The sequence below is a fragment of the Dendrobates tinctorius genome, unplaced genomic scaffold, assembly GCF_039654945.1.
Source record: "Dendrobates tinctorius isolate UK_male_01 unplaced genomic scaffold, ASM3965494v1 ptg000083l, whole genome shotgun sequence".
Taxonomy (NCBI): domain Eukaryota; kingdom Metazoa; phylum Chordata; class Amphibia; order Anura; family Dendrobatidae; genus Dendrobates; species Dendrobates tinctorius.
Genome location: NW_027361751.1, coordinates 38,933,246 through 38,995,000, shown reverse-complemented (window position 1 = coordinate 38,995,000; position 61,755 = coordinate 38,933,246). Strand labels below are relative to the sequence as shown.

At 47.3% G+C, this 61,755-nt stretch overlaps 2 protein-coding genes across 3 annotated transcripts; both read left to right on the top strand.

The window, feature by feature from the left end:
* Positions 1–4,021: 4,021 nt before the first annotated feature.
* PAIP1 (poly(A) binding protein interacting protein 1) lies at positions 4,022–14,020 on the top strand (the record flags this gene model as incomplete). The annotated part of the gene is given in 7 exon segments (XM_073584331.1): positions 4,022–4,073; positions 4,076–4,146; positions 8,615–8,721; positions 10,119–10,236; positions 11,022–11,076; positions 11,152–11,239; positions 13,335–14,020. Coding segments are annotated over 7 exon segments (588 nt in total), but the record flags the coding sequence as incomplete, so codon positions are not given.
* A 13,491-nt stretch (positions 14,021–27,511) lies between these two features.
* Positions 27,512–55,549, top strand: CUNH5orf34 (chromosome unknown C5orf34 homolog). Of its 2 annotated transcripts, none has more exons than XM_073584328.1 (13): positions 27,512–27,827; positions 33,271–33,360; positions 34,271–34,830; positions 36,166–36,252; positions 38,050–38,173; positions 39,579–39,670; positions 42,213–42,282; positions 44,825–44,995; positions 47,698–47,828; positions 49,895–49,999; positions 50,888–50,928; positions 52,132–52,379; positions 54,895–55,549. In XM_073584328.1, the coding sequence occupies exons 1-12, from the start codon at positions 27,642–27,644 to the stop codon at positions 52,350–52,352; spliced, it is 1,878 nt and encodes a 625-aa protein (XP_073440429.1). In that variant the 5' UTR covers positions 27,512–27,641; the 3' UTR covers positions 52,353–52,379; positions 54,895–55,549. The 2 variants fall into 2 exon arrangements, with proteins under 2 accessions (XP_073440429.1, XP_073440430.1); XM_073584329.1 differs by having other exon boundaries at positions 27,514–27,827; positions 52,132–52,308.
* The last annotated feature ends 6,206 nt before the right edge of the window (positions 55,550–61,755 follow it).

The window sequence follows — 61,755 nt, the reverse complement described above, 5'->3', positions numbered from 1 at the left end:
TTATTATGTCCCTCAGTTTTTTAGTATCTCCCACAATGGGTCGAAAGATCCTTAAAATGGAAGAGAAATCCCGTGCCTTGGCTCTGCTTAAGAAGGGGGATTCGGTGATTGCTGTAGCTAGAGATCTGGGAGTGTCAAGAGAAGCAATTTGTCAACTGAAGTGTTCGGCGCATCATTGCCTCCTGGGATAGTACCGCAGTGGAAGTCAGGCTCTAGCGCACCTAAGGAGACTTCACCAAGAACTGATAAGCTTCTGAGGCGTGAAGTGATGTCACATCCTTCTATAACTGCTGTTGAACTAAAAAACAAGTACCCTATGCTCCTCCAGAACATCGCAACTAGGACAATTCGTCACCGCCTGCAGAAGGATCTCAGTCTACCAAGTTGCCGTGCCGCAAAGAAGCCCCGTATCACAGCAGCAATGAAGAAGAAAAGGCTTGCCTTGTGTAAGAAATATCAAGATTGGACATCTGAAGAGTGGAAGAAAGTGATGTTTAGTGATGAGAGCACGTTCAGGCTGGTCAGGGGAGGCTCAAAGGTTGTGCGTCGTCCGAGTACCGTGTCACGGTATGACCCAAAATATACAGTTAAGACTGTTAAACACCCTGACAGTGTGATGGTGTGGGGTGCATTCAGGGGAAGCATGGGCAGGGCAGGTTTGTACTTCCTTCCCAAGAATGTAACTATGAAAGCAAGCAATTATATTACGGTTTTGGAAGAACACATGCTTACTTGTTGGGTCATACATCAGTGTGATTACTTTATGCATGATGGAGCTCCTGTCCACAAAGCCAAGGCCGTGAGAAAGTTTCTCAGTGACCATAACATTAACATTTTAGAGTGGCCAGGTAATTCCCCTGACCTTAACCCCATAGAAAATGCCTGGAATTTAATGAAAAACAAGGTTCAAGAGACACGGCCCAGCAACATCAACGACCTAAAGGAGGCGCTGAAGTCACTGTGGGTAAACATGGACTCCACATACTTAGCCAGCCTTGCTGAATCCATGCCTAAACGACTGCAGATGGTGATAAAATGTAAGGGTGACATGACAAAATACTAATTGTAATAAAATATCCACAATAAAACACTTGAATCCACTTGAATATTAAGATTTTGTGGTTTCATTGAACTTGTAAAGATTTTTTTTGCCGGCACTGTATTGTCAGTAGTTTACAGAATAAAAGAGCACTTTACATTTTACTCAAAAATATACCTATAAAGAGAAAAATCAGACAAACTGAAAATTTTGCAGAGGGCTCTTGAAATTTTTGCCAGAGCTGTATATATGTATATACACAAACATGGTTAAAATTGTTGGTATCTCTCGTTTAATGACAGAAAAACCCACAATAGTCACAGAAATAACTTGAATCTGACAAAATAATAACTAGGATAAAATCTGATAATGAACAAATGAAAGTCAGACATTGCTCTTCAACCATGCTTCCACAGAATTTAAAAAAAATAAAACTCATGAAATAGGCCTGGACAGAAATGATGGTATCCCTGAAAATAATGTGACAAAAGTGACGTGTTAAATCAAGGTGTGTCCACTAATTAGCATCACAGATGTCTACAATCTTGGAATCAGTGAGTGGCCTGTATAGAGGGCTACAGATACTCACTGTGCTGTTTGGTGACATGGTGAGTATCACACTCAACACGGACCAGAGGAAGTGAAGGAAAGAGTTGTCTCCGGAGATTAGAAAGAAAATTATAGACAAACATGTTAAAGGTAAAAGTTATAAGACCATTTCCAAGCAGCTTGATGTTCCTGTGACTACAGTTGCACATATTATTCAGAAATGTAAGCTACATGGGACTGTAGCCAACCTCCCTGGACTTGGCCGCAGGAGGAAAATTGGTGACAAATCAAAGAGACGGATAATACGAATGGTAACAAAAGAGCCCAGAAAAACTTCTAAACAGATTAAAGGTGAACTGTTCAAGCTCAAGGAACATCAGTGTCAGATCACACCATCCGTCGTACGAACCATAGCGTACTTCATGGGAGACCACCAAGGAGGACACCACTGTTGGAAAAAAAAAATCCCAAAAAAGCCAGACTAGAATTTGCTAAACTAGATGTTGACAAGCCACAAAGCTTCTGGGAGCATGTCCACTGAACAGATGAGACAAAACTGGAACTTTTTGGCAAGGCACATCAGCTTTATGTTCACAGATGGAAAAATGAAGCATATCAAGAAATTAACACTGTCCCTACTGTGAGGAGGCTCTGTTATGTTTTGGGGCTGCTTTGCAGCATCTGGCACATGGGGTCTAGAATCTGTGCATGGTACAATGAAATCTCCCAGACTATCAAGGGGTTCTAGAGAGAAATGTGCTGCCCAGTGTCAGAAAGCTTGGTCTCAGTCGCAGGTCATGGGTCTTGCAACAGGATAATGACCCAAAACACAACTAAAAATACCCAAGAATGGCTAAAAGGAAAACATTGGACTGTTCTGAAGTGGCTTTGTATGAGCCCTGACCTAAATCCTATTGAGTATCTTTGGAAAGAGCTGAAACATGGAAAAGGCAACCTTCAAACATGAAACAGCTGGGCCAAAATATTTGTTGAGAGGTGCCGAAGTCTCATTGACAGTTACAGGAATCGTTTGATTGCAGTAATTGCCTCAAAAGGTTGTGCAACAAAATATTACATTAAGGGTACCATCATTTCTGTCCAGGCCTATTTCATGAGTTTTATTTTTAAAAAAATTCTGTGGAAGCATGGTTGAAAAGCAATGTCTGACTTTCATTTGTTCATTATCATAGATTTATTTTTTTTTTATTACTTTTGTCAAATTCAAGATTTTTCTGTCACCATTATGGGTTTTTCTATCATTAAATGAGGGGTACCAACAATTTTGACCAAGTCTGGTCTGTATATATTATACATATACCAAAAATAAGAGGTTAGGTGTGTATTCACACTAACAGAACCTGAGGAAATACCCTGTAGTAAGTGAATAAATAGTAACAGTACATGAAAATAACAAAGGGGACTTCGTTAACATTGTTTTAATAAAAAAAAAGCAAAAGCGATCCCACCACGACAAGGTGTACCCCATTCAGGGCATTACCTGCCTCTTGTAGTACCTTGTGTTATTTACTTGTACGATTTACTATTTATTTATTTACTTACTTACACGGTATATGTTCATTTTGTTTATATTTTCGGTTTTGTTCGTTAGGGTGTGTGCAGACGCTGCGGAATCCGCTGCGGATTAATCCGCACAGATTTTGCAAAAAACCGCAGATAAACCGCAGGTCAAAAGACCTGCGGATTATCTGCGGTTTTGCCTGCGGTTTGGTCTTGCGGATTCACCATCTCCACAATGGTGGAGATAGGAACACGCTGCGGATTCCGCAGAAAGAATTGACATGTCACTTCTTTCTGCGGTTTCAAAACCGCAGCAAAATCCGCACGAATTTTTCCGCAACGTCTACACAGCGTTTTTTTGTTACCATTCATTTGAATGGTACTGTACACCGCAGCTAAAACTGCTGCGGGTCCGCAGCGGCCAAAACCGCTGCGGAAACCGCAGCGTGTGCACATACCCTTAAATGGCCGCAGTGTGAATACACACGTATGCATTGTACTTAAACCAGCATATGGTTCGGCTATATTTGTTTTCGTTTAGTACTTTGTACAAGCAGGAGCATCGCTCCTATTTTTCAGTACTTCATGTTGTTACGTAGCTTTCCCCGGGCAGATGTCTGATAAGTCCAGACCCGGGTCTTTATCTATTATCCTGTCTCCTGACACAGTGAGGTGAACTAGATAGTACCATACCGATTGGGTACACCTTGTTGTGGTGGGTTGGCTCTTGCGGTTTATGTTCTCCAAGTCCCCTATGTTATTCCATGCACTAGTACTATTTATTCTACATCATATTTACTCATTTTATTTTACTTAGGTTTTTAATACTAAATCTCCTGACTGATAGTGCTTGAGCTTGTATTTTAGGATTTTTCATGTTGTGAGTGTAATGCTTTCTTCTTATTCTTCTGATAGATAAAAGGTAGCAAGGGCCAGGTGACCAGAGCGGAGATCCTTCAGACTGGCCTGAGGAGTTGCTGGATGCTTTATTTTCCAATCCTGTAGATGATAATCTCATCTGTGCTGTAAAACTACTGAAGGTAACGCTGAACCAGAAGCTGCACGGCCATAATGTATATGTACAGTAGGTGGGTCCCGAGTGCCACACGAACGGGCCCTGCCGGCTGTCGCAGAGCTGATCTTGGAGTATGGGGCGGGGTCTGCACAGTGAACCTTTTTCTGCAAGGGCACCAAAGATTTAGATTTATTAGTTTATTCTTTCAGATAAAACACAAGCAGCGATCCATGAGACTTATCTATGGCAGAGATTGTCAATGATTAAAATTGCAAAGTTCTTGTAAAAAGAAGACACTTTGCAATGTCCTTTTTTTTAATTAACCCTGCTGTTATGTTCGGTCCAAAAATGACCGATTTTTGAACTTTAATATTTTTTAAAATATTCAAGATGCGGTTCTGAAACTTGTGGTTGATTGACTTTTCCTCATTTGAGGGGTTCTTACTATGGGTACTTTTTTTTTTTGTTTACTTTTTGCTCCACAATTTTTTATACACTTGTACTGTTCGGTCAAAAATGACCGATAGCCTTTTATAGTGATCTCCAGCATGTTATGAGTAAAATAAAGGCGCTATAATCTCACTTTGGACTATATATTACATCTACTACTATTTATCAAGTTATTTAGGTCCTTTTGGTCCCATGCAGATTTACACATACATACATGTTCTCATTACAATACTGCTGATGGATTACCTTCCAGTATAGCTATGTGCCAAATATTTTACCTTGCTGTTCATGTAAAATAGTTCAATTCAGTTCTCAACATTTCATATTGTAAATGAACATATTCTCTTTTTTTACTTGTGTTCCCTGATCTAATTTCTGTAAAATGCTGACCTGAAAGAGTACTAATAAATTCTGTCCGAAAAGTGTTTGCTTTACTCTGAGCTCTTTATCCTAAAGGGTGGGGGTGTTTTATTTTAACTTATCAGTAGACAATTGCCATAGGCCTGTTTCACACTTCCGTTTTTGACCATCAGTCAAAATCCGCCGGTTTTTGAAAAAAACGGATCCGCCATTTTTTTTTGGCGGATCCGTTTTTTTCCCCATTGAGTTGCATTACTGGCGGATCTTGACGGATGGCCATCCGTTAGATCCGTTTTTTTGCGGATCCGCCAAATTTTTTGCGTCCGCCGACATGCCTGGACGGACCCTGCAACGTTTTTTTTGCTGCAGGATCCGCATTTTACAGTGCGCATGCCCGGAGAAAGGAAGCCAGCCGGGAATTTAACCCTGAAACCCTTTCTGGCGACGAAAAAAAATTCCCTCTCCCCCTCCCTCTCTCCCTCTCCCTCTCCCGCTCCCTCTCCCCCTCCCACCTCCCCTCCCCTCCCCTCCCTCTCCCCTCCCCTCCCCTCCCCCTCCCTCTCCCCCTTCCTCTCCCCCTCCCCCTCCCCTCCCCTCCCTCTCCCCCTCCTCTCCCTCCCTCTCCTCTCCCCCTCCCTCTCCCCCTCCCCCTCCCTCTCCCCCTCCCCCTCCCTCTCCCTCTCCCCCTCCCCCTCCCTCTCCCCCTCCTCTCCCTCCCCCTCTCTCTCCCTCTCCCTCTCCCTCCCTCTCCCTCTCCCTCAATCTCCCTCCCTCTCCCTCCCTCTCCCTCCCTCTCTCTCCCTCCCTCTCTCTCCCCCTCTCTCCCTCCCCCTCTCTCCCTCCCCCTCTCTCCCTCCCCCTCTCTCCCTCCCCCTCTCTCCCTCCCCCTCTCTCCCTCCCCCTCTCTCCCCCTCTCTCCCTCTCTCTCCCTCTCTCTCTCTCCCTCCCTCTCTCTCTCTCCCTCCCTCTCTCTCCCTCCCTCTCTCTCCCTCCCTCCCTCTCCCTCTCTCTCCCTCTCCTTCTCTCTCCCTCTCCTTCTCTCTCCCTCTCCCTCTCTCTCCCTCTCTCTCCCTCTCTCTCCCTCTCTCTCCCTCTCTCTCCCTCTCTCTCCCTCCCTCTCTCTCCCTCTCTCTCCCTCTCTCTCCCTCTCTCTCCCTCTCTCTCCCTCTCTCTCCCTCTCTCTCCCTCTCTCTCCCTCTCTCTCCCTCTCTCTCCCTCTCTCTCCCTCTCTCTCCCTCTCTCTCTCCCTCTCTCTCCCTCTCTCTCCCTCTCTCTCCCTCTCCCTCTCTCTCTCCCTCTCTCTCTCTCTCTCCCTCTCTCTCTCTCCCTCTCTCTCTCTCTCTCTCTCTCTCTCCCTCCCTCCCTCTCTCTCTCTCTCTCTCTCTCTCTCCCTCTCTCTCTCTCTCTCTCTCTCTCTCCCTCCCTCCTCCCTCTCTCTCTCTCTCTCTCTCCATTTTTCATTTGTTTATAAACAACCAGGTTCACATACAATATAACACTGCAAAAATTATTCAATTAAACACTTAAATTAGCTAAAAATCAAGACTTTATTAGGTCCAGTCAAAAATGACCAGAACATAACAAGTGTATAGTGTTAACGAATAGAATAGCAGGGTTAAAAATCCTCTCTGACTTGAAGAAGAAGAAAGATTTTTAATGTTGTAGCTAACAGCTCATTGCCTCGGTTATTGTCCACTTTTGCTTTGACCGGATTCTTGGGCAAGAAGTCTGTGTTCAGATGCTGCAGAGGCAAAGCGGCTTCTTGCAGCATTGGAGAGGGGGCAGATCGGGCCAGCAGCTCAGCCATGACGCCGGCCTAAACGCTCAATTCTTCAGTAGTGCAACACATCCCTGCAAGCAGCCGGGAGGCGAGGAGCAATGCACCCCTGAAAGGAGAAACACTTCAAGAAGCACTCCCTGCCATCAAATTGTTATCTTAACCGCTTCCTTACCGATGACGGAATAGTACATAATCGGTAAGGATCCCCTGCTTTGAGGTGGGCTTCGGCAGTGAGCCCACCTCAAAGCCGCGACATGTCAGCTGAACCGCTGACATGTGCCCGCAATAGGCGCGAGCAGAATCGCCATCCACCCGTGCCTATTAAAAAGTTAAATCCCGCTGTCAAAGCTGACAGCAGGCATTTAAATAGCACTTTCGGCTGCTGGGCCTTAAGTGAGCTCATCACCGCCCCTGTCACGTGATTGGGGGTCGGTGACGCGTTGCCCTGACAACCAGAGGTCTCTATGAGACCTCTATGGTTGTTGCAGGCAGATCTCTTTGAGCGCTGCCCGTTGGTCGGCGCTCAAAGCACAGCAGTAAATCTGCTACATATGGGAGATCTGCTCATCGCCTATATGTAGCAGAGCCGATCGAGGGCCCTCATTCCTCTTGGTATCTGTTATGATCTATGTGATTATTGTTATGCTGTAATGTCTATCGTCTGTACAAGTCCCCTCTGAAATGTAAAGTGCTGCGGAATATGTCGGCGCTGTAGAAATAAAATGTATTATTATATTATTATTATGAACTCGTAATGACCTGGAGAATCATAATGCAGGTTAGATTTAGCATCTAGTGAAACTAGCAAAAAAGCCAAACAAAAAACAAGTGTTGGGATTGTACTTTTCTTTGCAATTTCACTGCACTTGGTATTTTTTTCCCTTTTTCGAGAACACAACATGGTAAAACCAATGGTGTCGTTTAAAAGAAACATGGCCATATTGATGGAAAAATAAAAAAGTTATGGCTCTGGAAAGAAGGGGAGCGAAAAACAAAAATGAAAAATTCGGAAAAAGCTCCTGAAGTGAAGGAGTTAATATATTGCAGTCATCATATTATACACCACTGTGCACTTACAATTGCTCATTTTGCCTTTCAATCCAGCTAATTCTTCTTTTCTCAGCTCTATATAGAAACAAAGTCTCTAGTCCCTGCATAAGTCATTCCCCTCTTCTCCTCCTGACCCAGCTGCTCGCTCCTCCCCTTGCCTGACACTCTTGAAGTGACTGATGACTCATGCAGGGAAAATTGACCTCCTTTTTCTACCTAGAGCTTAGAAGGATTCAGCTCCTCAGTTTATAATCACATGATGTCAAAGACCTAATGGAAAAAGAGAAGAATTAACTGGGTAGAAAGGCAAAATGAGGAACTGTAAGTACACAGTGCTGTATGATATGATGACTGCAATGTATTAAGAGGATACAAAGTTTGATGATAGTGCTTCTTTAAGGTTTACTCAAATGTAGTGCTATTACTAGGAATTGGTGGTGCTAATCTAGTGCATTTATAGGGGAAGTTTACGTCACACTGGATCTTAAGTTTTAAAATATATATATATATATATATATATATATATATATATATATTTTATTTTTAAGAAGCGTGATGGAGACCCTGATAGGAGTTGGCAGTCAGTGTTCTACCCCGTTTACATGCTATTTATTGATTAGTTGTGCCCACACCTACACAGTGCGCATCCACACATCCTACTACGACATGGCACCCTCATTAGTGTTGCATCCTCACTTCTGTAGAGCTGAAGCCGCCATTTATAATCAGGAAATAAATCAAGGGGCTCTAATACAGGCAGTGGCATGCAAGAGCCCCTGTAGTCTTGTGGGTGCTCGCTCTTTGTTCTGACCTTTTCAGGGAATCTTCAATGTGTGGGGTTTTTCTCTTGCAGTTGACTGGATCTGTTCTAGAAGATGCCTGGAAAGAGAAGGGGCAATTTTACATGGATGACGTGATCCAGAGAATGAAGAATGTGGTTCTGGATTCAGACCGTAGCAGGTTAGAAATTACTGTTACCGTATTGGCTGGTTTAAAGCTTAAAGGGGTTTTCCATTATCAGAAAAGTCTTCTTCGTCCGGCTGCTGTTTGTTTAAAAAAAACAAAACAAAGAAAAAAAACTTTTCTCGCGCTCCCTAGGTCAAGCACTGCTTCTCCACCGCTACTCCCTTTACGTTAGTGTTTGCTGTACTGATACCACGTCAACAGCGCTGCAGCCGATCAGTGCACTCAGAGGTTCTGAGCGGCTTTTGTCATCAATTTGGGCAGAGCCGCTGAGCTCGGGTATTAGCTGCAGACCTGTCAATGTGATATCAGCACTGCAGACAGCTCTGGAACCAGGGAAGGTTAAAGAAAACCCTGTTTTTTCTTAAAACAAACTACAGCCCGGGAACAGGGTTTTTCTGAAGCCATAAAACACGTTTAAACAGGGTATGTTTAATGTAGGAAATGTATATGTGCAAAATATACAGCATACTATACACGTACGGAAAATCCAGGGGTCTCCTCACCCAAACTTCACAGCTTCATACATGCCATTGAAGCTGCTGAGTTTGGACCTCAAGACCCGTGCTCAGCCCCTACATTGTGTTCTGTACTCGGGCCATGCGTGAAACCAGCATTGGACGGATTCCTGTAATTGGCCACTCTTTGGGCCGTTCGCCCTTTTGCACTCCTTTTTCACAGCCGGAGCTCAGCTTGGCTGTAGGTATAACCTTTCTCCTTCCCCAGTTCATGTGAGGCCTGACTAGGCACATAGGGAGATAATCCAAAGATTTAGGGTCCATGTATGAGTTCACATTGTCGCTGGTGGATGGCTTATACATTTTATGATAAAAGAAAAAAATGTTAACCAAATACCTCATTTTTTGTGTTGTGTAGTAAAAATGGAATTAATGGAATTCGTGAATTACTAACTAGTTGGATAATTCCTATAATTTCCATTGCCTACTGACTTTCCTTATAATTCTTTTTTTTTTTTTTTTTTTTAACCCAGACTATTCTCCCAACCTTGTATTTGCTTGCTGGTTCTGTATTTGACCTGGCTAAATTAATATTCCTGCAAACTTGCTCCACTGGCCAGTAGCTACTCCGTGGACACAACCCAGGAGCCTTTCCAGCAAAGGCCATTCTCTACAGGGTTTAAAGGGTGAACACCACTGCATTCTCTGGAACATGCAAATTTGAGTGGCTTGTGTAAAGACTGTAGAAGGTCTAGGAGAAGTTGCAAAATTTCCATGGTCAACTGGACACTGATTAAACTTCATGCCAATATAGGCTCTGAGCCTAGGCCCATACATGCCAACATCACATGGCTCCCATAGACCTTGGTAGAACATGTTCTTTCCCAGACCAATTATGTGTTTGTGATTTCCTAAATTGAATGTGTCTTATTTCAGGGACGTAAGACAGATGCTGCTGAAGTTAGTAGAACTTCGATCTAGTAATTGGGGCCGGGTTCATTCAACTTGGACTTTCAAGGAAGCGACTCCTGAAAATGACCCCAATTACTTCATGGTAAGTTTTGCATCCTCAAGTGAAGACCTTTTTCTGCGATCTGTCTCTACTGACCGATGATAAACCTGATCCTTAGAGGTCTGGACGGCAGACGGGGCAGTTGTGCATTGATGACTTCTTGCTTATTTTATGAGAGTGTACGACTAGCACCGTATAAATGGATGTGTTGTGCACATGAGATTTGGAATGACGACCTTGTTATTGTATACAATTGAAATTCCGTGCTTTTGCTGAGAACATAAGTTAATTTACTTGTAATTTTTTTAATTTTTCTGGTGGCTGGGTCTTAGCCTGTGGCTTGACATTAGTGGGGGGAGGCTCCTGCTGCAGCCAGTTGTCATACGAGACTAACAATGAAGTCCAGTAAAATAAGAGATCCACTTTTATGCAAGTCCCTCTCAGGCGTAACTCTAGCTGATAGGAGTTGGCAAATTTTGGAGACCCCCCCCCCCCCCCCTTCCCCCTTGATACTTTCCATACAAAGTGACATCCTTACTGTGATGATAGCACCGTGTCCACTGGGTGGTCACGTGACCTTATATCATATGACCGCTGCAGCCAATCAGCAGCTTCTAATTTGCTGCCGTTTGTACTGTTCCGGACTTCCGGAGGATAACTCCGAGAACAGAACCGCTACAGGAGGGAAGTATCAGCTGTTTTTATTTTCTGATGGGAACTGTAGTGATAAGGAAGGGTGTTGTCCAGCAGGGGAAACCCTTTTTAAGAATCATTGATAATTGTTTTAGTGTTTTTTACATTAACTTTTGTTTCCTGTCCCTTTACAGAATGAGCCCACCTTTTACACGTCTGAGGGGATTCCCTTCACTGCAGCAGATCCAGGTAATTTAGGAGGAGTAATCTGTGTCCTTCCCGTATGTGCGGAGCCTTACGTGAAGAGTTTACTCTTGTCTTTAGAGTATCAAGAAAAGTACCAGGAGATGCTGGACAGAGAAGACTTTTTCTGTGAAGAACCTGTGACCGATTTGTCTGCTTCTGGAGATGCGTACGTTCTGTTGTCTTCTTATCGTCCCTCTTCTCCCATGTTTTGTAATGAGGTTTTAGTCTTAGTACTGGATTTTCCCTTTTATTCACTGACCATTATATTTATTACTACCTGTGAATGATAAATAAGGGTCAAGTGCTCAGCCGACCAGCTATCCTGTGATGCTATATAGCAGAATTATGTCTTTTGAAGATTATTCAATAACCGTTCCTTTCCTCCCAGGTATGTGTTGGGAGCATTCCCTGACATACACCGTCACTTTACAACGACCGGTCACCAAATTGTTCACGTTGAACCACACATACAATTTAATAATGGCTGCAGAGTTTAATAAAACTTCAGTTCAATTACTTGACCTTTGGGAATTACCAGCCTTTCTTTTCTAAGGTCAAGGAAGGAGGGTCACAATCTAAGGAACCAGAACTGCCTCCGAATGATGCAATTGTGTACCTCTGAGTTTCTCATCAGGGGGAACAGAAACTTCTATCACAATTGCTGATGATGGTTATACAGCTCCTTTCACACAGTTTTCTATTGCAGAAGATGACCGTTCAGTCTCCTTGCTGCAAGTCTACTAGTTTATTTAGGAGACTATTCAGATTTGTCACGGTGTTACCTCAACAGGCAGATATCATACAGCTGGCAGCTGCCCTTTTGATGCTGTGTGAAAAGTGAAGTGAAGAAAGAGGCTTACTGGCATGGAATGAATGGGGATACCCAATTACAAGATCCTATCCCAGTACGTAGTAGGTGTAATAATAATATTAGCAAATGCTTCCAATTAGAAATGTAGTATAGTTCTTCTGATTCACTGTGTAGCTTACCCCATGTGCAGGGATTTGCATTAGCTTAGTTATTCATAGTTACCACCACTGACATATTGACAGTTGTTAGTGAGATCGGATATCTAAGCTACTGCGATGCCCTGAATATGAGATAAGCAACATAGTTTATCTGAAGAACTATACTACATTTCTAATTGATAACTTGATCCCAAGTACAGAATACATATTCTTTATGGCAATAGATCCTGCTATAATTCCAGGATATAAATGGGGAATAGTTCCATATGGAGCTCCCAAACGACTAAAACACATAAGAGAAAATGGAGCAAAAAATCCATAGATATGACATAGATATGACAAGAACTAAGAATGAATCTTGCTTTATTGATACAAAAAAGTTTTAAAAGGACATCTTCACACAATAGTACAAACTAAGACAGAGACATAAGACACAGGTCAGAATGCACCAAAATTGGAATAAAACATGCTGCCCATGTCCAGGTATCCAGCACAGGAATAAGACCAAAATTCCCCTAAGGGTCCCACATGTAATCCAAAAAGTGTCTCCAAGATGGCAATCACTAGATATCCCCAACATATGGGAGGAGTCTCGTGGGATCCAAATACTCTCTTAATCATTGTCCCCATACCCGTGCTCGTGTCCATGGCAAGCGCGTACCCCTACGCACGTTTCGCGATAGCTCCTCCCCAATTTTGGTGCATTCTGACCTGTGTCTTATGTCTCTGTCTTAGTTTGTACTATTGTGTGAAGATGTCCTTTTAAAACTTTCAATAAACTATCAATAAAGCAAGATTCATACATTTCTAATTGGAGGTATTTACTAATATTATTATTATTACACCTACTACATATTAGGATATGATCTTTGATATGGGAATACCCCTTTAAGTATACCCCATATTTAAGAGACGTGCCAAACAGGGCAAGGGGAAGGGTGCAAGATGGCAAAAATAATTTCAACGGACTGGTTTTTTTTTTTTTTTTAGAATTTAAAAGATAAAAACAATTCTATCTGCACACAGGCACTATGGATATGCTTGCAGGAGGTTCCAAGCTTTCCCAGTGCGTACCCCATACCTGTTTGCAAATTATGAGCACCGAATCGTTAGATTTTGCTTTGTTCCACTATTTTGTTGATGGACAGAGTTTGGGCTTCCAATATCGCTCCTGTATTGAACTCTATTGCGTAGCCTCAACCTGCAGCAAGCTTGTTTGTCCTGGAGGTGGCGGCAGAGTCCACCACAATGCTTTGCTTTATTACTACACCTCTTGTCTTTTCCCCGTTCAGGTTCCTCGATGATTTAGGCGATGACGAAATGGACCCAGAAATGCAAGAAGCGTACGAGAAGTTCTGCTTGGAGTCAGAACACAAGAGAGCGCAGTGAAAACATGGACATAGTAATCCCACTATGGCAAGTTCAGGACGCCGCTCAGCACACGGGCAGACGTACCTTTCTTGCACCAAAATTATTACGTTCAAGATTCTCTCAGACCTAGAAATTTATGCAAACTTTTTGTTTAAGTGAATGCCAAAAAGTGTAACACGCTGATACCCTGTAAGTTATATCGACATTTGTGTAAATATACTATAGTTTCATTTCTGTTCCGTTAAAAGAACAGTGTGGTTCTTATTATTTTTTTGTTTGTTTTTTTGACTGCATTTAAAAAAAAGAGAGAGAAAAAGCTTAAATCCAATGGCACATTGTGATGAGAAACCTTCTCTTAAATCGATCAGCCCATTCTACAGTTGCATTTCTTTCATTACCGCTAACCTGGAGAACTAGGCAGCTCATCCGACCAGGTAATATGCATGGCTTATTGTGGGTAATGACCTACGAAAAAGACCAGTCAGTATTCCTCCACCAATGCCCAACCGTGGGCCTCGTTCAGCCATTTCCGGAAGGTTTTCAGCTATGTTTTCCTGTACTTGACCTAGAAACTTAACAAATAAAAGGCAATTTATTTTTACCATAATTTCCCCTCCCCCGTATGTTCAGGATGTTCATAAGCTCGTGCTCTGTGTTGTGAAAGAGATGGTAGAAGGGGACGGGGTTATGTGTGGGGCTAGGGGATCTATTAAAGGGAAATTGTGTCTAAATTATTTCACACGTCCTGTAGCGCCGCATCATTACTGAAAATACAGTTTCAGGCAGAAATGTACTTGGTGTTGGAGGTCTTACCTTAGCTCGAGTGATTACTATTGGAATTAGGGAGCGAAGGTCTCTTCCCCTCTCCCCCATACTTTCTTATGAGAGCGCCATTTCCAGGGTTTTAACATTTTTTAGCAAGCACCTCTGGACTTAGTTCGATTTGTTGCATGCGCTTTTATAAATAAAACATTCGCAGCTGGTTTGGATGAAAAATTTTGTGCTACGTGTCTGCCACTTACTGCCTGTATCATAATACAGCGCAAGCTGCTTGATGCTTTTCGGCTCAGTCTACAGCTGGTCCTTTCCCTTTCCCAAACTTCAATCTAAGCTCAAATCTTAATTCATTGAAACTTTTATTTATTAAATTTGCTTTCGGATGCAAGGAATGAGCAGAGAACAGCCATAAGCAGCTTGCGATGTATTGTAATATGTGCAAGCTGCAGGAGCCAAGTGATAGAAAATGTTTAATGCAAACCAGTTGTAACTGGTATATATAGTACATGCAAAAAAGAATATAGAATATGTGCAGAGGTGTCCATAGTCTCTCCTGATTTTGTTCAGAGATGTTAATAGTCTCTCCTGATTTTGTTCAGAGGTGTTCATAGTCTCTCCTGATTTGTAAAATGTTTTATAAAGGGAGGACCTGTTGCCTCTCCTTACATGGCTGTTTTAGTGTGTGTATATATATATATGTATTAGTGTGTCGCTGCGCTGTCAACAATTGGACGGTGTCAATGTCGGGGGATGACAAGTTCTTTTGAAATTACTGAAACAAAATAGACTCAGAGAATAAGTCCAAATCTTTGCACTGACGGCGAGATGACTTTTGAGGCTAAAGCTATAATTGCGAGTATAGAGCCGACCTCTCCAGTAGGCACTCCTGGGTCCCTGACGGACACCTGTCCAGATCACAATATGGCCGTGCGGTGGTCCAGTACGGGCACTTTCACCCCATCCGTTTATTAAGGTATCGTCTATCCTGTGGATGGGCAATAACTTGTTTTCACCAGACAACCCTTTTAAAGGGGCTTTACATATCAGCAGGTAAAGCTTATTCATTGATGGAAATTCGGTCCTGGCCGTGTGATGGGCACACAGGTGCCATTATAGTAGTTATCAGAGCTATGTCTTGTGCTGAGCTTTACACCAGTCTGTCCATCACTTCACCAGGATGGATCCATTGAATGTAAACAGTAATGGTTCCTTCTGAATGACAGCTGAGAAATGCATAAAGTGAAACACAAAACTAAAAAGCTTCAATATTCAAAGGATTTTTTTCCCAAACCTGTGATACCCCATGGTCATAGAATTAGCCTTAGGGCTCATACTCACTTGCGAGAGACTCGCACAATTCTCGTGTGAGTCTCTCTCATGAAAACCTGGTGCTGCTGCCGGCACTCGGACTGGAGCGTGCGGTTGCATAGAAATACATGTAGCTGCATGCTCTGAGTACCGGCGGCAGTGTCAGGTTTTCATGCGAGAGACTCCCACGAGAATCGTTTGAGTCTCGCAAGTGAGTATGAGCCCTTATACAGAGAAGTCCGTCCTGCAGCGGCACATGTAGTAATGTTTCCAGTTTTGATCTTGTATAGCTGTTTTAGCAAGGCTAATAGGCACCTGTTGTGGGCACATCGCAGGCTCCGACTAGCTGATGGCTGTAGCCGTACGTCTTGGCGCAGCTACAAAAAGCCCTTAGAGATTAATTGATTCGGATGTGCATCCACTACAGCTTTAAGGGGCAGATAGACAGCCGTATGACTCCTGCGAGGATCGCAGCGCAATACTCGGACTGGCAATCAGGAGAGCAGGCAGCCAGTCCGTGCATTGCGATGCGATCCTCGTCCATGTTATACGGCTGTCTGCGCCCTTAGACTAATAGTTGCCAGATGTGGCATATCCAGGCTACAGGTGATTTGCAGACGCCATGTAGAGCATTGCCTTTCACATGATGTCTAAGATTTCCCAGGAGCAGGACCCCTCATGGCTATGACTAGCAGGGGCGTAAGTGTAGTGGGTGCAGGGGTTGCAGTCACATCTAAGCCCTGGAGCGTAGTCGAGGCCCAGCGATCCCTTTGGCCTATAAAAGAACACCAATACTATTAAAGACCTCCTGATAGCTGGGGGCCCCAATGCAGATTTCTGCACCGTGGCTCACAAGCGTCTAGTTATGCCACTGGTGTCTAGTACTGCAGCTCAGATCTGTTCTAGTGACACACGCTGTCCTGCTGTTCCAACCCATCCTGAGACATGAGCGCTGCTGTTCTGGCTGAGAAAAGAAAACCTGCAGACCTTATTGGGTAGGGGACTAGTGATGAGTGAGTGTGCTCGGATAAGGTGTTATCTGAGTATGCTCGGGTGCTAACCGATATGTTCTAGTCCCCGCGGCTGCATGTCTCAGAGCTGTTCAACATCTGCCACACATGTATGTATTGTCTGTCTGTTAGACAGTCCCTGCATGTGGCTATTGAACAACCGTGAGACATGCAGCCGCGGGGACTCGAACATATTATTCAAGGACGCAGAAGTCACTCAGTTAGCACCTGAGCATGCTGAGATAACACCTTACCATCACTTTTAGGGACATAACAACAGTATATTTGGTGGAGTGGTGCCAGCATCACAGGTCCTTTCATCCACAGATCCCTCACTTGAATGTCTCTGCATTTTGGCCATCTTCACACACAGTTTTTTCAGCATTAAGTGCTTTTTCATTGTTTTGTTTTTTTGTTTGTTTTTTCACCTTGTAACATTTTGTGCTTTTCTACTTTTTTTTTTTTCTCAAGTGTTTCATGTCCTATAAAAAAAATGTAAAAAAAATCCTCAATGCCCAGAGCAGCCTTTGATTTGCGAATAAATAAATGGCAAAAAAAAAAACTTATCCGTCTGTCGCCTCTGACTGCAGCATTTCTGGAAATAGAATCAGTAATGCCATAAAAAAAACAACTCTGCAAAATACTGTGTGTGAACGCAGCCTAAGGGTATGTGCACACAGCGTCCTGTAGGAGAGCACGGACCCGTCACCCTCCAGAGACGGCTTCACCATCGTTCTCGCAAAGACTCACTGTATGCTGAAGGTGAGCACGGCGTGTGATCACCGCCTCAGGGTTACGTGTGCACAGCAATGTCGCTTTTACATCGCTGGGCACGAAGTTCATTTTATGGGGCACGCTTATCCTGCAAAAGACGCTCTGTGCACATACCCTGCAGCTCTGTGTACACGGAGTCCTTTTGTTGAGTTTTCTGAGCAGAGCCTTCACGTTTTTAAGGAAGATTTGACATTTGGAGGCATTCATCTCCGTCTCTGCTCCAAAAACTCCTCGGAAAAAGCTCTGTGCGCACAAATCCTGCGCGGGTACTTCGAATCGGCTTTAAGAACGCCATCAAATTCCTTCAGATACACAAGTCTCCAGAGTGGTGGCGGGGGCTCGTCTCCTACCATAGAAACTGGCGCTCCTCCTAGATGTTACTGTTGGACTTGGACGTTGACGGCTCATGTTTTCGTTATGGGGGGGGGTTCCTAATCTCGTTTTGCACCATGAACCTTACTAGAGGCAGAGACTGTCTACCCCCGGTATACTCCGTGCTCTGGTACATGTGCCGCCTGGGTTCTGTAGAAACACATAACTTGTTTTGTACATTCATTGTTATGTCTTATTTATCTTATTTTTTTTTTTCTGGGTTCGATCTTGTATAAATATAGTAAATAAAAGATTTTACATAATTACCTTGTCTCGCTGTGATGTTGGAGTTGAGTTGAATTAATCTTGTATAAGAGGGATAAAAAATGGAAGTTGCGTTATCTGTGAGACGCAGTCACATGGCGGTGGCGTGGCTGCAGTAAGCACAGCCTCTCTACGGGTGTCCCATACATTGCACAGGGAGCGAGGGCAGCGTACGCCGAACGGAGCCACACTGCAGCGTCCCCACGTATCGCGTTCGGAACTGATGCGTGCTCACCCCGCTCCTACATCTGTCCCTACAAGAGAAGCCTGGAAAGACTCATGTTTACTTTTGTATACAAGAAAATATGATCTGATGCCAACCACAGGTGACGACAGAAATTAAAATAAAAGAAATGAGGCCCGAGATGGCCTCCTCTTTTTAACCCTTTCATCACCAAGCGATCTTCCATTTTGTTTCGGTTTCTTTTTTCCTTCCCCCTTCTTCTAAGAGCCATAACTTTTTTTTTCTTCTTTCCCGTTCCCATAGCCGTAAAAGGACTTCGTTTTGTGTTTGTTTTTTTTAGCGGGAAGAGTTTTACTTTTGAATTACACCATTGATTTTATCCATAATGCTTGGAGGAAAAAAATTCCAAGCGTGTTGAAATTGCAAAATAAGTGCAATTCCCAAATTGTGTTGTGTTTTTTTATTTACCATATTCACTGTAGTATAAAATCGACCTGACAATGATTCCTCAGGTCAGTACCAGGATGCTGACACCAAACATGTATAGGTTTTTTATTCACTTAAGTGATTAAATAGAATTACGAAACTTGCAAGAAAAGAAACGTTTTTGCTTTTGTCGCCATTTTCAGAGACTTGTAGCGTTTTCATTTTTTGGGATATGGGGGCTTATTTTTTGTGTGCTGACATTTTATTTCTACCATTTTGGGGTGGATACAATGTTTTGATTGCTTTTTCTTACAATGTTGTGGCGGCCCAAAAAAAATTCTGGCATTCTTTTTTTTTTTCTCTCGTTACGACAGTTACCAATCAGATTAATTTATATTTTAATAGACTGGACTTTTACGAACACAGTGATACTAAATGTGTAGTGTTTTTTTTTTAATTTTATTTTCGATGGGGCAAAAGGGGGGTGATTGTAAATTTTTTTTTTTTTCATATTTTTAAAAACTTTTTTTTACTTAACAGTCCCCCCATATCACTGCTATGTATAGCAGAAATCATTATCTTCTGTGAATGGCTGGCCACGAGCTGGCGTTCACAGGAGCATCGTAGTGACAGGCGCTGGAGTCTTCAGCAGACCCCCAGCTGTCATGTAAACCCATTGGTGCCCCGCAATCATGTGACAGGGGCACCGATGGGCTGGATGAATAACGTGCTTTCGTCCGGCAGAGCACCGATCCATCCACGGCTATTAAAGACACCTGATGGGTGATTAAATCAGTCATCATGTGCGGGGAAAGATGTGGACTTGGCGTGTGAGCCTACATCAAAGGCAGGGACACAACCTTTTGACGTGAATGTACGTCATATGTTATTATGGAGTTAAGGTAAATGTGCCAGAAACTGTCTTTCATGAATTGCACAATATTTTTTACAAGATGGAGGCCCGATGCTATCGCATCAGGAGGGCGGTAATGTCACGATGGGGGCAGGCTTTGCAGCATTGAGAATCACCCCCCCATGTGCTCACACACCCATCCACTCTCTCTTTCCCCATGTGCTGACTTCTCCCGTCTGTGCTCTCTTCTTTGACCTGTCTACCCCATGTGCTATCCCCCGTGTCTGCTGTCTCTCTCCTTCCTGTGCTGTGTTCTCCCCTCATGTGCTGTCCCGTTTGAGCTGTCTTCCCCCTGTGCTCTGTCTCTCTTCCCCATCTGCTGTCTTCTCTGATGTCATCTCTTCTTTGACCTGTATACCCCATGTGCTCTCCCCCTTGTCTGCTCTGTCTCTCCACCACTGTGCTGTCTTCTTTCCTCAAGGGTTCTCTCGTTTGAGCTGTCTCCCCCTGTGTGTCCACTTTCCTATGTGCACTCTCTCCCCCTGTGTTAAAAACGTTCATTTTAACAATTGTCTGTGTCTGACCGTGTACAGAACATACAACTCCTGGGCAGGGGAGGAAGCAAAAGACAGTACTGACATTACAGCAGGAGATCACAGAGGATACATTTTGTGAGGTAAAATATTGTTTAAAAACAGTCAGTGAAATATTCTACCTCAGAAAATGAATCCTCTGTGATCCCCTGCTGTAATGTCAGTATTGTCTTTTGCTTTCTCCCCTGCCCAGGAGATGTGGTATGCTCCGTACGCGGTCAGACACAGACAATTTTTAAAATGAACTTTCGTTCGTGGGAAAACCCCTTTAATGTGACCGGCTTCCTCTGCCTGTCGACACGTTGCGCATCTGGCACAGGGATCACCCGAATGATTCACTGTGCCTGCGCGATATTCGCACAGGTGCAGTAAATTAGACCGCCGCCATCTCTGTGCAGACAGGGTCAGTCACATTAAAACTGTGCATGCGCTTCTCCTGTACAAAGAAGGCGGCGGTCAGTGAATCATGCGACGGTGTTCCGCTGGTGGTACCAAACAAGAGGCTGCCTACGGCGTATACAGTGCGTGTTTGTCTGTGGTGCAAACGGCATATACAGTGTGTTTGTGTGGTACGTACGGCGTATACAGTGTGTGTGGTGCGATAGTGTTCTGCTGGTGGTACCGCGCAAGAGTCTGGTACCACCAGCAGTTTCCATATTGAGACACCCATCACTTGGGTGTCCCAATATGGCGGTAGGTGAACTTCCGCCGCTTGGAATTCTGGGATCCGGAGACATCTGGACAGAACAGGATGTGAAGACATTACAAGGTAATTATATTAATACATCAGTTTTAGGCAGTTTCTGCTACTTTTCTGACTGGAGTGTACTACAAAAAATGCACCAGAATTTCTACTCACATTTCTGGCACAAAGTAAGCCAATCAATAGGTGAAGTAACTGGCACTAGACAGTACAAAGATGCGCCAGATTTATTTTAGTGCTATATTTAGAAAAAAAATTGCACGTGTACCAGGGGCATGGAGTGATGGCTGTGTCTTCTCTTCTAATAAACAGCAGTACATCTGAATTCATGACACCATCCATGACATGTATCCCTCTGACACCAGCAGCCCCACATAAGGACACTGCCACCACCATGTTTCACTGTAGGTGCCATGAATTTTTCTACATTCATTTTTCTAAATGCCTACAATGAAGCATGGTGGTGGCAGTGTCCTTAACTGGGGCTGCATGAGGGCTGCTGGTATTGGGGGGGCTACTTGTTATTGATGGTAATCATGAACTCACAGTTCTGCTCTATTGAAGAAGATGCTGCCATCACTCTGTGCCCTTGGTAGATGGGCGCCTATGAATTATTGCAAAGGAAACAACAGATAAACAAGGGCCCCAGGCCCCAAATATGAATCAGTCGTATGAGTAACATAACAGATTAAAAGTTAAAAATAGGTATAATATCCTATACTTACAATATACACCTAGTATTCCCATGTAACAGTGCATTGACTATGTACCGCATACAAGCAGTCCCTTGCCAGCTTCAAGTCCACGCTCACTGCCGCAAAACAAACTTCTCGTCTCTCATATCCTTCCTGTCTCACAACCCTAAACAGCTTTTCAAAACTTTCAATTCTCTACTCTGTCCCCCAGCACGTCCTCCCTCTCCTTTCTGCTGAAGACTGCCTCTTTAAGCTGAAGATCGACAAGATCAGAGAAAGCTTTGGCCCGCAGCCCCCAATGCCTCTCCTCTTGACTGCTCAGCCCTGTTCTTCCAAGACCAGCTTCTCCACCATGACAGATCAGCTCTCCAACCTTCTGTCAAAATCACATCTCACCACTTGCATGCTTGACCTGCTCCCGTCCCACCTCATCCCTAACCTCGCCACAGTCTTCATTCCAATCCTAACACACCTCTTCAACCTCTCACAAATGGTGTCTTCCCCTCATCCTTCAAACATGCCTCAATCACACCCATTCTCAAAAAGCCCTCCCTCAATCATCCTCTGTGGCTAGCTATCACCCGATATCACTTCTCCCTTATGCATCAAAACTACTAGAACAGCATGTATATCTTGAACTGTCCTCCCACCTCTCCTGCTCCTTCTTTGACCGGTTACAATCTGGTTTCCGACCGCATCACTCAACCGAAACTGCCCTATCTAAAGTCACCAATGACCTACTAACTGCCAAGACCAAGCGACACTACTCTGTCCTCCTCCTGAACCGGTCTTCTGCCTTAGACACTGTGGACCATTCCCTCCTGCTACAGACTCTCTCATCTCTTGGCATCATAGACTTGGCCCTATCCTAGATCTCGTCATATCTAACAGACCGGACATTCAGTGTCTCCCTCTCCCACACCACCTCCTCACCTCACCCCGTCTGTCGGTGTTCTCCAAGGCTCCGTCTTAGGACCCCTACTCTTCTCCATCTACACCTTTGGCCTGGGCCAGCTCATAGAATCCTACGGTTTGCAGTATTGTCTCTGTGCCGATGACACGCAGATCTACCTGTCTGGACCCGACCTCACCACCTTACTGACCAAAATCCCACGATGTCTGTCTGCTATCTCAGCCTTCTTTTCTGCTCTCTTTCTAAAACAACATTGACAAAACAGAATTCATCATCTTTCCCCCACCTTTCTCTACCCCTTCACCAGACCATCAATGTCAATGGGTGCTCTCTTTCCCGAATTCCGCATGCTTGGGGTGATCTTCAACTCTGCCTTCTCTTTCAAGCCACATATCCAAACCCTTGCTTCCTACTGCCAACTCCAAAATATTTCCCTGATCCGTGCATTCCTTGACCAAGAAACTGCAAAAACGCTAGTGCACGCCCTCATCTCCCGCCTCGACTATTGCAAGCTCCCACTCTCTGGCCTGTCTAGCACCACTCCAATCCATCCTACTCTCTGCTGCCCGACTAATCCACCTCTCTCTCCTTATTCCCCAGCCTCTCCTCTCTGTCAAGCCCTTCATTGGGCTCCCCATTGTCCAGAGGCTCCAGTTCAAAACCCTAACTATAACATACATGCCATCCACAACCTGTCTCCTCCATACATCTGTGACATGGTCTCCCGCTACTTTCACGCAACCTTCAATCCTCTCAGGATCTCCTTCTCTACTCCCCTCTTATCTCTTCTTCCCACCACCGCATACAAGACTTCTCCCGTGCTTCCTCCATACTCTGGAACGCTCTACCCTAACACATCAGGCTTTCGCCGACCACACCCAGTGGCAGAAGAGCGCCTGTAACCCGCACCTACGTATAGCGATAAAGTCCCAACCCAAGGAGGATCAAAGACAAAGCAGCTTTATTAATAACGTGCCAGAATAAGAGCCGAAAATGTGATAAAAACGCCTGAAAACCCTACAAAGCGCTGCAAACCTGACAGAACTTACACCAATGGGAACAGAGTGGATTTTTTTTATATCTAGCGTTTCAGTGGTCTGTCAGAGCTGTGTGTATGCGGCTGTATGACTAGAATCAGACAATGCTCGGCCATGCATTACAGGACACGCTTAGGCCTCTTTCACACATCAGGTTTTCGCCGTCAGGCGCGATCCGGCGCTTTTGACAGAAACCGGATCCGGCGAAATGCAATGCCGGATCCGGTTTCCCCCCCATTGACTTGCATTTGCGCCGGATCGGGCCGGATGGCCATGCGTTTCATCCGGTTTTCGCCGGATCCGGCAATGTGTCTCAATCCGGCGTCTGGAAAAAACGGCTACTGTAACGTTTTTTTGTCTCCGGCGAAAAAGCCGGACACGCTGGATCCGGCACGTCCGGCTTTTTCACACAATGAAAGCCTATGAGCGTCGCAATGCGCCTGATCCGGCGAAAGCCGGATCCGGTGGCCGGATCCGGTTTTTTGGTCTGAGCATGCTCAGTAGCTCTGCCCACAAGACATATATAAAAGCAAGACAGTGGGACCCACAGCCACACCCAACATGCCACCCAAGAAAGCAACCAAGTGCAGCAGGAGAAGGCAGGAGACCACTGCAGCACCATCAGCACCACCACCACCCCAAATGGAGCAGCAAATGGAACATGCTGAGGAGGGGAGGCCAGCAGCAGATGAGAGACGGTAATTATCAAATCCCCCATTCCTCCAAACTAGGGCTATTTAATATCAAGATATTCATTGGCCCTTTGTTTCTCTTTATTCAACAGCCGCCCAATAGATGAGGCAGCAGCAGCAGCAGCAATGGCAGCAGCAGAAACACCACCCACAGCCATGGAGTGTGGCCACCAGGAAGACAGCACATCTTCTTCTGGGAGCCCTCCCTCGCATCATCAGCGTTTGACGGTAAGTTTTTATTTCCAAAATCCATCATCTCTGTAATATATGTCTATTCATTGCCTTTTATTTCAAAACAGGATTCACAAGATGAAGAGGAGCTCCCAGAAGAAGAAGGAAGGGGTGGACAGACACCTGGAGTGGGCTCACAATTGGTAAGTTTTTTGCATCAAACGCAGAAACACAACATCACACTACACACAACACATAGAAAACAATGTTCTGCAGACCACACACAGCAAACAAATGCCTACATCCAAAGACATAACATTTTTTGTTTTCTTCTCTAGTCTTCCCAATCTGGTGCTCGGCCAAGAGGTCCTCGCAGTGCCTCCCAGGGTCGTCGGCGACAGCAACGCGGCGGTCACCAGCGTGTAAGTATAAATATTTTTGCTTTGTTTTTTTGCACTTTTTATTTCATTTCTTTTGTGGAGGCTAATTATGTTATTTTTGTCTCTTTCTTTAACAGCCTTCACAGCGTGCTCCCGACTCTGACGGTGAGGATGGAGGACTCGATGTGGACCGCCTCATCGATCTCGTCAGAGAAAGGGAGCCGCTCTGGAATATGGCTGACCGCCGCCACGCTGACCAGATCGTTACCCGACGACTCTGGGAGGAAATCTGTTCGCTCCTTGTGGGACGCTGGGAGGACCTCGATGTTCGGGCCCAGATTAAAGAGCGTAAGTATATACAGTAACGGTTGCTTGATGTAAACCAGTGTTTCCCGAACTCCAGTCCTCGTGGTCCCCACGGATCATGTGTTCAGGATTTCTATTTACTATGGAAATCCTGAAAACATGACCCCTGGGGACCATGAGGACTGGAGTTTGTGAAACACTGATGTTGTATACTAACCACTCCTTTCTCGTTTCAGGGAACAGAATTGTGAATCGGTGGCGGTCTGTGAGGGATCGTTTCAAGAAGGAGTTCAATAAAGAGATGCGGGCCCCGAGTGGATCTGGAGGACGCAGGAGCAAGTACAAGTACGCACAAGCCCTGTCGTTCCTCTGGGAAACAATGGTCACTAGAAGGTAAATATTACACACCACATGTGAAAAAAATGTAACTTTTTTTTTTCAGCCAGGGCCATACCATGTCAGTATTTTAATTGTTTTTTTTTCTCTTTATTCCACAGCACGGTGAGCAGCACTCGGGAGCCTGCACGATTGGACCCTTCTGAGGCGATCCCTGAGGAGACCGGCACCGAGGGACACTTCGACCGCCCCGGTACATCTGCACCTTCCCAGCCTTCCCACACATTCGACCCATCTATCCCATCCACCAGCACAGGAGCATCGTGGCCGCCTACATTACATGAAGCTGCTGGTGAGGAGATCGCTTTCCCTTTACCCCACCCTTCTGCCCCTGCCACCTCTAGTACACCTGCGGGTACTGGGCGGCAGCGGCAGAGGGGTCAGGAAAAGAGTTATGCGCCAGAGTTCTTGCATCTGAATGCATCTTTCCAGAACTGTCTAAAAGTCTTGTCAGAGCAAATCTCCGCAGGCTTTCAGCAGATCAACTCCAGCATTCTGGAGGTGAAGACACTTCTGCAAACCATGCATTCAGAAGCAAGATCTTCGCCAAACCACACCTTTTTCAGGTCTGTTGTGGAGCGCATGGCAACACTATCTCCTACCCAGCAGATGCATGTAATGCATTCGTGCCACGGTGCTCTACAGCAGGTTACCTCCCAACCTCCACCTCCCACCACTGTAGTTCCTCCACCTGCACCCCCTCCAGCCACTTTCCATCCTCCCCCTCCTATTACATCTGCACCCCCTCCAGCCACTTTCCATCCTCCCCCTCCTATTACATCTGCACCCCCTCCAGCCACTTTCCATCCTCCCCCTCCTATTACATACCAGCAACCTCACCAGTACCAGCAACCTTCCCAGTACCATCCACCTCCCCAGCACCATCCACCTCCCCAGCACCAGACATCTCCCCACTTCCAGCATCCTTCCCCGTACCAAACTCCTTCCCCATACAACTTTCCATCAACATCATCTGCTCCTACAGTCCCTGCCCAACCCTCCACTCCACCGCCCACCACCTCTTCTGCCTCCCACATGTCCACCCATTCTGTAGCTTTTTCCACACCATCACCTCTAACTGTTCCTTCTCCACCACGATCCCAGTCCTCTCTCCACACTCCCATTGTCGAAGTGTCCCGCAGCCCCTCCAGCAGTATTTCCACCCCACACTACACAGATTTATGATGTGTTTTGTAATAAAAATGCCCTGTTGGTTTCAAACCTTTATTAAAAAAGTTTTTTTTAACTTTAAAAACAGTTTACAAAAAAAAAATATTTTAAATAAAAGTTAAATTATTGTTTAAACTGGTTGTCTGTCATTTCTTTCTGCGGCGAAATATGTTTAAAAAAAAGGTTAAATACAGGGTATTTAAAAGGTAAAAAGGTATTCAAAACCAGGTATATAACTGTGGGTAAATTTTAGCTTTTTGCCACAGTTGTGTTCCTGGTTGTGTTTGAAGCAAAGTATTTCACCTAAAAAGTTGTGTTTATTGTTGGTGATTTCCTACCAATGTACACAACTTTTGTTAAAAGGTGAAATACTTTGCATAAAACACAACCAGGTACACACCTGTGGCCTAAAGCTAAAAATAGTAAGACCATGACAAGATAGCCAACTTTGGTTGGCAAAGGTATATACTGTTGGTCCAGAAGGTACACAAGTTTGGTTAGGGCAAAAATCTCTCACACTCTGTCATCCCAGTGTACTCTGCCTTGAGGTGACATAAAGTATAGTGCAAAATTGTCCCTGAAACCGTCACAGAACTGCTAGTGGTAATATTTCCAATGACAACATCCATCTTCGCCAGTAACTTGCTCTTCTCTCCAACCTGCACTTTCTCCTCTACAACCTGTCAAAGAAGGGCTGTAGGAACATGCTATATCTAGTTTTCCAGTAGCCAATCCCGTTTGGAAGGACACAAGGGTCAATTTTAAAAACCGGATCCGGCGTAATCCGTCGAAAAACGGATAGAAAAACGGATGAACCGGATGAGACGGATCCGGTTTTGTCTGTCAAGAACAAGACGGATCCGGCACATCAGGTTTTACTAAACATTTGCCGGATCCGGCATTCCGGCACGACGCCGGATCGCGCCTGACGCCGAAAACCTGATGTGTGAAAGTAGCCTTAGACTTCTAGGTCCACATGCGCAGTGAGGGCCGCTCAAGGTCCGTCAGCTATCGTCACGTGACTTATCCTGCGGCTTCCTCGTCTGTCATGGCGACGACGTTCTCATCCAATCACTACATCAGGAAGCCTTGTTGCTTGGTTGTACCGTGGCCAATCAGCGAGTTGTGGGCGGTGTACGGTGTGGCCGGGCTGTTTGAACCGTACACAGTGGCGGTTTCTCTGTGCCCCGGAGGGAGGAGCAGGATGTCGGCCCCGGGCGCTCTGCTCCTGTACGCGGATGACTCGGTGGAGGCTCAGTTCGGGGATGGAGCGCGGCTTCTTCTGTCTCCGTGCGGGACTGAGTTCATGTATGAAAGACCCCAGGCTGCAGGTGACGCAGTGCAGAGGCCGGGGCGGCAGAGGACGGAGTACGTGACAAGCAGCTGCCGGGTGAGACCCGCTGGGATCCTGATGGCTTTACCATATGAACGGTTCATGGCTCCGTATACACCGGGCGCTGTATGGCCGGTGACGTGTAGACCGGGCGCTGTATGGCTGGGCTCCTTGTAAAATTAGTAGTCAGATTTAGCTGACGCAGGGGCTTCATACATATATCGGTGTATTACATCTCCATAATATTGTGCCATGTCTCTAATATAGGGGCAAATAAATACGCCCGAGCAGCAGTTTTGTCCCATAGACTGGACTACAGGAGGCGATGAATGACCTGAGCAGTATACAATGCATGACCTGCTGGTGGCTGGCAGCTGCATACAGTATAATGGGCCACATATAGTGCTCCGTATGGTAGAATGGCCTCCCACGCGGCGCTCCGTATGGTATGACCCCCCCCGCACGGCACTCCATACAGTATAATGGCCCCCTCGCACAGCGCTCCATAAGGTATAACACTGCTCCGTACGGTATAATGGCCCCCCCCCGCACGGCGCTCCATAAGGTATAACACTGCTCCGTATGGTATAATGGCCCCCCCCCGCACGGCGCTCCATAAGGTATAACACTGCTCCGTATGGTATAATGGCCCCCTCGCACGGCGCTCCATAAGGTATAACACTGCTCCGTATGGTATAATGGCCCCCTCGCACAGCGCTCCATAAGGTATAACACTGCTCCGTATGGTATAATGGCCCCCCCCCGCACGGCGCTCCATAAGGTATAACACTGCTCCGTATGGTATAATGGCCCCCTCGCACGGCGCTCCATAAGGTATAACACTGCTCCGTATGGTATAATGGCCCCCTCGCACGGCGCTCCATAAGGTATAACACTGCTCCGTACGGTATAATGGCCCCCCCGCACGGCGCTCCATAAGGTATAACACTGCTCCGTATGGTATAATGGCCCCCTCGCACGGCGCTCCATAAGGTATAACACTGCTCCGTATGGTATAATGGCCCCCTCGCACGGCGCTCCATAAGGTATAACACTGCTCCGTATGGTATAATGGCCCCCCCGCACGGCGCTCCATAAGGTATAACACTGCTCCGTACGGTATAATGGCCCCCCCCGCACGGCGCTCCATAAGGTATAACACTGCTCCGTACGGTATAATGGCCCCCCCCCGCACGGCGCTCCATAAGGTATAACACTGCTCCGTATGGTATAATGGCCCCCCCCCGCACGGCGCTCCATAAGGTATAACACTGCTCCGTATGGTATAATGGCCCCCTCGCACGGCGCTCCATAAGGTATAACACTGCTCCGTATGGTATAATGGCCCCCTCGCACAGCGCTCCATAAGGTATAACACTGCTCCGTATGGTATAATGGCCCCCCCCCGCACGGCGCTCCATAAGGTATAACACTGCTCCGTATGGTATAATGGCCCCCTCGCACGGCGCTCCATAAGGTATAACACTGCTCCGTATGGTATAATGGCCCCCTCGCACGGCGCTCCATAAGGTATAACACTGCTCCGTACGGTATAATGGCCCCCCCGCACGGCGCTCCATAAGGTATAACACTGCTCCGTATGGTATAATGGCCCCCTCGCACGGCGCTCCATAAGGTATAACACTGCTCCGTATGGTATAATGGCCCCCTCGCACGGCGCTCCATAAGGTATAACACTGCTCCGTATGGTATAATGGCCCCCCCGCACGGCGCTCCATAAGGTATAACACTGCTCCGTACGGTATAATGGCCCCCCCCGCACGGCGCTCCATAAGGTATAACACTGCTCCGTACGGTATAATGGCCCCCCCCCGCACGGCGCTCCATAAGGTATAACACTGCTCCGTACGGTATAATGGCCCCCCCCCGCACGGCGCTCCATAAGGTATAACACTGCTCCGTACGGTATAATGGCCCCCCCGCACAGCGCTCCATAAGGTATAACACTGCTCCGTACGGTATAATGGCCCCCCCGCACGGCGCTCCATAAGGTATAACACTGCTCCGTATGGTATAATGGCCCCCTCGCACGGCGCTCCATAAGGTATAACACTGCTCCGTATGGTATAATGGCCCCCTCGCACGGCGCTCCATAAGGTATAACACTGCTCCGTATGGTATAATGGCCCCCCCGCACGGCGCTCCATAAGGTATAACCGCGCTCCGTATGGTATAATGGCCCCCCCGCACGGCACTCCATACGATATAATGGCCCCCCCGCACGGCACTCCATACGGTATAATGGCCCCCCGCACGGCGCTCCGTAAGGTATAATCGCGCTCCGTATGGCATAATGGCCTCCCACGCGGCGCTCCGTATGGTATAATGGCCCCCCGCACGGCGCTCCATAAGGTATAACCGCGCTCCGTATGGTATAATGGCCCCCCCGCACGGCACTCCATACGATATAATGGCCCCCCCGCACGGCACTCCATACGGTATAATGGCCCCCCGCACGGCGCTCCGTAAGGTATAATCGCGCTCCGTATGGCATAATGGCCCCCCCGCGCTGTGCTCCATACAGTATAATGGCCCCCCGCACGGCGCTCCATAAGGTATAACGGCGCTCCGTATGGTATAATGGCCCCCCACGCGGCGCTCCACATGGAATAATGGCCCCCCACGCGACGCTCCTTAAGGTATAACGGCGCTCCGTATGGTATAATGCGCCCCCCCCCTCGCACAGCACTCCATACAGTATAATGGCCCCCTCACACGGCGCTCCATAAGGTATAACACTGCTCCGTACGGTATAATGGCCCCCCCGCGCGGCGCTCCGTATGGTATAATGGCCCCCCCGCACAGCGCTCCATAAGGTATAACCGCGCTCCGTACGGTATAAAAGGCCTCCAACGCAGCGCTTCGTATGGTATAATGGGCCCCCCCGCACGGCACTCCATACGATATAATGGCCCCCCCGCACGGCACTCCATACGGTATAATGGCCCCCCGCACGGCGCTCCATAAGGTATAACCGCGCTCCGTATGGCATAATGGCCTCCCACGTGGCCCCCCCGCACGGCGCTCCATAAGGTATAACGGCACTCCGTATGGTATAATGGCCTCCCGCACTGCGCTCCATACAGTATAATGGCCCCCCGCGCGGCACTCCATAAGGTATAACGGCGCTCCGTATGGTATAATGGCCCCCCATGCGGCGCTCCACATGGAATAATGGCCCCCCCCACGCGACACTCCATAAGGTATAACCGTGCTCCGTACGGTATAATGGCCCCCCGCGCGGCGCTCTGTACGGTATAATGCCCCCCCCCCCCACACACGGTGCTCCATAAGGTATAATGGCCCCCCCGCATGGCGCTCCGTATGGTATAATGGCCTCCCACGCGGCGCTACATAAGGTATAACGGCGCTCCGTACGGTATAATGGCCCCCCCGCGCGGTGCTCCATAAGGTATAACGGCACTCCGTATGGTATAATGGCCCCCCGCACTGCGCTCCATACAGTATAATGGCCCCCCGCGCGGCACTCCATAAGGTATAACGGCGCTCCGTATGGTATAATGGCCCCCCGTGCGACGCTCCATAAGGTATAACGGCGCTCCGTACGGTATAATGGACCCCCCCCGCGCGGCGCTCCATACGGTATAATGGCCCCCCACGCGGCGCTCCATAAGGTATAACGGCGCTCCGTACGGTATAATGGCCCCCCGCACTGCGCTCCATACAGTATAATGGCCCCCCCGCGCGGTGCTCCATAAGGTATAACGGCACTCCGTATGGTATAATGGCCCCCCGCACTGCGCTCCATACAGTATAATGGCCCCCCGCGCGGCACTCCATAAGGTATAACGGCGCTCCTTATGGTATAATGGCCCCCCGTGCGGCGCTCCATAAGGTATAACGGCGCTCCGTACGTTATAATGGACCCCCCCCCGCGCGGCGCTCCATACGGTATAATGGCCCCCCACGCGGCGCTCCATAAGGTATAACGGCGCTCCGTACGGTATAATGGCCCCCCGCGCGGCGGTCCATAAGGTATAACGGCGCTCCTTGCGGTATCATGGCCCCCCCACGTGGCGCTCCATAAGGTATAACCGCGCTCTGTACGGTATAATGGCCCCCCCCTCCCGCGGCGCTCCATAAGGTATAACCGCGCTCTGTACGGTATAATGGCCCCCCCCTCCCGCGGCGCTCCGTAAGGTATAACCGCGCTCTGTACGGTGTAATGGCCCCCCCGAACGGCGCTCCGTATGGTGTAATGGCCCCCCCGCACAGCGCTCCGTATGGTATAATGGCCCCCTGCGCGGCGCTCCGTACGGTACAATGGCCCCCCCCGCACGGCGCTCCGTACGGTACAATGGCCCCCCCCGCACGGCGCTCCGTATGGCACAATGGCCTCCCACGCGGTGCTCCATCTAGTATAATAGGCCCCAAATTTAAAAAAAAAATCAATAAATGCGCACCTCTGCCCTTTCCCTCGTACGTCTGGTCTCTTTATGATGTCTTCAGATCTTCTGCACATCTTCCTGCCCGCTGTGCTGAGACTTCAGATGCAGAGGGGAATGATGGGACAAGGAGCGTCAGCTGATGCTTCCTCCTCCATCATTGCTTTCAACTGTATCGGTATCTAGGATGCCAATATCATTGAAAGTGCGATGCCGAGCGGGGAACCGTCTATCGTCGCGGGCCAAATATACTCACTCTGCGGGCCAGTTTGACATGTGCACGAAGCTGACACTTTAATCAAGCTCAGATCAGAGTGTAATTTCCATAATCGATCCGATTTTCTCGCATAAGAGAATCCGTGGTTGTGTGAGCGAGCCCTTAAAGGGAAGCTGTCACCACATGTGACCGATCTAAACTATTACTATTGCCATACAGGCTATAGACTGCTGATAAAAGCCCTCCCTGTGTGTCTCATGTCAGATGTGTTATTGCTGAGAAATCATCTGTTATCACGTTGTATAAGTGACCTCTTCCTGACTCGGGGGAGGACGGAGCATGGAGATCACTCTGCCTCCAGAGCTTGTTTTACATGCATGTTAATAGTTTAAATATGCTTTAAAGGGATTGTCCGGTCACACACTCATGACATATCAGAAGGTCTGATACTCATCACCCCTTGCTGATCAGCTGTCTGGATATAAATGGTGTATGGCACGGAACAGCACAGCGCCCTACTCTGTGTCGTGGCCATTCTCGGATACTGCAGCTCAGCACAGGGCCATGCTTTTCTGCCCCATACGCTGCTTACATCTGGCAACTACTGGAGCTGCAAACAGCTGATCAGGGAGGCTGATTAAAAGGTCAACAATATCCAAGTCATGGATAGCGCCTTCAGAATCTGGATTTGGGGTCTGCATAGCTTTCCCCTTCCCCAAGTTCAGTTTCTGTTGGAATCTCACATAAAACCAGGCAGGTCTCGTGACAGGCGCCCGCTGACTTTGTTGCACAGAAATTGTGCATTTCTTGTGTAAATTTTTTTTAAAACCCAAATTCTTTTCTGCTTAATCATCAGGAACAAGTTCTTCGGGCTCTGAACTTTCGCAACACTTTTTCCAGCCGTCCATTTCTACCTTCAAGCCTGATCCCTTCAGAGGAGGTCACGGTAGGTATCTCAGGAGTAACAGTATGCGCCATCAGGTACGTTGGTCCCTACACGGAAGCACTGCACCCGTCCTGTGTGAGGCCTCGTGGGAAGCATCGCCTGTGTGTGTTGTACGGTCACCTCGGCCCTGTTCACATTAATCTAAGCCCTTTGGTTAGCTTCTAATCTGGGACAGCCGTATAAGCTCCGAATTGGCCCCCTTAACCTGATGGAGGCCAAGATCATGTCCTTTAGGGCTTGGTAAGGTCGGAGGACTTCAGAAAACCTTTCAAATCCTGTAGAGAGAAGCACAGCTGGCTCTGCCGTTCTATGCAGAGATCTACAGAACATCAGACACCGTCATCAACAAATGTGTTGGATGGAAAGATGTGATGTGAACAGGGGTGAAATGTGTTTTTCCAAGATACTAAGTTACACATAGAATAGGGGATAACTTATTGACTGATGGGGTCCAATCTCCTGAATGACGCAGAGATGGAGGATGCTCCGCTCCATTCATTTCCCGAGATAGGTAAGAACTGTGCTTGACGGTGTCCATAAAGAACTAATGCTCATAGTCAGTCTCTGTTACATTCAGATGATGCTCTGCAGAGCCCCATTGTCAGGATTGTTGGTGGGGTCCCAGCGATCCTGAGAGTTGGGTTCTGCAGAGCATGAGTGTCGTATGTGGACCTCCACGTCATTGGGAGCAGCCAAGCACAGTTAACACCTATCTCACTCAGTCCCATAAGCAATGAATGAAGCGGAGCTGCGCATCCTCCATCTCCACTTCAATCAGGCAGTCGGACCCCCATCAATCCGTAACTTATCCCCTAGCTTGTGGATAGGGGATTACTTAAAATCTTAGGCTAATCCCTTTTCAGCTTTGATGGTTATATAAAGCGAGTTTTCACTCCTTGTCCTTCCGCAGACTGTCTTGCCTGAGATCTCGGAGGTCGCGTGGCCCTCTCTGGAGGATGATGCTGGTTGCGTGACACATCTGGAGGACGGCAGTGTAAAAGTTTCCTCCCTGGATGGACATGCTCATTTGTACATGACGGCTCTACAGAAAGAATTGACTGTGAAGTTTTTGTGTCAGCTCAGCTGCACCCCTTGTGCGCCAGAAAATACAACCCACAATAAAGAGAACACTGACCCCCAAACGGCAAAGATCTACCCTACAAGAAACGTGAACAGGTCGAAATATTCCTCCTGTGTCCTCCAACCAGAGTCCCTGTTATGTCTGACAAAACACGCCTGCCTGTACACGTGGCTGCTGCAGCGCTTCTCCGTGGCCGACTGTCCACCGTCATTTCAGTATCCCATGGACTTAGCGCTTCGCTTCCACCGAGAGTTTCCCCGACAAGGTGATCTAGAGCGACCCGTGGACGAAGAGGAGACGGTAACTGGGTCTAATTCCCTAGAAAATAGAACAGTGTCGGTTTTACCAAGAGCGCTACCACTAACCTGCTCTGCCGCACACGTGCACAGGTAGGGGTCACATCGCAGCCCTCTGGGGACCTATTTATGGGCTACGGAACAAAGATTAAAGGGGATAGCCGAAACTTTTTGAAAAACAGAAAATGTCCCTAAGCACTAACAGGCAGGTAGTTGCTACTTACCTGCCTGTTGTGCACGGCGCCGTTCTTCTCTGGCACAGAGCGGCTGCAGACCACTCCTGCTGGCGATTCAGCTGCCTCTGTTCACGTCACATTGACAGAGAGGAGGTTATTTTCTGCGCTACTCGTGTCGACAGGGCGTGACTTCCAGCGTCATTCTGATTGACAGCCGGCTCCCCCAGTTAGACCGTGGGAATTTGGCTGTCAATTAGTATTGCGTCAGAAGTCACGCCCTGTCGACAGAGTGGAACGGAAAAGAAGCCTCCGCTCTGTCAATGTGGCGGCAACAGAAGCAGCTGAATCGCCAGTAGGAGCGGTCCGTGCCTGCTCTGTGCCGGGGAGAAATGGCACCGTGTACAACAGGCAGGTTTAGGCACACTTTTTTGTCTTTCAGAAACTCCCGGATATCCCCTTCAAACAGGCGCCTGCCCACTAGGATCTGCATTTTGGTTCCTTTTCTCTGAATACTGCTGCTCCTTTGTAGAGAGCCGTCCTAGTAGGTGTCTGCAGATGGGATGAGCCCCCTTGTATTTCCAGAAGCAGACCCTTATCAGTGATGTGACTACTGGACTCATGCTAACAATATGAGGTTGGCCAGAGTTCTGGCCAGTGTCCATACCTATATTAGATGGGAACATAGCCATGAAGTGGAGCCGACCTGCTGAGAAATGACAGCCGGACAGTATTCTGGTCCCATTCACAAGTTCCAGAAAAGATATGTAGGGTTTTGTCCCCACCATAAAAATATATCTATAATCCGAGAGGACAGTAAGTATCCAAGTCATTTTATGGATTCCACCTGGAGAAGGCGAAGAGTGGATAACAGCGGAGCTAATGCTCATGTGGATTTTCCTCTGTCACCCCCGTAGCCTCGGGTTTCTGCCATATTATAACTACACGTCCCATTTGCCTCCACCCTAGCATGGCTGTCCACCTCCAATATCTTGCAGCCATGATGAAGCCATTCTGTAAATTGTAACCCCTTGCTGGTAGGGTACTTGGCCCCATCTGCGCTGCCTGGCAGCCGCTACTTGTGCCGCGCCAGGGTCGTCTGGCGCACGTGAGGAATCCAGAAATCGTATCCAGCTTTTGCAAACTCTTCTCCCTTCTTTGTATTCGATCGGTGCTGTCTGAGGCCGATCAGTACGCAGCAGATCAGTAGTGTGAGCACCACTGATATTCCTCTCCACTCCGTGTCTCGTTACAGATGGAGTTCTTGTAGATTCTCTCTGGAAGGAGAAGACGTGCTGGCATTGCCTGTGAAGGCGGTGATCGACAATGACGTCCTCTACAGGTGAGACATTATTCATCATATTTAGACCAGATCCATTATACCGTATGGTGCACTTTATAAGGGACCTCACATTTCTCAGAGATGGAAAACGCCTTTCAGATCCCATCTGGACCAGCGATCGGCCGATAAGGGCACGGGCAGCCGCACCGTCACTTCATGTGATACTGATTATTATACGACAACCACTCAGGGGAAATAAGGTGGCATCAAGTCCTCCTGTGTGGGTGACAATCCTCTGATATTACAGAGGGGGCTCTGTCACTTGATGCAAAAAGTGCCGCAGGGTTTCAGAATTATAGTGCCTGGCCCCTCTCTCCTATTCTTCAATGTATTAGCAGCAGAAAAGGGTTTCTTGTGACTATGCGGTACTTTACCACTACACAGCCGCCATGGATATATTACAGTCGGCGTGCACTGGGCAAAAAAGAGGAACGTGCATGGCTTATAAGTCTCCTCACTCTGCCAGGCCTGGCTTGTCCCTCTCCACTAGGAGAAACCTTACCCCTTAGATCCTGAGCATAGAGGGCATGGGGCTGTTCCTCCAGGCTGTAGCTATGCTGGTTGTGAAGTTTTGGTGTCCAGGAGGTCAGGCCTGTGCTGCGTCCTCCTGGAGAAAACTGCCCAGATATGTTCATTCCTGAAGAGTATATGATGCCTGGTAGCAGAGGAGAATGCAATAAGGGGCTCCTGAAGAAGCTTGCTGTGGGTGAAAGCGCCCATCAGATGGTTGCATCTGGGTAATGAAAGTCCTGACTACCCAAGCCTAGTCTATTTTTTTTCCCCATTTACTGTGTACACCGTGCTCAAGGCTGTGCTATATAGGCTGTCCCCTGCTGGCATCTGCGTTTGTATAGCAGTAGTTTGGTTTTCATAGGCCATTCCTTGGGCCAGAAACCTTTTTAAAAGCTATACAAACGCAGATGCCAGCAGGGGACAGCCTATATAGCACAGCCGTGAGCACCTTTTTACTAGGTGCTCATGCAGCCATTGTGTGCCCCCTGCGCGGTGTTCTCATCCTGCAGCCATTGTATGCCCCCTGCGCGGTGTTCTCATCCTGCAGCCATTGCATGCCCCCTGCGCGGTGTTCTCATCCTGCAGCCATTGTATGCCCCCTGCGCGGTGTTCTCATCCTGCAGCCATTGTATGCCCCCTGCGCGGTGTTCTCATCCTGCAGCCATTGTATGCCCCCTGCGCGGTGTTCTCATCCTGCAGCCGTTGTATGCCCCCTGCGCGGTGTTCTCATCCTGCAGCCGTTGTATGCCCCCTGCGCGGTGTTCTCATCCTGCAGCCGTTGTGTGCCCCCTGCGCGGTGTTCTCATCCTGCAGCCATTGTATGCCCCCTGCGCGGTGTTCTCATCCTGCAGCCATTGTATGCCCCCTGCGCGGTGTTCTCATCCTGCAGCCGTTGTATGCCCCCTGCGCGGTGTTCTCATCCTGCAGCCGTTGTATGCCCCCTGCGCGGTGTTCTCATCCTGCAGCCGTTGTATGCCCCCTGCGCGGTGTTCTCATCCTGCAGCCGTTGTATGCCCCCTGCGCGGTGTTCTCATCCTGCAGCCGTTGTATGCCCCCCTGCGCGGTGTTCTCATCCTGCAGCCGTTGTATGCCCCCTGCGCGGTGTTCTCATCCTGCAGCCATTGTGTGCCCCCTGCGCGGTGTTCTCATCCTGCAGCGCTGTAGGCAGCTAGGGTCTATATTGCACTTATCAGAAAACATATACTGGATTTCTGCTCCGGCTGTAGACGCGGCGTAATGTTCATCCTCAGCCACAGTTTTGACCGTTCATCTTATTTGTATCAGGTTTATTTTGGATGGAACCAACTTGGTGGAAATTCACCTGGGCGACGGCTCCGTTTTTATTTCTGAGGGCGATTCTATGGGAAAATATTTCAAACATTGCTTCATAAAGGAGGACACTAAACAGGTACGTGGTGCTGAGACGTCGGTGTGCGCAGCTGCTAGTGGTCCTGACTTCATCGAGAGCATTATTCCCATCTCAGACCTTTCTAGCAGATGCTCTGGGTGGATTATAGGCAGGTCCTGGATCCCATTTTAGGCTAGGTGCAGTGTTTTCATCGCCTTATTGTGTGTTTTTTGGCAGTGTTGTGGTGGTGGAAAAAAGTTAATTTGGGGTTTAGATTCTTTTACTCGCTATACCATTACCGATGGGGGTATTTCCGTATTTTTATTGTTTGATCGGACTCTTCCGTACGTAGCGGTGCCACGCGGTTTTCCTATCTCTGTGTATTGTGTTATATATTTTTTAGTTCCCTTAGGGGACTTGCACCTGCCGTCACACAGTCGCTTGTGCCATACACAGCAATACCTTAGTGGTGCTGTACAACGCAGAAGTCATGGTCTCCTATGCACACAAAGCTGATGTTTAGATGAGTACAGTCATGACAGGTACAAGGGTCCTCAGCAGCCCCCAACCCATTGACACCCCGCGCTTGCATCACACACACCCCTTGCCGACACACTGTAAATGCTGCTGTCAGCATTTAAAAGGTTAAGAGCCGTGGGCGAAGCTCCGCTCCATGCGTGGCTGGCGGAGTTAGATGATGGCTGAATATCACACCCATCCCATACAGGCAAAGTTGCGCTCTCAGGTGCTGAGCCCGTATCAGTCAGTGAGCTGATATGACTTCAGCTGTACGTCTTATGTTGGTAAAGAGGTTACTGGGACTCGATCAACAGGTTTTTGCTCCCCCAAAGAGAGCAGCATGATGTAGGGGCAGAGTCCCTGATTTCAGTGATGTCACTTACTGCTTGCTGCAGTTTTGATTACAAACATTTTTTTTCTGCTCCAGGTCTAGCAGTTCTCTGAATGCTGAGCTCTGTATTCCCCACCCCCACAACTGATTGGCACCTTTCTGTGTGCACTGTGCATAGGCAGAAAGCTGTCAATCAGTGGTGGGGCGTGTGGACTACGTAGCCGCAAGCCAAGTAGTCCTTAATCTCCTACTGATAAAACAGTGGTTTATAAGAACTAGACTAATCAGCCCAATAAGTGACACATCGCTGGAATCAGGGGTCTCTGCCCCTACATTATGCTGCTCTCAGACTAGGTGTCAAAAAGTTGTTGACAGATATCCCTTTAAAAAGAACCAGTAAACCCTGAAGATATGGCGGAAACATTTTCCTCTTGATTTAAGGACACTGCAGCTTCCCCCCGAGCCTGATATGGGTGATAACTGGGACCAATAGAGTGACAGTAAATCGAAGGGTCTGTACCGAAGCCGCTGCTTTCCAGACCGTGACTCTGAGCCCCTCCGCTCTCCCCTGTGTCTTTGTACTCTCATTAACGTGTGTTATTTGTGTGACCTCAGACAGACGAGCGGCTGTACACTGCGCGGGATCTCCCCCCGGACAAGCCCCGGGCTCCGTACTCTGTGCGCTCCCTCATATCCCAGGCTACAAGGTCAGTATGAAACTAATACTAATGTGCTGAATGCGTCCGGCGGACCTGTCCTTGTGCACCAGAGTAAGGGGCTGTGCACACATTGCGTTTCTTTTTTTTCTGTGCAGATTTGTCACAAAACCTGAAGGATTTCCTGGTACCAGCCAAGTGACCGTGTACCCTGACGTCTCATGCACACGTTGCTTCTTTTTTACTTGCAGAGTTAAATCTGCAGCCTATCGGTTCTTTCTGCGTCTCCCCCATACTAATGAGCGGGTGAAAAGTCTGCACCAAAAACCGCCATAAAAACGTACCTATGTTATGCTGCCAAGAGATGCGAAAATGGTGCAGACACCCCCAGGGTATGTGCACACTTATAGTCCGAAAAATACGGTACTTAAAGATGCACCCCAAATTTTGGGGAGTAAAATAGTGATTTTTTTTTTCTTAATAAAATGGTGGTGCGTCTTATAGTCCCGTTTTTCCAGTAGCTTACCGGGGGGATTGGCGGCAGTGGAGCGGGGTCACAGGAGGCAGGATCGCTGCTTCAGGGGACCGACAGCGGCAGGAGTGGGGCGATGCTGCTTGACCCGCTGGGAGGAGAGGTTGTCCTGGCGCTGCGGACCCCTGAGCTCTCCTAAGATGTCAGCGTTGAGTGGACTCCTCCTTCCCACTGATTTACATGCGGTGGGCTCCGGGAAGATGGCCGCCGGAGGCGACGCATGCTCAGACTGACGAGATCTCTGAACGAGATTTCGGGCCTGCAGCATCACCTTACTCCTGCCGGCCTCCTGTGACCCCATTCCACCGATAAGCTACCTTCAGATAAGATGCACCCCCATTTTCCTCCCAAATTTGAGGGGAAAAAAGTCTTCTAATCCGAAAAAATATGCAACATGTACTCAAGGTTTCAGAACCCTCACTCGCTGTGCTGAGACAGTGAAGTGCTGCATTTTTCTTGGCCAAAATGCGACATGTGCACAGACCCTAAATGCATTCCCTCGTCCCCCACAAGTTACACCTGCGTTAGATGCTCACACCAGTATAAGTTATCCGGGAGCTGTCCCGATTTTCATTCACCGTAACTTGCTGTCAGTTCTTTGCGAGTGGTCAGTTCATCCTCCTCCGCATTCTACCAGCACTAATAGGTCCTGGGACTTCCCTGCTCTCACTTCCAGCCCGCATTGTTCTTGCCTGCTTCAAATTTAAAAATGATTTTGAAAGCTAGAAGAGCAGAGAGGAAAAGCCGCCGACTCATCCTGTGCTCCGTCGCGGTGTCTCTGCTGCTGGCTGATTACACTTTACAACAGGCAGCGGGCAGCAAGTTACGCAGAAGGGAGCCCCCTAGTGGTCAGCACTCCAGACTTCTTTTTCTGGGTATGTCATTTTAGGTGTATACAGCAAATTTATTAGTTGTATTGGCCATCAGATGAAATGACAGCGGCCATCTAATGTACCAAAGCTTTCCCAGCAGTAAATATAAGGCCGTAGTGTAAGATTTTCTGCGAGGAAAGCTGCGTGATTTCAACCAGGGCTGGCACTATGGGCTTTCAGAAGTTATCTGCTGCTCAGCAGATCTCTTTATTAATAACTCGTTAAATAATCCTGCAATAACTTGTATTTTCCTGGATCTGGTGCATTTGCTTCTCTTCTCTGCTCCTCGCTTTCTACAGACAGAACACCACCGTCATAACGGTCCGGTAGAACCGAAACTTTGGCGATTTGTTGCAGTTTTCTATGAATTTGCATTGGATTCAAGAATATAGAGTTATTGCTGGATTAATTAATAAGTTTGTTAAAGCACCACTCCAGCGGGTTTTTTTATTTCGGCACTGGAGTGGTGCTACTAATCTAAGATCGCTGAGCCTAGTATTATACTTACCAGCCTCCATCATCAGTTCTATGCAGCGCTGCTACTGTCTTACTATTAGTAACACCACTCCAGCTCTGCAATAAAAATAATCCACTGGAGTGGTGCTTTAATAAAGAAATGCGGGGAGCATCACAAGTCCTGAGGCTGACCACCGAAGGCTCCTTTTCCCACGTGCTCTGATCTTTCTTCCCCATGGAGGGGCTGTCACAGCCTTCTCAAGGCAAGATTAGCAAATGTGCCCACACCCGCGTCCTGACTTATTTCTAGGAAAGCAGCGCCACTTTTTCATCATTAATAGATTCAACACGTCCATACTTATGTACTGATGGCACATAAGCAGGAAAGGTTTGATGTAATCCGTTATGGTATGTAGGATATTATATAGGGGATGGGTCTCTATGGAATATATTGGTATTGGCGTGAAATAAAATGATTTGCCGGACTGTGGTCCAGTGGCCATGTTTGTAGTCTGTGGCCTGAGCCCTGCGCACCGTCTACTACCTGCGGCATCCCCCGAGCCTCTTGATTAGAGGAGGATGCTGCAGGTAGGATTGGGTCTGCAGGGTTACGTTCCAGCAGCCGCTGGCCCAGGGACGTGACCGCCGGCCCATGGCCCAGTGAGTTTTTTGCAGAACCCTAATCGGTAGGGATGAGCTGATTTCTTCTATCACTGTGCGTTTTTCTTTCCAGGTTCTTGGAATTTTGCTGCAAGCACAAGCTGTCCATCGGTCCTCTGCCTGACACCTGCTGCTGGAGGACGGTGCGGATTTCCATGTATCGTTTCCATGTGTATTTGAATAAGCATTTTCTCGCCACTATGCAAAATGCAGGATAGAAAAGCTCCGGGCGGAGGCTGCGGAAATGATCCCAAGCGCTCAGATATGCAAAAGGGGAAACGTGTGAGATGGTCTAGATCCTCACTGTGGATCATCAACGCTTTTATACCAAAGTTGACATGAAAAGCTGTAAAAAGTAACTAGTTTTGTAAAATGCGCAGCTGTGCCAAAATGTAGCAACCTGCCCAAATGCAACAAAGTGAGTGGAGCTGGGATGAGGGGCTTGGCAAGGCACCCCGCCTTGCCAAGCCCCTCATCCCAGCTCCACCCACTCACCCCGACCACCGCTTGACGTTCCTTATGCCACAAATCTTACTCCAGTCTCTGACTAGAGTGATATTCGTGGCTGGGTGCACATGGAAGCGTACGCCACGTCACGCCTCATTTGATTAAGAATCCTCTTACTAACTCTGGCCCCTCATGATGACCAACGGGCATGTGCGCACACTGAGTATTTGTAGGAGACTTGGCAGGAAAATATTTCTATTTTTTTTTGTCCCATTTGTTTTAATGAGTGCAAAACACTGACAGAATTGACCTGCCGCAGATTTAAAAAATGCTCTAATTGTTCAAATCTGCAGGGAAAAAATAAGCAACGCGTGCGTGAGATTTCAGAAATCCGAATGCAGCGTTGTTGCCCTTGAAAAACGCGTAGGAAAAAAAATGCAGCATGTGAACAGGCCCTAAGCCAGTTTTATTTTATGCGGTTCAAGGTTATGTAACTGTCTCCATAAAGCGTTGTGGAAGTATGGTCCTAAAAGCAACCAGTGACATTACAGCTTTCATTTTTTGCATGAACGGTAAGAAATGAAAGCTGTCCTGTGATTGGCCATTATTACATAGTTTTACTATAACTTTGCATTTAGGAAGCAAATGAAGAATAAAAAAAAATTCTGGGCGAAGGTGAACATAACCTGTAAGCATCTGGGTAATAAAGTTGCCTTGTGATTCCTTATTCTGGGGCTGAGGACTCGCGGTTTTCAGGCCAGTGTTAATGAAGGCTTCGCTGGGGTACGATGCGCGGACCTGTAAAGAGGCGCACACCACTTAATGACTTCGGACCATCTCTGTGGTGTGCGCTTCGCCAGAAATACTGCTCCAGATTTATTTTTTTTCGCGTTTCCCAAAAATCTTGTGACTTTTCAGAGCATTTTTTACCCCATTGTTCTGGTGTAAAAGCTTGGATGATTCGCGGTCTCTGTTTGTTAAATCAGGCAAAACTTTTTCCATTTGGAATAATTAAAAAAAAAAAATAATAATCATCCTGTGTGTAGATATTACTGTTACTTGCGTGTTATTGTGCCCCCTACTTCTTTATTGAGTCCTCTCAAAACGCCCACCACTAGTGAGAACCTGTGCATGGTCTGCACAATACCCGAAATACAAGCAGATCTGAACGGTGGGACAGAGCTACTGATCGCGTGTGACCACCAGCCCTGGATATTAGACATTCGAAGGGGAAATGAAAGAAAACCCCAGGGTTGGTCAGGTGCCATAACAATGTATGTAATCATGAAATTTAGCCCAGTTTTTTTCCAATTAGGATTCTTTGACCCCAGTCTAGTCCACAGAGGTGTCACTGATGTCCCTGCCTGATCCGCATCATCCCTGTGGGGGTAGGGCCTTGTTGGGGCAGTGCCTCTGTGGGAGTCAGATTTGGGCTAGACTTTATTTAGCGCACACCTCTTGCTCTATTCAAGGGAATTATATTTGGGGACACATTATTAAAAAGCATGCTTACCAAAAAATACAGGGAACTGTGGATAAATCCTGAGGGTAAAAGGGAGTCTGTCAGCAGGTTTTTGCTACCTCATCTGAGAGCAGCATGATGTAGGCAAAGAGACCCCGAATCCAACAATGTATCACTTAGATAACTGGGTGCAGCGACTCTGACACAATCAGAATTTTTAGATTTAGCTTGAAGCAGAGCTGAGAAATCAAACCCCACCCTCACCCCAGCTAACCCTACCTATACCAGGCTCTCTGTACATTGCCTATAGACAGTGAGGTGCCTATCACAGACGGGGGCGTGTCCCAGCGATGAGAAGCTCCTGGTGCTATAACAATCATTGCAAGCACACAAAACTACCGAGCTTGATAAGAGAGGCATTGCTGAAATCTGCGTTTTAACCCCTACAGCATGCTGTCTTCAGATTACATAGCAAAAACCTGCTGACAGATTCCCTTTAAGCACTACATACTCCAAATAACAAAGCTGTTGATTCTTCTCGTTGCTGTTTGCTTCGTCTGACAAGATTCCTAGTTATAAATGATATTTCAGAAGGTAAAGCAGAAAATATCAGGGATTCTCGCTGATCACACTGGCCCTGCTGCTGCACATACTGGGGGCCGGGGGTCACACATCTCCTCGTGCCTGCGTGCTTCCACCACTGTTTTCATCGCCCATCACTATGGATGTGAATGCACCCTGCCGTGTCCTGATATAATGTCCATTTCTTATTCCAGGGATCTGGTCCTGCCTCCAGAGCGGTCGCTCCAGTGCTGCTCGAGCAATCCTTCATCCCAAACCAAGGAAGATTTGCAGTATATTCCAATGGCGCGGTGTACGCCAGCTATGTGGACGGTGTCCTTCTACACATGATTTGGGGTTTTGCCAACTTTAATAAAAATGAAGAGGTAATGTGCAGAGTCCACGTGTTCTTACAATGAAAACAACTCTAATATCAGGAGAAACAGGCAAGTGTGAGGATATAGGGGACGAGGACCACATTGTGATGGCTGGATGATGGGGTCAGAGCGTCTCCAAACCAGCAGGCATTGTTTCTGGTATACAAAGGTTAGTAACTAACACCAGTGACCGGGTCAGGAGCGGCCACTGTGACAAGCACTCCTTGACTCCTATCAATTTAGTATATCTGACAGTTACCACCCATCTAACATTGTATTGACCAAGTACGCACGTTCATGGCAGTGGCCACTTTCAGCTGGATCATGCCCTTGCAAAATATGTTCAGAAATATGGTTTGAGGAACAAAGAGTTCAAGGTGGTGACTTATCTCCAAATTCGCCAGATCTCAATTCTTTCAGGCATCCATGGGATGTGCTAGAAAAGTCCAATTCATGAAGGCCGCAACTTAAACGGTTATTTTTCAAGTTAATACATTGCTTTAGTTAGGCAGCATGAAAATAATAATAAGCAAGTTTGCAATTGACTTGCTTTTCTATCAGCTGCCATCCTCCTGCAATGATAACTTTTATCTTTGATAGTGTACAGCTGGCTTACATGGAGCTCGGCCACCAGCACCTGCTCAGACCCTGCCCTAGGAGGTGCAGTGGCTACATTCCAGGAGAAGGGTTACAGGGGCTCTGTCAGCACAGACTGACTGTTCAGACGAAGAACAGGCGTTAGGTGCATCATGGCGTGGCCAAATATTTAACAGCTTCTTCTCACCTCCTTCTTTTCATCTATCTCTGCCCTTCTCTGGCCTATAAAACCAGATTTATCAAAGAAGAAGAGTGGGGAGGAAAGAGAGGGACAACAAGCAGGTGCGAAGGTGCACCTAAATGTTTGGTCCCAAGCGCCTGAACTTGGATTGAACAGTCATTTTGTGCTGACAAAGACCCTTAAATCTGTCAGCAGGTTTTTATTTTATCTGAGTGCAGCATAATATAGGACACAAGCCTGATTCCAGGGATGTGTCACTTATTAGGCTGTGTGCTGTTGTTTCAAAACAATTCATGTTTTATCAGCAGGAGATCATCATTGCTGGACAACATATCCCTTGCAGAGCAGTCAGGCTAATCTGTGTAACCCCGCCCCCACCAATGATTGGCTGCTTGCTGACAATGCACAGTGCACACAGGAAGCTGCCAGTCTGGAGTGTGGGGTGGGTTATACACAGCCCAGAAGTCTTAGCTTTGCTACACCTACATCTGACAGAAAACTTGTCCCATCAAATCTGCACCAAGCAGCCCAGTAATTGATACATCCCTGGAATCAGACTCTCTTGCTTTATGTTCTGCTGTTCTCAGATTATATAACAAAAACCTCCTGACTGATTCCCTTTAACACCTAACATACCAGTCGGCTTTCTCCAGCCCATTCATTTCTATACAGTAGATAATGTCTCACCTCCCTCGTACTCCCTCTTAGCTCCTGACAAGCTGCTGTTATAAATCTTACAAAATCACCAGCCCACAGCATTGGTTTTCCCACAGCAGGTTTCCTAGTCCGGGATCTTGCTGTCCAGAGTTGTGTGCTTGTCCAAATAAACACAGTGATCACACTGTAGACACCACTGATGGCTGAATGTGTTACAGCAGAAACCAGAAAGTCAGGAGACTACATAGCTCTGAGCTGCTCAAGAGACATCTTGAGAGTAAAGGCCCCGTTACACATAACTATGTCCCAGCGATCCCACCAACAATCCGACGTAGATGGGATCGCGGGGACATGTTAGACTGATCACTGGCAAGCTGTCACATAGACAGCCCCTCCAGCGATCAGGACCAGCGAGCAAGCTGGTATCCAACGTAAACATCGGGTTTCTAAGAGTCGCGTGGCTCTTAGAAACCCGATGTTTACGTTGGATACCAGCATCGCTGGCTCCTGCTGCCACACCCAGCAATGCGTGCTGGCCAGCGGGAGACCAGCGATGAAAAAACGTCCCAGTACGATCAGCGATACCCGGCGGGGGGGCTGGTCGCTGCTGGATGTCACACCGCGATATCGCTGGAGAGAAGCCGATGTGTCACAAAATCAGCGATCTCGCCGTGTGTAATGGGGCCTTAACCCTTTACCGGACACTTTAATTGGAGAATACCTCGGAGAACTCCCATTTGTTATACGGCCTTTTACTAGGCTAGAAATGTGAGCTGGACTACCAGAAGTGGGCGCAGATGCTGGTTACAGGAATCTTTACTTTTCCTTCTACATTAGGAAGGTAGCAGTCCGACAGTCATGGGCAGCTGCAGTATGGATTTAGTAAGATTGGTCCTCTAAAGAAATGTGAAATATTTCTAATGTACGAGCAATAGTCCTTGTTGGTAATGTCGGCTCATAGGATGTGCTGCAGTTATCTCTATAGGCCACGTTCACACCTTGAGTATTTTACCTCAGTATGTATCAGCCAAACCCAGGAGAGGAACAATCGGAGGAAAAGTATAATAGAAACCCGTCACCACTTCTGGATTTATCACCCGCTCCTGGGTTCAGCTTACAAACCCTGAGGTAAAATACTGATGGTGTGAACGTGGCCTCATAGTAAATTCTTTGCATTAAAATTACTCATCGGTTTTACCAGGAAAATATACTGGTAAATGATATAAACCGCCTTAGATTAGGTCCTAAATCCTTGTCTTGTTGCCTCCATCGTTAGTGTCCGGACGGCGCAGCTTTACAGAAATCATCCAGCGCTGCCCGACATGAACGGTTTGGTTTTTGCTGTTTGCGCTTTCCAAATGGATCATCAAAGCTGGTAGAAATGGAAGATCCTGGAGAATATGCAAGGTGGGATACCTGCTGTGGGTTTTTTATATGTGACTTACCTATTTATTTGTTGAAGGGGTTGTCCAGAATTTAGTGATGGCCAATCGGATCAGTGGGGTCTGACACCCGGCACCCCTACTGATCAGCTGTTTTCTGCTCCAGATATAGGCAATGTGTGGGATGGAGCCAGCAGCCCGGACCTTGTGTCGTGGCTGCTGCCGGGGTCTGCACGTTATCTTCCCCAAACTGTGGCCACTTCTGTACGTCATGCTGTGGAGTCCCGATGTGCTGTTCATGTGACGTCCCTGCGCCTTGTTACAGACACTGACCACACTGCAGCGTGCTGAGACCCCTGCTGATCCAGAGAACTTGGGTCCTAAAGACCCCTGAAGTGTTTGTGAGGATGTGCAAAAACTCTATAGGAGAAGATATAGACCTGTAATGGAGTGACCACACGTGGTTCCTAACGCTTCCCTTAGATTGGGGACTTTTAGGATCAGTGGGGACCTCAGTACACAGACCTCCTGCAATCATTCATATATCACCTATCTTGTGATTTACAGAAAAACCCTGTAAATATACGAGTGGCCTTTAATGAGTATACCAGTATATGGTTTCATTTAGTGCACCTTCCATTTATTAAAGAATTGTATAATCTTCTGTCTTCAGGAGAGCACCGCTCCTCTGTCTCCGGGTTTTCTGTACGGGTGACCTGTGCACTCTCCGATGCCGCTAGCATTGCCATAGAGGTGACCTGTGCACTCTCCGATGCCGCTGGCATTGCCATAGGGGTGACCTGTGCACTCTCCGATGCCGCTAGCATTGCCGTACGGGTGACCTGTGCACTTTCCGATGCCGCTAGCATTGCCGTACGGGTGACCTGTGCACTCGTCGATGCCGCTAGCATTGCCGTACGGGTGACCTGTGCACTCTCCGATGCCGCTAGCATTGCCGTACGGGTGACCTGTGCACTCTCCGATGCCGCTAGCATTGCCGTACGGGTGACCTGTGCACTCTCCGATGCCGCTAGCATTGCCGTACGGGTGACCTGTGCACTCTCCGATGCCGCTAGCATTGCCGTACGGGTGACCTGTGCACTCTCCGATGCCGCTAGCATTGCCGTACGGGTGACCTGTGCACTCTCCGATGCCGCTAGCATTGCCGTACGGGTGACCTGTGCACTTTCCGATGCCGCTAGCATTGCCGTACGGGTGACCTGTGCACTCTCCGATGCCGCTAGCATTGCCGTACGGGTGACCTGTGCACTTTCCGATGCCGCTAGCATTGCCGTACGGGTGACCTGTGCACTCGTCGATGCCGCTAGCATTGCCGTACGGGTGACCTGTGCACTCGTCGATGCCGCTAGCATTGCCGTACGGGTGACCTGTGCACTCTCCGATGCCGCTAGCATTGCCGTACGGGTGACCTGTGCACTTTCCGATGCCGCTAGCATTGCCGTACGGGTGACCTGTGCACTCGTCGATGCCGCTAGCATTGCCGTACGGGTGACCTGTGCACTCGTCGATGCCGCTAGCATTGCCGTACGGGTGACCTGTGCACTCTCCGATGCCGCTAGCATTGCCGTACGGGTAACCTGTGCACTCTCCGATATCGCTAGCATTGCCTCTGCAGCCGGGTGGAGAGAGCCATCTGGCCAGTTTCAAAGCAGCATAGAGCCAGAAAACCTGCCACTGTGAGACTGCAGAGGTGGCCAGTAACCTTTCATTTCTTGAAATCAGATTTCTTTTAATAAGTGGTAAATTGAAAAGCTGCTTGATTTTTCCGAGCACTTTGCAATTTTACCCCTTTTAGTAAGATGAGACAAACCCTTTAAGAGTGCACTGCGCATGTTCAGTGCAATCTGTGTCTCCTCTTTGGCTAATGGAAGCCCTGACAATGACTCCTGACTAGGTGACCCCATCCTTTCCATAATGAATGTGCAGAGGGAACCTTCCCCTGATATAGATGGGCATTAGTCTCATTCTAATGTGACCTGAATTCCTGCTTTATTTTTCGCCATTTTTCTTTACTCCTTCCTTATCCTTTTCTGAGTAACATGTCGTCCTATAATCTATGTCTCCCTGCAGCTACATCCGAACCGCAGTGGCCTGGTGCAGATGGCTGGATGAGAAATCATTGGGAGAAATCACGACCTGCACTACTACAGAAACGGAGATGGTGAAGGGGTTTGGGTGAGTATGCTTTCCTTTCTGTGACCCCATGTCACATTTCACACCCTACATGACTTATGCTGGAGTAGTCGGGAGATGGTTGTCAGCCAAATCAGCCGACAGCTATCTACTATGTAGCCATGTAGATCTCCCTGAATCCCCCGGCTAAGCCCGGCGCCACTGTTTTCTGTGAGCGGGTTGCTGTTGGAATTATCTGGCAGCAGCTTTATCTTCCCAAAAGGATTCAGTGATTGGATTCCATCCTAATGATCCTTATGTCACCCAATATAACCTGTCGGGACACTCGGGAGGCCCACATTAACATTAGATGATCGGCCATTTTCTCAGAAATTGATGGGTCCGGACAACGTTTGCTTACTGTACATGGGGTCTTTAAGCATTGGTTGCCATAAGGTCTGTGCAGGTGGATCAGTAATGCGTCGCCGGGTCAGCAGAGTGGGTTTCCAAATTACAAGGTTTTAATACCCTTGGCATTACTCACCCTTCTGCGCTCCAGCACTGCCTCTCTGCTGCGGCTCCCAGTCCCTGTTTACAAGCTGCAGCAGTGATGAAACACCTACAGCACACGTGATCACTGCAGCCAGTTACTGGTCTCCTCAGTGTAAGGCACATGACTGGTGATTGGCTGCAGCAGTCACATGTAGACAGCACCGCAGCCTTGTATCTAGAGAACTGAGAGGAGCATCAGAAGGGCAGCACGGAAATGATGGGAAACCGGAAAAACCCTTTAGTTAGATTTCTTTCTTTTGGAGAAGATGGCCACTGCTGGACCTTGGTTGTATTTGAAACTTTATTTTGTTTCGTTCTCCTAGGGAAATTACTTTGTAAATTGCTATGGATCCTATGTATGATTTATGCAAATCACGAGCCTGGGTTTTCTCTCCCCAGGACGGTGGCACGAGAACTCCAGAAGATTCAGAGGTTTAATTGTATCCTTTATGGCGACATTAGGGGAGAATGTACCCCGTTCTGTCATCGGTCACCCTGGACGTCTGAGCCCAGATATAGGATTGCCGGCAGGTAGGAAAAGTGACGTGACCGCTGATATTCCTCATGTAGTGCAATATTCTACATGACGCCTCATAAAACACTGGGTGCAGAAAAGAGAATGGAAATTCAGTGTCAGTCATTGACCGAGATCATCAGCAGATAATATGCATATTACAGGGCAGGACAATATCTTGCACACTGCATCTGCTGCAGAACCTCTTTTTAAAAATAGTAACGTTTCAACTCAATTAGTGATTAGCCAGAAGTTGACGTTTTCCCTTGTAAGGAGGTTCTGCAGCAGCTGAGATCTGTAATGCAGAATGCGCATCATAACTGTCTAGTAACACAGCCGCAGTCACACTAAAGTAACACCTTCAGCGTGAACGGTGAGATACACGCCGGCTTTACTGCAGATCTCAATATTTGCATTGCAATGAGATCTGCTGTAAGAATCTGCAGCATAATGGAAGATCTCTGCATAATGGCAATGACGCTTAGGTAAAAGCACTGGGAGGACGGTGGCTCAGTGGTCAGCGCTGCAGGAATGGGGTCCTGGGTTCCCATCAAGGACAACATCTGCAGGGAGTTTGTATGTTTTCCCCGTGTTTGTTTGGGTTTCCTTCGGGTTCTCCACACTTCGAAGACATACTGATTGGGAATCTAGATTGTGAGCCCCAATGGGGACAGCAATGATGTCTGTACAGTGCTGTGGAATATGATCCACAGCATTTCTGATCTCTAATATGGCAGCCGTACTGCCAAAGCCGTTACCATCCAGCCATTGCCATCAACACTGCATGTGCACAGACCAGACCCCGAGCCTATATTATGCCTCATACGGTTATTTGGGACATATATGGGGTATCCGCAGGATGGACTCTCTCTCGGGAGGAGTTGGCCGTGCGTGCTTGTATGGGGATTTCCAGGTCTCTCATATCGCTAAATGGCCACCTCTCCATCCTGAGGACGGCCCCGTCGTATTCCTCTCCGGAGGGGATCTGTGTAATGTTTGCAGTCTGGATTGTGAATCCTGCTGACAGATCGGCTCTCCAGGAATTGTTATTGCAGCCATTAGATTTTCGTTTTGCAGCCAAGGAGACCATTACTGCGTCCTCCTTGTTTTTCCTAACACATACATCCAGTCCTATCGGAGAACGGCCGCGCACAGCGCCCCAGAAACGACACTGCACTTCCCAGCCGGATGGATAGCGATGATGGAGGGGACATGAATATACCGGCTATTCTGGAGAAGACGGCAAAAGCCATCCAAGACATTGACTCGCTGCTTTCTTCTAGACGGGAGTCCTGTTCAGACGCAGGTTCATTACATCCTATAGCAGGCAGCTCATCACATTCCCGCTAGCGGTGGATTATATTCCTATGTCTACTTGTGAGCTGCTTATATGTAGATTTTTTGGAAACAAAGGGGGAACGTCTCCAGATTTTAATTTTTCATGACATATGATTAAAAATTGTACAATTTTTTTTGCCCAATGCTAGGACATAAGAGATCTCTAGTGCTGAGCACTTATGTGCATAGTGGAGTTTGGGGAGAGGTGTTGGCTGAAGGATCATGTAAGGTGCATGGGTTGTTCCCTTAGTCTCCCCTTCGTTGTCTCAGGAATCTTTGTGAATAGCCTCTGCCTAGAGGAAAAACGGGATCTCTAAGGCCACCTATTGGAGGTAGCAGACCTAGAAGTCAATGTGGACCCTTTATGGAGGCTAGCCACATGACCAGAATCTGTTTGCAGATAGCTAATTTTGGGTTCTCCCCCCTCATCAGTGCAGAGTAGGAGACTGGTATTTCGGAGATATCACCCCTCATTAAAGCAGAGTAGAGGACTGGTATTCCCCTTGTCAATGCAGAGTCGGAGCCTGGTACTTTAGGGTTATTGCCCCTCGTCAGTGCAGAGTGGGAGCTTGGTATTTCGGGTTTTTTTCCTCTTGTCAATGCATTGTAAGTAAATAAAAAGCAAAAGTATAAATACATAATATAGCATAAAAGTCGTTCAACCGTCGACAAGCTCAATTTGTGTGTTTTTTTTTTGTTTTTTTTTTCAGAGTAGGAGGCTGGTATTTTGGGGTTCTTGTCTCTTGTCAGTGCAGATTAGGAGACTGGTTGGCTCAATGAGAGATCTTAAGTGGAGGATCTAAGGGGTAACGTTTTTTCAGGACACTGCCACTCTCTGGCCAATGCTACTTGCAAAAGTACAGTGCCTTGCGAAAGTATTCGGCCCTCTGGAACTTTTCAACCTTTTCCCACATATCCTGCTTCAAACATAAAGATACCAAATGTAAATTTTTGGTGAAGAATCAACAACAAGTGGGACACAATCGTGAAGTTGAACGAAATTTATTGGTTATTTTACATTTTTGTGGAAATTCAAAAACTGAAAAGTGGGGCGTGCAATATTATTCGGCCCTTTTACTTTCAGGGCAGCAAACTCACTCCAGAAGTTCATTGTAGATCTCTGAATGATCCAATCTTGCCCTAATTGACTAATGATGATAAATATAATCCACCTGTGTGTAATCAAGTCTCCGTCTAAATGCACCTGCTCTGTGATAGTCTCAGGGTTCTGTTTGAAGCACAGAGAGCATCATGAAGACCAAGGAACACAACAGGCAGGTCCGTGATACTGTTGTGGAGAAGTTTAAAGCCAGATTTGGATACAAAGTGATTTCCAAAACTTTAAACATCCCAAGGAGCACTGTGCAAGCGATCATATTGAAATGAAAGGAGTATCATACCACTGCAAATCTACCATGACCAGGCTGTCCCTCTAAACTTTCATCTCAAACAAGGAGAAGACTGATCAGAGATGCAGCCAAGAGGCCCATGATCACTCTGGATGAACTTCAGAGATCTACAGCTGAGGTGGGACAGTCTGTCCATAGGACAACAATCAGTCGTACACTGCACAAATCTGGCCTTTATGGAAGAGTGGCAAGAGGAAAGCCATTTCTTAAAGATATCCATAAAAAGTGTCGTTTAAAGTTTGTAACAAGCCACCTGAGAGACACCAAACATGTGGAAGAAGATGCTCTGGTCAGATGAAACCAAAATCCAACTTTTTGGCAATGCCAAACGATATGTTTGGCGAAAAGGCAACACAGCTCATCACCCTGAACACACCATCCCCACTGTCAAACATGGTGGTGGCAGCATCATGGTTTGGGCCTGCGTTTCTTCAGCAGGGACAGGGAAGATAGTTAAAATTGATGGGAAGATGGCGCCAAATACAGGACCATTCTTGAAGAAAACCTGTTGGAGTCTGCAAAAGACCTGAGAGTGGGACGGAGATTTGTCTTCCAACAAGACAATGATCCCAAACATAAAGCAAAATCTACAATGGAATGGTTCACAAATAAACGTATCCAGGTGTTAGAATGGCCAAGTCAAAGTCCAGACCTGAATCCAATCGAGAATCTGTGGAAAGAGCTGAAAACTGCTGTTCACAAATGATCTCCATCAAACCTCACTGAGCTTGAGCTGTTTGCCAAGGAAGAATGGGCAAGAATTTCAGTCTCTCGATGTACAAAACTGATAGAGACATACCCCAAGCGACTTGCAGCTGTAATCGCAGCAAAAGGTGGCTCAACAAAGTGTTAAGTTAAAGGGGCCGAATAATATTGCACGCCCCACTTTTCAGTTTAATTTCCACAAAAGTTTAAAATAACCAGTAAATTTTGTTCAACTTCACAATTGTGTCCCACTTGTTGTTGATTCTTCACCAAAAATTTACATTTGGTATCTTTATGTTTGAAGCATGATATGTGGGAAAAGGTTGAAAAGTTCAAGGGGGCCGAATACTTTCGCAAGGCACTGTATATCCTTTACAATTGTCATGTTACTGATTCCTAACTTTACTAAACTATTAGTTGCGATTGTGCCCTCTCCACAGCTTACAGATGTGCTGATCAAAGGGTTAGACCATGACCGATGTGGAGGTGGTGTGGGCCAAGAAGAAGGTCCAGCATTGAGACACCTGTACACAAAAGGAGTGGTGCGGCACAGCCAGTAATGGAGACACACACTGAAGTGACTCACCAAAACCGAACGATTTATCATGTATAGGCAGCCCCACAATATCTAACATACGTTGTGGTTGGCAACTCTCGATGGGTTACCTCTGCAGTCACCGATCGGGTAAGCCGGCGATTCATACATCTTCTGCCGGTCAAAGAAAAGGAGATCAGGAAGCCATAAATAGATTTATGCAACTAAGTCACATGTTGGATATTACAAATATAATCTGTATTTTACAGCAAAATCAGAAGCTGAAGATTACTGCCATAGATGTGCAGATTGAAATGAGTTCAAATGAGGTTTATCCCCATTGATGTTCAGTTACACTAAACCTCAACGTGTCTGTGCAGAATACGACCCTTTTTTTTTCACAGCAATTTTCTTTTCTCCGAGACTGCATTGCATCCATGCCAAAATCTGTGTCAAATCCGACCCGTGTGAACACGGCCTAATGACTGATTCCCATGAGCCACTAGAATATTATGTAGTTTTATATTGTACATCAAAATGTATTAAAGTTATTGACTGTTCATTGTCTAGTCTTTGTGTGTGGTTTTCGGTTTCTTTATCGTAAATGGTCCAGCGTGCCTTTGGTGAACATACGCTATATGTTGGAAGTTGTCTGTATGGCAGGAATAGACAATATTTCTATTATCAGAATTTACCTTTTGTTGCACATCAGGGGCAACGTACTGAAAACTGAGACCTATGCAGCTACAAGCGTCCAGTAGGATGCGGGCAGGCCACCCGCTCCACCACGCTCTATAGAAGAGTGATGGGGACAGTGGAGGCTGCACAACGTGTGAGAACAGCCTATTACATGGGGTCACCGTATGTGACATTACGGGTATTAGGAGCGACTACGTATAGCAGAATGCTGAGCACTGCAAGCTACGGCGGACATGTGTCCCGAGTGTAGATCGGCAGCACAAGCTTAGACAATATATCAGCAAGAAATGCTAGATTTAAGGTTAAGCACCAAGGTTCCAAATATGGGAGACAAGTCTGATATGTTGAGGTGCTGTATTCCATTGGATGGGGGACGCTCGGCAGAAGTCTAGGAGGAGACTGGGTGAGGAACGTACTAGAGTGGAGGAGAGAAGGAGGTCTTGGGAGGACCGGAGATTGTATGGGGAGGGGTCAGGAGATTATTTCAGACGCATGGAAGAGACAGATTATGGAAGGCTTGAACATCATTGTTAGGCCGGGATCACACTACCGTGTGTGATGCGAGAAATTCGCACCAGTCATAAAAATACATGCAGCCACAGCTCCGGTCCTGAGTGTCGGTGGCAGTGCCAGGTGTTCGTGTGAGTTTCTTGCATCACACAGTAGTGTGATCCCGGCCTTCGAAATATAAACTGCATTTGTTGGGGAATTGGAAGCCAGTGAAGGATTGACAGAGAGGAGAGGTGGAGGAATCTGGAAATGGAATTTAAAATGGACTGGAGAGGTGCGAGAGTGTTGGCAGGGAGGCCACAGAGGAGGATATTGCAGTAGTGGAGGCAGGAGATGAAAAGGGCAGCACTAACATATTAGTAGGTTCAGAAAAGAGCATATCATGGAAACATTTTTGAGTTGGAGGAGTTAGGAGCATGGATGTGTGATGTGAAGGACAGGACAGAGTTAAGAGTTACACTAAGGCAACCGACTTATGAAACTCAGAAAAGTGATGTCATTTATTGGGAGAGACCTAGTAGCGGGTTGAGCTAGATGGAGGAAAGAGGATGCATTTGGTTTTGTCCACACTGAACTTTAGGAAGTGTGATGAGAAGGAAGAGAGGTGAATCTGAGTGACATCGTTATATAGGCGGTACTGGAAGCCACTGAACTTTGAGCAGTCCCAGGTCAAAGGCATAGATGGAGAAGAGTAGAACAGAGTGAGGGCAGAATGAGGAGGTAGTGTGGGAATGGAAGACATTGAAAGTGCGGATAATGAGTTATGAGGAGATCCAGGAGAGGATGAGGTCTTTGACGCCAAGGGAAGAGAGGATCTGTAGTAGGAGGCAGTGGTCAACTGTGTCAGACGCAGAGGACGGGTCTAGAAGGAGGAGTATACAGAATTGCCGGGTAGCTTTGGCAGAAAGTAAGTTGTTTGTAAATGTAGTTAGGGCAATGTCATTGGATTGGTGGAGACGGAAAACGGATTGTATGTTGTCAAAGAGTGTAGGATAAGAAGAAAGTTCCGTGTGGACATGCTGTTTGGAGTTGAATGGGAGTAGTGATATGGGGCAATAGCCGGACATGGAGGTTGGGTCAAAAGATGACTCCTTCAGGATCGGTGTGATTGAAAGCTGAAGGGAAGACACCAGAGGTTAATGATAAGTTGGAGAGATGGACTTGGGATATGAATCGCTGGAAGCTGGGGGAGGAGATGGTATGGGATAGGGTCAAGCTCACAAGTGGGTAGGTGTGATTTGGAGAGAACCTTTTTTCAGCTATTTTGGGAAGGAAGGTTCATTAAGCTTTCACGAGGTTGAAAGTGTCCAGTGTTTGCTCATATTTTAGTCATACTGCTCCTGAGTGTGCCATGTTTATTTTTAATCCACCGTACGGTTTCAGAGATGTGGACCTTTTTATTTGCTGATAATTCCGCTGTTTTTTGTTTACTGAGTGGTCCGCACAGGACTCTGCGGGGTCAGGTCTTTAGACTGCTCTGCATCTTTGCTTTGTGAGCCGTGTCTCTTTAGTAAAGACCATATAAATTATCCCTAAATAAAAAGGCCCTTCTCTAGAAGTACCGTATTTTTCGCTTTATATGACGCTCCGGATTATAAGACGCACCCCAAATTTTGAGGAGAAAAATAGGAAAAAAACTTTAATAAAATGGTGGTGCATCTTATAATCCATGCGTCTTATTGCTTATTGGGGGTGGTGATGGAGGAGGTCGGAGTGGAACATTGCTGCTGGGATGAGGGGGTGTTTTGATGTGCAGCGTGCCGCTGTCTGATACTGCCGCCGCCCTCTGTCCCCTGATGCTTGCTGCCCCGGCGCTGTCCCTCGGTGCTTGCCACCACCGCCGTGCTCTGTCCCCCGGTGCATGCCGCCGCGGTGCTCTATCCCTGGTGCTGGCCGCCACCGCCGCGCTCTGTCCCCCGGTTCTTACCGCCACCGCCGCGCTCTGTCCCCCGGTTCCTACCGCCACCGCCGGGCTCTGTCCCCCGGTGGTTGCCGCCACCGCCGCGCTCTGTCCCGTTCAGCGTGGGGGGGTCTCTGCTGCTCCATGCCTGCTTTCCTGTGGATTTCTTCCTGGAAAATGGCCGCTGCGCATGCGCAGATGGAGATCTCGGCACTGAAAACTCGGGAGATGAGATTTCAGCGCTGAAATCCCATCTCCCGATATTTCAGTGCCGAGATCTCCATCTGCGCATGCGCGGCGGCCATTTTCCAGGAAGAAATCCACAGGAAAGCAGGCATGGAGCGGCAGAGACCCCCCTACGCTGAACGGGACAGAGCGTGGCGGTAAGAACCGGGGGACAGCGCCGTGGCAAGTACTGGACACTCATCGGCAGCACAGAAAGGTATATCCTCTTTGTAAGACGCACCCCCATTTTCCCCAAAAATTTTGGGGAAAAAAGTGCGTCTTACAAAGCGGAAAATACGGTATTTGAGGGATTTAAAAAGAAAAAAAACTCCATTGGAATAAGGGAGCAACGAGAGTAAAACAAGAGCAAAAACTGGCCCCTTTGCAGCTGGCGACAGGTCCTCTTTAAAAAATTACATTTCATATATGTGACCTAAAGACGCTGCACAAAAATTGCAAACTTTTCCAAGAGGAAACAGACAGAAGTGTTCTACCTGAAGATGTGCCAGATTTATCAACAAACAAGCAAGTCTGGGATTGGCATAAAGAACTGCAACACAGCTACAATCAAATCACACAAAAAAGTACAACAGCTGCAGGCTTATGCACCGTGGCATATCGTGAGTGGATGTGTGCTGTGTTAACTGTTAGAATTTATCTGCAATAATAGTAGTTATTCTAGACTCTAGTGCGGCCGCATTGTGTGAATGATTCTGCTGAAATCTCGGAAATAAAAAAAAAAAGTTCCCTTATACCAATGGTTCCCAATCTGTGGCTGGGGGAAGCCTCGATGTGTTGCTTGCGGCTCTCTGCAAACTTAGTGCAGGTCTCCAAATGGTGACTTCTATGTAAAGCGCAGATCTGATAATGGAACACAATGCTGGAGGGGAAGAGGGCGCTGGATGTTACTCCCGACTGTCTCCGAGCTAAATGTGGCTCTCCAGGTAAGAAAGGGTTGGCATCACTACCTTTTTCCTAATTTTTGGAAGCAGCGATCAAGCTCGTAGTCAGACACATCCAAGCTCGGACAGGCCCACGGGAGAGTGGTTGAATCCTCCGGTGGGCCCCTGTGCAGGAGCAGAAGTAAATTTCTGCACTGGGCACATTCAATGTTATTGGTGGGCACCCGTCACCCAGTCTGATACTGGACACAAGTTGAGCTCCTGTTCATAATGAATTCCTATACAATGCCTGGCGTAAAGCCATCACTCCCTATCCCACAAGTTGTACCAGCAAGGAACACTGAGATTTCAGCTCTGAAGCCTGCATGATATTTTATCCCAGTCAGCCACTTCCAGATTAGAAGCTGCCCTTGTACTTCCAGAGGAGTATTAGAAGTGTCTAGAATTGCCTGTAAAATCCCTCTTTTATCCTCTTGATCCGCTCTTGATATGATTCTTTCACAGACGGCCCGTCATTTTCCAGTCGCACATTTCTTTGTTGCAGGAATGTCATGTCTCATCTTCCCTTTCTGGGATATCTTCTTTCTCACATTTAAAGATGGCAATTTGTTAAGCATTTTCCGTACAAGTGGAACTCATCGTTTGTAAAAGTGGATTTAATTATTCTGCTTGGTGTTGCTCTCCGTTCAGGTTTCATCTTCATACATTAAATATGTTGTCGTTGAGCAATCAGCCCTAAAATTCACTAAGAAGATAAATATGTTGAATAATAATCATGATGCTTTACGCTAATCAGAAGCAAGAAACTTTAGGCTTCTGGTGGCTGAAAGGTCCTAGAAGGGCAGTAGTGAAGAAGCCTGTACTGTGTACATGTCCTGCTAGGTTATCTGCTCATTGAATAGTCGGACATCACACACAGACTGATGCACAGCCTGAACCTGTAGTGATAAGCCCTTACAGCATAGTCCATAATGTCTGAGCGCTTCATGTGCGGATGGTACCCAGGGTGTGGAGGAGAGGAGACTCTCCCCCCTGCCCTGGGTACCATATCCCTGTAAAAAATATGGATATACTCACCTTCTGATGTCCCCCGGAGTCCTCCCGCCTCTCAGCCACGCCGCCAGCATCTTCCGTTCCCAGGAATGCATTGCGCGAATCACCTCTGATGATGTAGCGGGCTCGCATGATGCTATGTCATCAGAAGTCATTCGCGCAATGCATTCCTGGGAACGGAAGATGCTGGCGGCGTGGCTGAGAGGCGGGAGGACTCCGGGGGACATCAGAGGGTGAGTATATCCTGATTTTTTACATTCTATCAATAGTAAGCGCTAGCGATCTGTAAGCTAAAAACGCTTGTGTCTTGTGGGAAAACGCATGTGAATTCTGCATGCGTCTTACCCGCGGCGGGGAGTTGACATTTCTGCAATGTGGGCACTTAGCCTAAAGAAGCAAGATAAGAGGGATCATGTGTGCAGCAATGGCGTGGTGACCGTGCTGTGCAGCAGGTTTTTTTTTTTGTTGTTCCGGCTTTGTGCTAATTCTGCAGAACCTGACCGGTGGTGCGATTTATCAAGCTGCAGCACGGCCGTTTCTCTTGTATTTTATTTACCCCATAGACCTGAATAAGATACAGAAAAGCCACAGATTAAGGGTATGCGCACACGCTGCAGATTTTGTTGCGGATCAGCAGGCATTGTACAATGCAAATCTATGGGATTTAAAAACCGCAGGGCAGATGCTGCGGAAGTTTCTGCGGTTTTAAATCCGCAGCATGTCAATTCTTTCTGTGGATTCTGCAGCAGTTTGACACCTGTTCCATTGTCCAAGTGTCAAACCGCCGGAGAAAACCGCACGTCACTTTACCTGCAAGTCCGCAGCGCAATTCGCACTGTGTGCACTCGCCCTAAAGCGAACCTGTCACTTGTTTTGGCTGATACGAGATACTGCCACCACCTTTCAGGGCTTATCTACAGCATTCTATACTGCTGTAGATAAGCCCCCGGTCCCACCTGAAAGATAACAGTAATAAGTCTTATAATTATACTCACTCGGGGGCAGTCCAGTCCGATGGGTGTCCGTCACAGGTCCGGGTCCTCCCATCTTCTTGCTTCATCGCTCTCCGGCATCACGCTCCTGCACAGGCGTACATATCTGCCCTGCACTACAGTACAGTGTATTACAGCACAGTATATTACAGCACAGCACACTACAGTATATTACAGCACACTACAGTGTATTACAGCACAGCACAGCACACTACAGTGTATTACAGCACAGCACACTACAGTGTATTACAGCACAGTATATTACAGCACACTACAGTGTATTACAGCACAGTATAGTACAGCACACTACAGTATATTACAGCACAGTGTATTACAGCACAGTATATTACAGCACAGCACACTACAGTGTATTACAGCACAGTATATTACAGCACAGCACACTACAGTGTATTACAGCACAGTATATTACAGCACAGCACACTACAGTGTATTACAGCACAGTATATTACAGCACAGCACACTAC

Coding starts and splice junctions, on each gene's coding strand:
- CUNH5orf34 (XM_073584328.1), top strand. CDS start 27,642: ATGTCGGCCCCGGGCGCTCTGCTCCTGTACGCGGATGACTCGGTGGAG. Junction 44,996..47,697: donor ACTTTAATAAAAATGAAGAG/GTAATGTGCAGA, acceptor CTCCATCGTTAG/TGTCCGGACGGCGCAGCTTT. Junction 50,000..50,887: donor GAGATGGTGAAGGGGTTTGG/GTGAGTATGCTT, acceptor TTCTCTCCCCAG/GACGGTGGCACGAGAACTCC.